The 72,089-nt window shown below is 41.1% G+C and overlaps 1 protein-coding gene and 1 long non-coding RNA gene across 2 annotated transcripts in view; both read right to left on the bottom strand.

Annotated features, from left to right (window-relative positions):
* LOC122898931 overlaps positions 1-5,159 on the bottom strand; it is an 8,010-nt gene extending 2,851 nt beyond the window's left edge. Inside the window, exons 1-2 of the long non-coding RNA XR_006383075.1 lie at positions 5,006-5,159; positions 3,024-3,113 (exon numbers count right to left, since the gene is read on the bottom strand). This is a non-coding gene — a long non-coding RNA (uncharacterized LOC122898931). The remainder of the gene's footprint in view (positions 1-3,023; positions 3,114-5,005) is intronic.
* A 9,260-nt stretch (positions 5,160-14,419) lies between these two features.
* On the bottom strand, positions 14,420-33,346 carry GHITM (growth hormone inducible transmembrane protein). The gene is made up of 9 exons (XM_044239958.1): positions 33,218-33,346; positions 31,676-31,840; positions 30,351-30,450; positions 28,955-29,066; positions 28,433-28,574; positions 25,110-25,218; positions 17,886-18,074; positions 17,274-17,445; positions 14,420-15,842 (listed from the first exon to the last, which is right to left on the bottom strand). Exons 2-9 carry the CDS (start codon positions 31,802-31,804, stop codon positions 15,758-15,760), a joined length of 1,038 nt encoding a protein of 345 aa, XP_044095893.1. The 5' UTR covers positions 31,805-31,840; positions 33,218-33,346; the 3' UTR covers positions 14,420-15,757.
* Positions 33,347-72,089: the final 38,743 nt, after the last annotated feature.

The raw sequence follows: 72,089 nt of genomic DNA, 5'->3' as shown, positions 1-72,089 counted from the left end.
ACTCTTGGGTCCCGGGCCGTCTGTGGGAGGGGCAGGTACATGTTCATGCTCCAGGGATCTTCCAGAAAGACTTCCTAGCCTTCCCCCCAGAGCTTTCTCATCAACAGCTTCAGGACACCTGGATGGAAAGTGACCTGACAGAGGCCCCGGGTGGGGCCTAAACAGCTGTCATTCTGCCGCTGCCTTACCCTGATGTCCCTCAGACTCTAACAGAGCTCACAAATTGAACACTCCACCAAAAAAAAAAAAAAAATGACGCTGCCATGATATGCTGCCATACAGATTTATACACTATACACAACTTTTCAAATACTTTGGAAGAGTATTTTTTTCCTTTCCGTTTTTTTTTCTTTTTTAGCGAACTGGTAAATGCAGTAAATTCAGCAAATTGGCCATTCATTCAGCCCATCAATTTTGGGTGTTGGTTTTGTGGAACTGACCCAGAGTCCTGTGCCTGCCACTTTCGGTAATGCCCACAGGCCTAGCACTGCACTTGCCTATGAAGCAAGCCCTGGAAAGACGTTTGAAGAGTCGTGTGTGCTGGTGGTGTCAGCTCAGGGACATCCTCTCGGCACACTCGGTTATTTTCTCCTCGGACAGACAGGTGTACAGACACTCATATGTCAGGGAACAGTAGAGAGGCCAAATTCCCCGAGCATGGCTCCCCCAGTCCCTCTGCTGTTGACTGGGTGTCATTGTGTAAGCCCCAGGGTCGGGCCAGGAAAATGGCGGGTGGAACCACCTTAGGCTTTGGTTTTCAGTGTGGAAATCGCTGGCCTCCTTCTTCAGGTGCCCTGGCAGGGCTCCGACTTCCTCCACAGCAACAGTTGGATGTGTTGATGGGGTACTCGGTCACAGGCTAACACCTGTCTTTATAGTCATGACCTCACTGACTCCTTACTGAGCCTGGCATGGTAGATTCTAGTATCATACCCTTTCACAGGTGAGGAGACTGAAGCTTAGCAGAGCTGGGTGACATGCTCAAGAGCACGCAGCTAGCAGGTGGTGGAGCTGGGATTCCAGCCCAGGAGGTGCTCTGCTTTGGGGCAATGTGAGGTCTTGGGCATGGGCATGTCTTCTGGAGCTCACTGCAGGAAAGCTGCTCTCTATGGAGGAGGCAATTTGTTGCAGTGGAAAGAGTGGATAGATATGGGTTCCTGGCTCTGCCTCGGATTCTTTCTGAGTCTAAGTTTCCCAATCTGTAAAAGGGGGGCAATGCTTCCCTGGGGGTGGTTCTGAGGACTTAATTGAGATTATATAATAGGGACCTTTATGCTCTTTATGTTCAAAGTTGTTTGCAAGTTTCTGCAATTGAATTAAAAAATATATTTTTAATTAAAAATTAAATTAAAAAAAAATATATATATATGCATACACAGAAAGAGAGAGAGAGAGAAATCCAGAGTCAACATGAAAGTTATGTACCTAGATTATTTTAAAGTGCTGAGTCACTAACAAAACAGCTGCCCTTATACTGTGCACAAGGAGTTAAACAAACAGCACTGGCTGTTTCTCCTAGGAACTGTGTGTGTGTGTGTGTGTGCACATTTGCGTGTCCGTGTGTGTACACATGTTCGTGTCCATGTGCATGTGTGCACATCCTTAATTTCTTTTTACAGCCTGTGAGTCCATCCTGGGGAGGGGTTTGGGGATGAGCTCACTCAGCAGTGAAGGACTCTACTTCTCTCTTCCCTAGGGTTTTGACTTATTTATTTCATGGAAACACTCCTCCTCCTCCTCCTCCTCCACCACCACCACCACCACCACTGGCTGGGGCCTCAGCGGGGAGCAGAGCCGCAGTCTGTCAGTCAGTGACTTACTCTCACCTCTCCTGGGAGGGTGCTTCACACTTGGGTCCAGTGTGTGAGTACTGGTTATTTTTATCCCACCCCAAATTCATGTGATGCCAGTTTGGAAGGAGGGGCTGTCAGCTTCTCCAGAGAAGTGGCCTGATACTAAACTATCCTGTCTCCCTCCCTCCTTCCCCTTCACACCCAAGCTCCCCTGGCACAGGACTCTCAGTGGTTGGCTGGGAGTGGGTTGGAGGCTCTGACTCTGGTCATGGGCTCCCTGGGCCATGGCCCCGGGGGAGCCAGCAGGAATGGGGCCTTCTCAGACCCCTGGAGGGACTTTAGGCTGCAGAAAGTAGGGGGCAGGAGCCCTGGATTTAGTGTCAGGTCTGTGGCTCAAGGCTCTGCTGCTTTCCCCTGTGCGCTCTGCCTGCCCCGGGCCGTGGGGCCCTTCTACTAAAGGCCAGCAGAAGTCTAGTGGGGCTAACTGCACGCGGGGCCAGGCAATGACCGTGCACCAGTGGGCACCCAGCCTAGGCCAGTGCTGGAAACTCGGGTCTGCAGCCCCCCTTGGGCTTGTCTCCTTTAGCATCCAGTGCCCCCCTGCCAGGCCTTGTGGGACAGGGCAGTCTTGTTCCTCCAGGCCTTACCCTGTCATGGAGCCCAGCTCTGCACTTCCAGTCTGTACCCTGGGACTGTCTGAACCTGTGAATCCCACTCCCCTACTGGATCACCTTTCCTCATGTGCAACTCACGAGGTCAGCTTTGCCTTGGGTAGTAGCTTCTGTGGACACCCCCCCGACTCACCAGCCTCTCTTCTGTCTTCCATGCCCCCCTCTTGCCCATCTCAAGCCCCCATGCCTGCTGCTTCCTCTGCCTGAACACTCCCCTCCACATTCCTCCTTCTGACTCCTTGCCTTTCTTCAGGTCTCAAATGTGGCCTCTTCTGATGTCACCCACCCAGGGTAGGGGTTGTTCCTGGTATCATTTCAAATTGCATTCTGTTCTTTCTCTTGACAGAAGATATTTTGTTCAAAATGATTACTTCTTTGATTTTTATTGGTGGGGAGGGTATGGTTCTCTACATTAGATGGGAAGTTCCACGAGGCCAAGGTCACATCTGCTGTGGCCCCTCCATGTCAGGCACAGCTGGGGGCTGACCCACATGTACCACCTGTCCCATGGCCTCCCCAGAAGCTCTTCTTAACCATCTGGACAGGGTGCTGTGCTTACCTTTCCGGGTCGTCAGGGCAGGGTTAGGAACTCGGGAACAGCACGGTCTGCGTTTCCAGGGCCTGCTGAGATGACTAGAATTTTTTCTCCCTGAGGGTGGACACAGAGGGGCACCTTAGGGGACACCATGGGATTGGGATCTGTGAAGGAATGACTTGAATATGCCTCCGCTCCCAAGGTGCAGGGGTCAGGAGTATTTATTCAAGGAAAATCAGGATGCGCCAGGCTATAGGAGGGCCGAGGGGGGAAGGGTAGGCCTGGGGGTGATTTTTTTTTTTCTTCAAAAAGAACAAAATCAGTGTGTGCAGCTACGTCTTCCTCACGTCCCTGTCCAAAAAACACCATTGCTCAAAGTGTCTATGCCCGTTAACTCAGTATTCTCCCCTTGGCCATCTAGCCTAAGAAAATAATCTTAGAGGGACACCTGGGTGGCTCAGTGGGTTAAGCCGATGCCTTCGGCTCAGGTCATGATCCCAGCCTCCTGGGATCGAGTCCCACATTGGGCTCCTTGCTCAGCGGGGAGCCTGCTTCTCCCTCTGCCTCTGCCTGCCACTCTATCTGCCTGTGCTCGCTCTCTCTGTAAAATAAATAAATAAAATCTTAAAAAAAGAAAGAAAGAAAGAAAATAATCTTAGATACAAGACATGTTTGATATTACAGATGTGCTTTTTACCACATGCGTAAAAAGTGCAACGTTGTGAACCATCTAAATGTCGAAGCATGAAATTCATCATAACACATTCAATGGATGGCACGTTATACCTTCAAATATTACTTAAATAACACACACTGGAGTCTATGCCAGCGATGCTCCTAAATGGACTAGAGACTTTATGGGGAAAGGTACTTATCTTCAACAGGCTGTCATTAAGGTAACAGTGGCAGCCTCTCACATGGCCCCAAATCCGAGGTCTGGTAGACTGCATTGCTTTGGACGGTGCTGACGAGCAATTCTAATCACTGTTTTCCGTATTACATATGCAGCAACGTTCATGGCAAAAACTTTAGAAAACAAATACTTCTTATGATCCTAAAGCTCAGAGACGATGGCTGTTGATATTCTGGTGTAAATGCTTCCAGAATAATTTTGATCATAAGTATCTTTGGTGATTATAATAATACAGTGATAACAAAAGAGATACAGCATTGAACATATAGAGATACATCAATTTCAAGGAAAAAAATGCTTGCCTGCAATATTAGAAAGAAATAAAAATGTTGAACATGGTATTCTTGAGTCATGAAGGTATGGGTGTGTTTTGCCCCATCTCTACACATGTCTGTATCCCCAACTCCAATAAATGTTAAAATAACCATAATTGTTAATAATAATAATAATGATAATCATAGTAATAGGCACAGTCTAGTGGAGTAGGCAAGAGAAAAAGCTCAAAATAGTTACTTAAAACAAGAAAGGCAGGAGAGCTAAAATATGCATATCTGCAGAGGTGCAAGGAATATCTCCCCTACTTGCAAACACACAAAACATGTCCCCCCACTCCACCCCATGCATCCGGTCTGCTGCGTCTGCTGCACGTGGTTGCTGTGCATGAGATCTGGAGATGTTCGGACTCAGTCCACTCTTCCAACTTCCTGTCCTGAAAGCATGATATGCCTACAGCAGAGTGGGTCCAGCATTTCTAGCTAGGTAGGATTCAGATGCAAGAATCAGTCTTGCCGGGAAGTTGTGTGCTTGCAGTAATCACATCGCTTTCTACATAGCTTGTGTGTGTGTATGTGTGTGTGTGTGTGTGTGTGTGTGTGTGTGTGTGTGTGAGCTCCTAAGGGGAGCTGGGGTTATGGATGTAGATCAGGGGGTACTGCCACTGTGGATAGAGGTGCCACAGATTTCGGAGGGTTGAGCCTGTCTTTCCGGGCCCAGACCTGCCTCCTGGGGGGCCTGCCCTCAGATGTTACCTGATTCCAACCTCCCCAGGCCCTGCCTTTTGCTCAGGAGCCGGCACCCCAGGAGAGGGCCCTACCTTCTGTGGAGAAGATGGAGAAGCAGAGGAGCAAAATGCAGAGCAGCCTGGAGACGACCAGAAGCCTCATGGCGGGGTGGCCTGAACCTCACGTCTCGGGGAGAGAGCTGTGCAGCAGAGGTCCTCCTGGGGCTGCCTCAGACTTTTATAGGGTGACACAGTAAGGTGTTTCCCAATGGGCAGGGCACCACCGCAGCCCTGGAATTCTCATAAAGGGTAGAGTCAGCCGCTCCCAAGAGGAAAAAACCAGCTTTTCAAGAATGTGAGAGTATTTAGTGAACTGTAACACGCAGAGCTATAAATGCCCAGCCCTGGGAGCTCCCAGCACCGGCCTCAGTGGTCAGAGTGGGAAACTCCCACCAGGGAAGGGCCACTTTCCAGTGTTGAACGTTAACTTTTACTGTCAGTAATTATCCCATCAAACACAGATCTTCCTGATCATTCCTAAGATGGGGCTGGGAGGGCCATAAAACTCTTTGCGAAGCCTCAGGGAAGAGTGTCAAGATATCCGAGAAAAGGAGGCAGCAGAGAGCCTGGAATCAGATGACCTGGGTTTGAGTTCTTTGCCATCTAACAGCACTGTGACCTTACACTTGCCATGAAATGCCTCTGAGTCTGCTTCCTATTGGTGAGATGGACACAAGCCTGAATGAGCTCACGTGTGTGAGGGGCCATGTGTGACACGGTGAAGAGCCATGAAGGAGGTGGGGCTGCAGCCGGACCTTGACAGATGTTTAGGATGAAATGAAAAGGCTTCGGGCACAGGGTCAGCCTGAGCAAGTGTACGGAGGAAGGAAACATCTTACAAGGGCAGTTATAAGGAAGAGTCCGCCAATAACACCTAGTAACTGGACATATTCTCTGGGCTAGGATGTGCACAGGCGATGCTGAAGTTCCTGCGCCTGGCCTCAGGGAGCCTCTGTTGGTGGAGCCAGCCGTGCAGATACACAGAATTGTGTTTGCCCTTGTGGTAATGTCCTAATGTCCTTCTAACCATCTCTCTGGTTTCCAGCTTCCAAGGGCACATGAGAAGAAGCCAGTATCCGGTTCCATTACCAGGAATCTTGCTGGTTCCTGGCAGCCAATGCAGACATTCCCTGCTGTCCGAGACTGGCCAGTGGGGAGCTTCACTGGCCCTCCTCTCTGGCTAGAGATTAGAGATACAATTTAAACCACATGCTCAGATAGCTTGGTGAGCATATTGGTAGCTGGGGATGTTTTTTGAAAGTCAACTCTTAGCATTTGCAGAAACTGTAAAAGCAATCCACACAAAGAAACTGGCTGGGCCACTGGGCTTAAGAACCATATATCTTATCATGTGAGTCACCTGTCCAGCTCCAGCCTGATTCCCTGTCCAGGCTGTGTTCTGAGCAGGCAGCGGCCGTGGCAGAGGGTGTGGTCGGGAAGACGCCCCAGAGCCGACCACGGACAACTCCGGAGCTGGAGCCTAGGAGAGACTTCCAAGCAGCCAGTGTTGGAGAGAGGGCTGGGAGCAGTGTGGGATGGATCCTGAGGTTGCACTTGCCAGCCAGCACCCTGTTCTTACTTAGATTGAACATTACAGGCCCATAAGCTCCACAATTTCCTAAAGACGTTGTTTCCTGACATTAGAATTGCATCCGTGGTCCACATCAAGGACTAGCACCACTATTTTATTTATTTTGATGTGAGGTCATTTGGGGGATCCCACTGAGTTCTCTGCACAACAACACACCTTTGGGCTGCCATTCCTCCATTATCTGTGGTTGTAACAAGTACTTTTTGCTTTTGGCAGACTATCATAAGAGGAGAAAAGAGCAACTTCCTACCGAAGGGGTCAGGGATTAGGCCAGACCTTAAAACTAACTCCAGTTGCTGAGCAGTGGTGCAGAAACTAGACTCTCGGGGTGCCCGAGTGGCTCAGTGGGTTAAAGCCTCTGCCTTTGGCTTGGGTCATGATCCCAGAGTCCTGGGATCAAGACCCGCATCGGGCTCTCTGCTTGGCCGGAAGCCTGCTTCCTCCTCCTCTCTCTCTGCCTGCCTCTCTGCCTACTTGTGATCTCTGTCAAATAAATAAATAAATAAATAAATAATCTTAAAAAAAAAAAAAAAGAAACTACACTCAGACTCTCAGGCTAGTAAAGGGGGAGATGCATCTGAACCCAGTGGACTTGGGTAATTTTCCCAGGCTCCTCAGCCCCGCAGCTGTGGAGCCAGAAACAGATGTTAGGTTCTCAACACGGTTTTTTTCTCACCACATATCACAGATCAGGGCCAGAACTGGCTATCTCCAGGGTTTTTCTGTTCCTTATCCACTCACATGTACAATTCACAGATTTGCAGGTATTCCTGGGACCGATATGTTTAAACAGAAAAATAGATTCAGATGTCAGAATTCCAGGGTGCTTTGTAAATGCTTATGAAAACTTACTGAAGCAAGCTAGGCCCGCACGAATTTAAATAACACAGGGTATAAAGTTTCGGTTCCACCCAGGTCCCCCCAGGCTCCCCCACCCCCTTACCCAGAGACACTGTTCACAAATTCTCACTTGATTTTTTAACATTTCAAAGATAGCTATCAACTTATTACTTTAAAAAAGGAAGAAACACCTTAGGCTCTTCAGAATATTTGAGATCTCGTGTTGAGTTGAGGGAGGTGAAAATGAGACGCGTTTTAACAGGAACACCTACCTGTTAGTTTTTAAGCTTATACCATTTGGGTACAAAAATAATATTTGAGGCTTTGAATTATTTCTTAAGATGATTTTGAACACTTGGAAGCCTTCCTAAAAAAACTCAGAAACACACCTAAGGCGAAGGGAAATTTACAAGGAAGGAAATGTATTCAAGTCAAACTTGTGATTTCTATAGTCAATTAGGAAAATGCCTGAAGCGTCCCCACCCTTTACAGGTAGAGCATTTTTGGCAGGAGTCCCCACACCTTATTCTTCACCTGTGTGAGGCTTTCTTCCAAAGATGTTTTATGAACCTGCAGTTGATCAGAAATGACTCTCCTGCCTTTATTTGCTTAGCAAACCGTAGACCAGTTTTTATAGTAGGAGGGGCCAGACACTGGAGCGATCCTTCAACTGGCTTATTTAACAACCCTCCGCACCCCCCCCCAAGCTCAAGGATACAGATCTTGTATTTCCAGCTTGCAATAGGGGAAAATGTGGTTTTCTTTCATCTCACAAAAAGACTTGTGGTAACTTCTTATCTGGAACCGGGTCTGCCTGACTCCAAAGCTGAGTTTCTTTTCTAACCTTGATTCTATGAGAGCTCACAAGTAGCTGAAAATGTTCATCTTACATGCCACCCTCAAACTGTACAATAAACCAATAGCTTCCTCCATGTTTTACAGTTGATCCGAACTTCCTCATAAGCCTCCAGCTCCCTGGGCCTTGCCTGCCTCCTGCTCCTGGAATAAGATGGTAAATCCAGGATCTGTCCCTTCTACCCCTGCCGTCACTGGTTTCCTGGGTTCTCACAGATGCCGTGCACCATCCCTCTGTCCCCTCCCCTGTGGTGTGGACTGTCTACCCCTAGCCATGGCTGTGGGCGGCCCCACCTCACCGCGGTGCGTGCCCGTAGGCCCGGGGTTCCTCCATGGAAATCATGCTGGAAGGTCACCTTTTCCACACCACCAAGGCACCTGGGGACACTAGCAGGCACTGTCTTTTTTTTTTATCCTGCGGCCACTTATGTTGGTAGTGGAATACTTCTGAAGCCACTGTCTGACAGGAATATTCCCTTGGCTGCTTTCCTGTCTCTGCAGCTCCTGACCCTTTGCCCTCATCAACTCACCCTCACCCCGTGGTTTCAGCCTGCAGTGGGGGGGACCAAGGACCCCTGTCTGCAGTTTCTGTCTTCCTCCCTCCCCTACCCCCTAGAGTCACAGGGTCCAGGCTCTAACCAGAGCTCTGCCACGTTTTACCTTGTGTGACCAAATGGCTCAGCCTGTTTTTCAGTAAGAGAGTAGCTGAAGCTCGAGAGAAACATCTTTCTGAGAGGGTAATGCTAAAGTGTCGTGCTATATGAAAACAACTGTCAGACTAGGTGGTCCACTGCCAGGAGAGGGGGGCAGTTTCCTTCCCTTTGTCAACAGCATCCTATCTCCAAAACATACCTTCCACTTGTGTTCAAGGATGTATGATGCTTCTTTAATGCAGAACAATGGTTGTCTTTTGTTGCATTTCACAGCAGATTTTTTTTTTAAATAAATAGACCATTGGTGTTGCAGTATGAGGTATGAAGAGAGGGGAAGCATTTTTTTTTTAAAGATTTAAAAAAAAAATTATTTATTGGACAGAGAGAGAGATCCCAAGTAGGCAGAGAGGCAGGCAGAGAGGAGGAAGCAGGCTCCCCGCTGAGCCGAGAGCCTGAAGTGGGGCTCGATCCCAGCACCCTGGGATCATGACCTGAGCCGAAGGCAGAGGCTTAACCCACTGAGCCACCCAGGCACCCCTCACGGCAGATTTTTAAAAAGCACACTGAAATTCAGGTCTAAATGACTCAAGAGCAGGCCCATTTATAAACGTGAGGCTGGACTAAGAGGGTAAGGGCCAGGAGAGCAATTGCCAGAGAATTGGGCAGCGGGGGAGCGAGGAATGCCAAAGTCGGTCATTTTTGCCAGCACTTGTGGCTGGGAAGCTGCAGGTAGAGTTGGACGAGTCCTGTTTGCCAGCATCTGCTCTGTGCTTTGCAGGTTTGGCAGCAGGCTTCCCAGAAGAGAGGTATCTCCTTCCCAGAGTCTCACCCCCCACACCCAGCACCACCAGGTCAGGGTGGATGAGCAAGGTGCCACTGGAGCGCTGAGTCCTGGGGGAAACTTAAGTCCTGTTGTTGCAGACACAGCATGGGCAGAGCTAAGGGGACCTTGAAGGCTCTGGGTCTGGTTCGTCTGAGCAGAGATGTGCCAAAGGCCACAGAGTAGAGAGATGTTCTGCGTTCTGGGTCTTTCCACTAAGTTCCTAAAACCTGAAAAACTTCTTTAAAGTGTTCCGATGTTTTTTCCATTAAAAAAAAAAAATTGCTTGGGGCAGCTGTAATACATTGACAAAGATACAGAACACCCCAGTTTCCTACCAAATACCCGTTTTTTGTTTTTTTTTTTTTTCTGCTGCTCAGAACTAACAGTGAAAATCTTGGCATAGTTTCCAACTTCTTTGTAGATGACTCCTCTACTGAAATGCGGTAGTGAGCGATCTCCCTCATTTCTGAGGCACCCAGTACGGTCAGGGAGACCTTTTGTGAGCACACTAGGTCACAAACACATTTGGTTTGCAAGCAGAGAAGGCTGAGGTCTCAGCAAAGCCACGCAGGATTCCTCCCGATGCTGCACATGGGGGCTGCCCAAGCACTCCCCCTTTTCACAGAGGTGAGGAGCCCCCTCCAGCCCTCAGCCCTGTGCTGGGGTGTGTGGACACCTACATTCCTGTGGGCACTCACACAACTGCCCCCTTTCTCCGAACTCCTGGAACAATTAGCCTGGATATGTTTTTGTAGTTTCTAGAAAATGACTTCACAATTACCTTGGGTCATTATTTGCTATTTCTCATATTTTAACTACATGGTACCTAATAGAGGGCTCAATAAGCATTTGTTGACTTGATTGCTTAATAACAGTGACTTGTGTGCTGCCTGGGTGGCTCAGTGGGTTAAGCCTCTGCCTTTGGCTCAGGTCATGATTTCGGGGTCCTGAGATGGAGCCCCGTGTTGGGCTCTCTGCTCAGTGGGGAGCCTGCTTCCCTCTCTCTCTGCCTGCTTGTGATCTCTGTCAAATGAAGAAATAAAATCTTAAAAAGAAAAAAAAAAAGTGACTTGTATTTGGGCCCTAAGTTACCCCACCTGCAGTTAAGGCCTTCTGCCTGTAGCATTCACTGCCCCAAAGCCAGCAGGGCTCGCAACCTTCGCTCCCCATCAATCCCTCCCGGCTGCCACACACTGCCTCTGCCCATCAGATGCTGTTTTATAGACTTTCAAGCCCGGCTGTGATGTCGGGGAAGAAAGTTCCTCATTCATCCTTGTTTCTCTCCCCACAGTTGGTGCTGAGTTAATTCCTCCTGAGTAGCAAACTGAACAAACCTGTCAAATCCCTTACTCTGTTAACAGTCAGATCACATCAAACCACCAATGCTTTCCCTCTCAACCTCTACTGATTCTCCCATTTGGAATCATTTTGCATTGCTGGGAAATCAGTCCCTTTAACCTCCATGGTGCACATAACTGGGTGGGGCTAGGTTTGTACTGTCTTGTAGAGGATTCCCCTATGAATCATCAGTAAAAGTTCCTACAATTAGGGTGCCTGGGTGGCTCAGTCCGTTGGGCGTCTGCCTTTGGATCAGGACATGATCCCAGGGACCTGGATTGAGTCCCACATACAGTTCCCTGCTCTGTGGGAAATCTGCTTCTCCCTCTGCCCTGCTTTCCACTCGGTTCTCTCCATCTCTCTCTCTCAAATAAATACAAATTTTTTACAATAAAAAGCTACAATTACGAAAAGATAATCCTTTAGGTATCTGTTCTTACAGGACAATTATTAGAAAGGAATAAGCCAACCACTGAAAAATAACATTTTAAATCCTAAAACTTCACTGATTTTAAGGTAATTTAGTTTTGCAAAAAAACACCTAGTTTTAGTATTTGAAGAATGGTAATCATGAAGTTAAACACACATTAAAATTAAACACCCATGAAATTAAATACACATTTCAGAAATGAAGTGTGAAAAATACAGCATCTTGGATTTGAGTTAACATGACTAATGAGCAAATAAATTAAGAAATATAACACCCTTCCTGTGAAATCATCATATGAACCTTGTTTCACCAAGTTCTGTGATGCTATGTAAAACCACCCTGGGGCATATATGTGAATAGTCCAGGTGGACAGACAGGTAATCAGGCAACTTTTACAAAGTGCTCATGGAAAGCAGGTCTTATTTTCAAAAGTTGTTCCTCAAATTGTGTGCTCATCTTTGAGTGTGAATGTCAATGTGGTCTTGCTAGAAAGTATCAATTCTCTATTTCTAGATCCAGGGAGGTTGCCATACCCTCCCCCGACCCAACCTATGAGACTCTGGCCCCGTAGGAGGATAGCAAGCTGAGCGAGGCAGAATGAAATGCTAAGGCAGACAGGAAGAGATTGTGCAGCGCCTGTCCTCATGCTAACTGGCCAGAAGAGCCCATATAATCCCTCCTCCCCCATCAGATCTCTAATTAATTTCACCTTTGCTTCTGGCACAATATGCTCCTTTTGTAGTTCTGAAGTGTCAGTAACTGGGGGAATTTTCTCCAGCTTCCTGAACAGCTTCTTTACAAAAGGCCAAGTCTTCAAGGTCATAGCTTCATCTTTTCCTGAAAAATGGCTTCCATTCTGACTGCTAGCTAAATTGAGTACATTTAGGGAGCACTCCATCTTACTCATTACACTGACCTTAAAAAAACCCTTTGATTTGTAGCAAGAGGTGACCTCAGCAATTGAGAAAAGGAGTTTCTGGTACTATATGTAAGTAGGATCTGGGGAAGTGAAACATGATTACCACTTATTCTTAAGATACTAAGGTTAATCTCTCCCCGCCCCCCAAAGATTTTATTTTGAGAGAGAGAGAGAGAGAGGACAGAAGTGGGGTGAGGGGCAGAGGGAGCAGACTTTTCACTGAGCAGGAAGCCAGATTCGGGGCTCTATCCTGGGACTCCAGGATCATGACTTAAGCCAAAGGCAGACACTTCACCAACTGAGCCACCCAGGTGCCCCTTTTGATAAACATTAAAATTCTAATGCTCTAAGTATTTTTAGCAAAGTCTCAATCTATTTAATTTGTACAGTGCTTTTGATCCTCAAATAGGATTTCAGCTCTGTGGTACCGGTCAACTTTCCAAGCATAACTGGCTAAGACATTCAACTCTACCACTTCTTCCCAGCCCTAAGACCTTGTGCAAATACTGAGCTTGTGGGCTTCAGCTTAGTCCTTGGCGAGATGGGATTAAGAACCTAGTTCAAAGTAATGTTATGATTTATACAAGACTTAGCACACATTATGCAAATAACTGAATCATGAGCAATTAACAGGGTATCTGGACCCTCCCAGCATACTGGAAGGACAAAAATCTGTTGTCATTCAGTTTCAAGAACTTGAACATGGATATACACACCCTCTATGTAGATGAACAATTTTAAGGGAAATGTGCCTGCCTTTCCCTCCCCCATATGCTAACACTTTAAAGTGCACAGAACACATATGTGTTGTGAGCAGAAATCAGGCTTCAAGGGACTGGTATTTCTTGCCATCCTTCCCTGCTTTCTGACCCTTCCTCCATCACATTCTGGCTGTGAGAAAACACCCTCACTGCCTTTATTATGTGCTGTAACTCTTGCTTAGTCTTGGAAGACTTCCTCCTGGCACACTTTGGAAACTCACTGCTGTGCTCTTAGGACACCTGCCCTAATGGACCCTGGCTGTCTCCCCTGGGTTTCGGTGGCACGATGCCTGCCACACTCATTTTCTGACTGCATGTTCACAAGAGCATTCTAGGCAAATCAAAAGGGCCTTTATTTTTTGTGTGATTATTTTAAAACACACATCTCAGTTATTCTGTAAAGCTTCAGGTGATGCTTCAGAAAATGAGAAGAAGGTTTTTGTTTTTTGCCTAAAGCCTATTAATGTGTAGGTCTTCACTCTTCCCGGTGAGTGATGTGAAGAAAACCCCTCAGCGGCATGTTAACAGAGCCTAGGAACCAGGGATTTTTTCATTACCACTTTATATAATATTTTATTTTGTAGTATTCACATTTTATATAATTCACTCTATATATTGAAGTCTTGTCTTAGCAAAGTCAGAAAAAGTGATGTAAAAATATACTGTTACTAAATTAACCACCTTGTTTTCCTAAATAAGCTTCTGCCTAATACCTAATGTTGAAATTCTATCATTCTGTTTTGTGTGATACCATCCAAACATAGGGATATAAATTTTGGGTTCTAAAATGACTGAAGACAAAAGGACCTTCAAGATCACACTGACATTGTAGTGACTAAAGTAGAGAAGGGAAAAAATAGAAGTTTGGCCCTTGGATTTTTCTTAGGACAACTCTCCCCACTGCCCAGCCCCCCACAAACCAGCAATAGCAGTTAAAACTTACATAGTGCTAAATGTCCACACATTTTACCCCAATCCTATGATGCTGGTTCTGTTACCATCTCCATTTTACAGATAAGAAAATGGGCACAGAGAGAGGTGAAGTAATTTGCCCAAGGTCACCTAAGAAATAGGTGGAAAAGGCGGGCTCAAATAAAGGTAGTCTGGCGGTAAGCACCATGGTTATAATCACACTATATTCTACGTACTAGGTCAGGAAGAGAAAACAAATGAAACAAATCCTCTATTCAAACAGTATGCATATGGTTCAGCTGGAAAAATTATAGACCAATCACCATCTGGCTGAAACCTTTATTATTTCAGAAAGAAGCATCCTATGTAATTTGAGGTGGTAAGAATAATTTCTTCTGGATTACTGTAATAAATATTTGTCAAAAATACCAGTCATTTCGATAATCATACATACTTGGTTCATTAAGAACTTCCAAAAATAACTCTTTCGTATCAAAACACAAATGTCACAAGAGAGTCAAGTAATAGTTTATGCAGGTGAAGGAAAAGTCTGCTGCGGGAAACTCTAACAAAGCATTTTGCCCATTACAGTTTTGACTGACATAGTTCATGAAGAAAGACTAGCTATGTCCTCCCTTTTTTTTTTTTTTAAGTGCTTAGTCTGAGAGGAACAGAAGAAACCAAGTCCTGGGAGCTTTCATAATCTTATGTGTGAGCCACATAAGGCTTTTCTGATGCCTGAAGTGAGATGGGAAACTCAAGCATGTATTCTATTAATAATATGTCAATAATATCTCAATAAATATGCACAAAAATTCAGCAATTAGGAACACAGTGTTTGTATATTTGAAAATGCAAGAGTTCTCATGCTTTGAATGCTTTATCCTGAGAAGAATTTTAAGGATATTTTGTTCTATAAGGTTCAAAAATAAAACTTACACATACATAACACATATCAGGAACTCTCCATACAATTAACATTCTGGACTGTCCTAGCAATGTCAAACAATGAGAAGCCAAACAAAATTATACGGATGTTGTAAAGATAGCACTGAGAAAGAAAGGAACATCAGGAGAATGAATCACCTGTATTTTTGTTTTATGCTCAATGCTTTTGAAAAGTTCAACAGATCAATGTAAAAACAGCTATGATTTGTTTTTAAATAGCCAAACCCCTCTCAGTAGCTCGGCACCAATTACACAAGTGCTACATATTCAAAGAATGACTGCAGGTGACTCTTTGCTTCTCTCTGGTCCCTTTACCAAACCTCTACTTCACCTATGAGATTATTTGTAATATTTCTGCATTTCAAAAGATACGCAGCAAAACAGAGTTGTCTAGTTTTCAGTCAAATTAATTTTAAAATAGAACAGTTAAATTCTCACAACACAAACTTTAGTTTTCACATTCATTGAAACACTTAAGAATTACTCAAACATGAGCACTAGAAATGTGTGTGCTTATTTGGAAGAGAAATGAATTTATTCTGCAGAAGAAAAAGGAGACTGGAAGCATCACATCACCGGAACAACTGAAACATGGTGACAAGTCTTATCTCCTAAACTTCAGTGAAAGCTGCTTGTACGAACTATTTAATGAATACCTGTTCCTATTAAACAAGCAAGATATCTGATGAATAAAGAAGTCAGAAGCTGAGGCATGTCATTTCTTTCTGTTGCTTCCAGTTGCTAGAATACTGGCAACTCGCATAAATATATTTAATGTATCCATGTAGATTCCCAGCATCCTGGAAAAGCAAATTATGGTCAGTTATAGAGGATGTAATTCTAATAACAATGATAAAAACTATTTCTTTATCTAGACAAGCTATTTCTTAATACTGATTACTTGTCATAGGTATATGAAATGGAAATTAAAAAAAGAAAAGATGTCAACTAAGGAACCCGTGGACTAAAGTCAAGGTTTTCTGGCAGATTAATCTTTGAAATGTTAAAAGGCAATTTAAAAAATCATTATTCTATCCTCTGACATGTTCTTATGAGTGTAGTATCTTGCCAAAAAAAATCCCTGGGGTGATAGACAATGAAATAATCGAGCCAAAACCAAAGAAACACCTTCACAAAAATGTGTTAGACAGAAGTCTAGCATTTTTAAATATAATATATCTCCTCAAGGCAACCCCTCTTCCTACCACCAACCAAAGAAAAGTGTTACAATCTGTGTTAAAGCAGCATTTAAAAAAAAATAAATTACACTGAATTTCAGTTTCAAGGAAAAAAAAATTACTTCAAAAAATGTGACAGACAACATGAAACTCAAGCAAGCTAAAACAACCTATTTTGGTGAAGAGTCCAAGAAAAGGGAAAAGCATTATTATGTAACAGTTGCACCATAAAGCTAATCAACAAAAACAGGTAAATACTGCCTTAACCGAATACCTAAATATTCCCTATAGTCACGATCTAATCAAATGTTCTGTGGATACTTAGCTTACTAACAAGATAAAAAACAGACCAAACAGCAACAGAAATAAATATGATACAATTTGACAAACCTACTGCTGTGGGTTGAATTCAAAAGATACACTGACATCCTAATCCCTCTACCTGTAAAGGTGACCTTATTTGGAAATAGGATGTCTGCAAATGTAAACAAGATGTAAGTTAAGATGAGGTTAATACGGGGCGCCTGGGTGGCTCAGTGGGTTAAGCTGCTGCCTTCGGCTCAGGTCATGATCTCAGGGTCCTGGGATCGAGGCCCGCATCAGGCTCTCTGCTCAGCAGGGAGCTTGCTTCCCCCTCTCTTTCTGCCTGCCTCTCTGCCTACGTGTGATCTCTCTCTCTCTCTCTGTCAAATAAATTAATAAAATCTTAAAAAAAAAATGAGGTTAATACTGCAGTAGGGCGGGCCTCAATCCCAAATGACTGGAGACAGACACATAGGAAGAGTTCTGTGAAGACAGAGGTAGAGACTGGGGAAATGTGTCTACAGGCCAAGGAATATCCAGGGCTGCTGGCCAAAACAAGCAGCTAGGAGAGAGGCATGGCAGTCTCTCAAAAACCTCAGAAGGTATCAATCCTGGTCACACCTTGATTTCACCACTCAGTCTGTAGTCTGTTACAGTAACCACAGGAAACTAAAATAGCCAGAAAATAAAATAGACCATAATACCACAAACGTACTATGTAACAAAGGGAAGACATTAAAGACTACTTACGAATTGATGGGATCGTATTTTTGAATTCCATACGCTGGTATTATTTCTGCACGCTTGATTACTTTCTGTGTATCATGCAGAAGAAACATACTGAAAAGAACTAATCCACCATAAATTGCCACGGAGTACAAAGTGGCACCAGCCACAGTGGTAGGTGGAAGAAACATAGATCCTGGAAGGGGGGAAAAAAAAACCTAGCCTCATTTCTATAATTGATCTAGGATGAATGTTACTTAAGACAAAAACAAGCCAACTTCTTTTGATGTACGGCACAGATAAGAAAAGGATTGACTATTCGCACTATATAATTTCATGCATATTCAATTCCAAATCCATTATACTCATTCCTGCAGCAGGTCACTTGCTCACATTACAGAAAGGCTCTTGATCAAGAGTAATTTTCATGTTCTTCAGACCAACTTTTCCATTTTAGATGTATTCAGTAAAACAAAAAATAATAGTTTACCATGATGCCAAACAGGAAAATACATTCTAATCAGTGTCTCCCTTTTAAACTTTTAAAAGTGACTCTTAATAAATTCCCTCCATTAGGATAACTGAGTACCAACAATGATTTTAGGATACCAAGAGTCTCAAAACACAGCCGCTTACCCAGTGAGGATACGAAGACGAGACCGAGGCCCACTCCCAGAGGTGCTCCCATGTTCAGAAACTTCTCACTGGGTGCACACATGGCCACAGTGGAGAGGCCTCCCACAATGCCTGCTGTATACCACGCAGCTCTGATGAGAAGAGGCCCCCCTAATATCGTCAGTGGAGCCACCACTGCACCCATTATACCTGGAGAAACAGCAAGCAGCTTTTACTAAATGACAACCAAAAAAAAAAAAAAAAAAAAAGCCACTTTTAAGTGAGTATCATACACCTCATTGTTAAACAACAGGACTACGAAGTCTCTCCCTTATCTAGGTCATACTACCCCTGAATCCCACAACCCAAACTTGCGGCTATCCAAATTCGAAATCACAATAACACTGTTCTTTTTTTTTTTTCCCCCCTCCCTTAAGGATTTTATTTATTTGAGAGAGAGAGAAGGAAAGAGAATGAGACAGAGAACACAAGAGGAAAGAGGTCAGTGGGAGAAACAGACTTCCTGTTGAGCAGGGAGACAGATGTGGGACTCAATCCCAGAACTCCAGGATCATGACCTGAGCTGAAGGCAGTCGCCCAACTAACCAAGGCACCTAGATGCCCCAATAACACTATTCTTAAACTGTCTCAACTCAAGAGTACAAACACTAATTTAGATTTTTAAGTAACTTTATCAAATTCTTTATATGTCATTACCTGGATGTGAGCCTACTGGTATTCTATGCAACAACGATCATTATGTATGAGAATTGAGATTAAACGCCTTGATATGAGTAACTGAAGGTCTTGGCTCCTGCCAAGAGGGAACAAGGTAAAGCGAGAGAATGTTACAGGATGCTAATCCTAAAATGCAGGAACTTCAAGGACAGGCACTGCTGTTTCCTTGTGGAATAGGGAATATCATCTCAGCTTCTGAATAGTAATTTTAGTTGTCAGATATTTAGAAACAAGTTCAGAAAAATTACAGCAAAAGGTATCAAAAATTAGCAAACAGAACTCCCTAATTAAAAAAAAATTAATCTTAGACAAGGCATTATTTCAGTGGTAAGTAGAGCAAGTTACCCATCCTCTTAAACATTAAATGTCCATAGTTTAACTCATGGACTAGGCACGGCTATTGCCATGTATAATGTCAACACCAGTATCTCTTTTGTGAGAGTAACATTTCTAGATTGAGTAGGAAGATATAACTCATGATAATAAATAATTAAAAATATATTTTGCTGTAAGAAAGACACTGGATAAATATTCCTCTAGGAATCTTTACATTTCTATTAGGAATCCCAACAGAGGTGTAGAGGGGTGGGTGGGTGGGGTGTGTGTGTGTGTGTGTGTGTGTGTATATGTTTTTAATTTTCTTGGTTACTCTACTGTGTTTCTTTTTTCTAATTTTTAAAATTTTTAATAAACAGATTAATGTATTTTTATCTCCAGGGGTACAGGTCTGTGAATCGCCAGGTTTATACACTTCACAGCACTCACCATAGCACATACCCTCCCCAATGTCCATAACCCCACCCCGCTCTCCCTACCCCCCTCCCCCCAGCAACCCTCAGTTTGTTTTGTGACATTAAGAGTCACTTATGGTTAGTCTCCCTCCCAATCCCTTCTTGTTTCATTTATTCTTCTCCTACCCACTTAACCTGCCATGTTGCACCTCCACTTCCTCATATCAGGGAGATCATATGATAGTTGTCTTTCTCCGACTGACTTATTTCGCTAAGCATGATACCCTCTAGTTCCATCCACATTGTTGCAAATGGCAAGATCTCATTTCTTTTGATGGCTGCATAGTATTCCATTGTGTATAAGGAATCCCAACAGTTTTACAACAGGCAGCAAAATTTTTAGCAAAAAAATGTATTTTTTTTTAAAAAGTTTTATTTGACAGAGGGAGAAAGATCACAAGTAGGCAAACAGGCAGGCAGAGAGAGAGGGGGGAAGCAGGCTCCCTGCTGAGCAGAGAGCCTGATGTGGAGCTTGATCCCAGGACTCTTGAGATCATGACCTGAGCTGAAGGCAGAGGCTTAACCCACTGAGCCAACCAGGTGCCCCCAAAATGTATTTTTTTGCAGAAGCCAAGAAAAACCTTTATTCTCCATCAGGCTCCCAACTTTACTTACCCCAGGTAACTCCCTGTCCTGAAATTTGGATTAAGCCACAGGAAGAGGATGAAAGAGTGTCCTTCTTCCTCCTTTCTCTATACTGATGTGCCAGCTAATTTCTCCAGCTTCCCTTGACCCCATTAGCCACCAATGGCGGGGGTAGGACACAGAGCTGGTACCAGGGAGCAAGGATGAGTGAGGCCCTGTCTTCCTCATGGCCCTTTCATAGCATCCCCTCCCACCCCATGGTCCTCCCCTGGCTCTCCAGGGTCTAGCTTGGTGGTCCTGTTTTCCATGGTCTGTCCCTCCCGTGGTCCTCTCCTGTGTAGGCTGACCCTGTCGAACAATTTCCCAGTTGGCCTTGACAACTATGGTACAATCCTCTTTCCGTTCTTCATGGCTAGGTTCACTGGAGATTCTATCTCTGGAGCTTTTATCACTGGGGGTCTGGCCCTTGGGTGGCTTAATCTTCCAAAGATCCTGGCCACCATGCTCTGCCAAGGTCTCATCCTAGACGCCACAGTCCTCTGAGAGGTCCAACTCTCGTGGCCTAACCCTTTGGCAATCAGGCTTGTGTGTTCTGGCCCTCTGGGAGACCTGTCCTCACAGAATGTGGGCACCTGAGTCCTGGCCTTTTCACAACAGTAGCCCCTGAGTTAGAGGCCTTTGTGGGGGGTAGTCTGGTCCTCCAGGACTTTGTCAGCTGCAGGAAGGTCCCTCCAAAGGTCTGTTCCGCACCATCTGGCTCTTTGGTGAGCCTATTCTCTAAGGCTAGTTTTCTGATGGTGTAGGCAGCTGTAGTCCAGCTGTCCTGCACCTTTAGCAAAACTTTTAGGGAGGCTGTCAGAGATCTTTCAATGATATTTTCTCATAAAAATCTTAAATGGTAATAGATGTTTGCCACTTAAGGACATATCAGTTACAGAACAAGGATAGCTCAATATTATTGTGAATCAAACTGGCATTCATCCAACTGGTACAGCCAGTATGGAAAAGTATGGGGATTCCTTAAAAAATTAAAACTATAACTACCATATCATTCAATAATCCCACTTCTGGGCTTTTAACCAAAAGAACTGAAATCAGGATGTCACAGAGGTGACTGTGCCCCCATGTTCACTGCAGCACTGTTCACAATCTCCAAGATACAAAGATCAAATTGTCCTTTAATGGGTGAATTGATAAAGATGATGTGGTATATATATAAAACAGAGTAATATTCAGATATAAAAAAATAAACTCTCGCCATTTTTGACAACATGAATGGACCCTGAAGGCATTACACTAAGTGAAATATGAGAAAAAGGGGCATCTGGGTGGCTCAGAGGGTTAAAGACTGCCTTCGGCTTAGGTCATGATCCCAGGGTCCTGAGATCAAGCCCTGCATTGGGCTCTCTGTTCGACAGGGAGCCTGCTCCCCTCCCTCTCTCTTTGCCTGCCTCTCTGTCAAATAAATAAATAAATAATCTTAAAAAAAGAAAAAAAAAAAAAGAGAGATATGAGAAAGACAAACAGCACATGATCTCAATTGTATTAGGAAACCTAAAAAAAGTCAAATTCAGAGGAACAGAGAAGAGTGGTGGTTACCAGGGGTAGAAATGTGGGGGAAATGAGGAGATAACTGGTCAAAGGGTATAAATTTCCAATTATAAGATGAACAAATTTGAAGCCCTAACATACATCATGGTGATTACAGCTAATCCTATATCATATACTTGAATGTTGTCAACAGAATACATTTTACATGTTCTCACCACAAAAAATAGTAAATGTGGAATGGAGTGTTAGCTAATGCTATGGTGGTAATCATTTTGCAATATATAAATGTATTTTTTTTTAAAAAGATTTTATTTATTTATTTGACAGACAGAGATCACAAGTAGGCAGAGAGGCAGGCAGAGAGAGAGAGGAGGAAGCAGGCTCCCTGCCAAGCAGAGAGCCCAATGTGGGGCTCGATCCCAGGGCCCTGGGATCACGACCTGAGCCGAAGGCAGAGGCTTTAACCCACTGAGCCACCCAGGTGCCCCACAATATATAAATGTATTAAATCAACCAGTTACACATCTTAAAATTTATAGGGTGTTATGTGTCAATTATATCCTAATAAAGCTGGGAGGAAAAACATAATTAGAATAGTTTTTCCAATGATCATTTCAGTAATCCCTACATAGTATCACTTAATCCTGAGTAAGACCACAGCTGTGTTAACACAATGCTAAACATCTGGGTAAAAAATGAAAATGGAATGCACTGGGAAGTTAATACTCGTCAAAAGCCAACTCTGATGTCCCTTTAATATTGTGAGGGACTGCCTTTGGGTCATCCAAACTCCCTGCAAGTCTCATCTCAATCATACCAGTGAAAGAAAGAGTAGAGGAGAGAGGGCTGGACTTGAAGAAGTAAGTGTGTCAGTTTTGACTGTGGCACCTGCCACTGTGACCTCACATAGCCTCTATTTCCTCATCCGTGAAATGGAAATGCGAATGCCTGCCTGCATGGCTTAAGATACAGATGAAATGTAAAGCAAAAACTGGCATTCATGCTGTACAGGGAAAGGTCACCATAGCAAGCCCAAGGTCATCTTTAAAAAGACTTGCTTGGGCGCCTGGGTGGCTCAGTGGGTTAAGCCGCTGCCTTTGGCTCAGGTCATGATCTCAGGGTCCTGGGATTGAGTCCCGCATGGGGGGGGGGTCTCTGCTCAGCAGGGAGCCTGCCTCCTCCTCCTCCTCTCTGTCTGCCTCTCTGCCTACTTGTGATCTCTCTCTGTCAAATAAATAAATAAATAAATCTTAAAAAAAAAAAAAAAAAAAGACTTTCTTGCAGGGCTGGTCCTTGGCTACTTAAGAACTTGGCACATGAAGCACTCTGTAACTGACAGGGTTAGACTACTTGTGAAAACAATGTGAGTTATGCTGAAAGCCTGCTTTCCTTCTGGAAATCTGTATCTTGGTAGTTACTAGGAAGGTACTTCTATGATTAGCCCTTAATAAAAACCCTCAGCCCTCAGGCTTCAAGTCTCTAATGGGCTTCCATCTCACTGTACTTTTCACTTCCTTGCTAAGTCCCCTCAAAGAAAGCAGGGAGCACTGAAAGCCTGTGGAGAATTTCTCCAGACTCTACCTGTACTTTTTCCCCTTGCAGATGCTATCATGTGTTCTTTTACTGTAATAAACTTTAGCTCTGAGTACAAGTATATGCTTCTTCTAAAAAAAAAAAAAACCCTAAATGAATGAATGGGTGGTCTTGGGGGCCCCCTCCAACACATAAAATACTTTGAGCCCAGTAGTTTATAGCACATTAAAGGAGTTTTCTAAGCAACCCAGAGAGCCCTTATTCTAAACTCAAACTACACAGCTATTTTAATTTAATTCAATAAGCCGCGAAGTATTTAATACTTATCAGAGATAAAAACACTGAACTTGTCCTCTCAAGGAGAACAGTGTCTAAAATGGGAAATAGGTGCAGAACTCCATTCTCTGGGTAATATACTAATGCTAAACTCACATGGTGAGGATTTTGGTGTTTTAATGCAAGAATACACATACCTGAGAGAAAAAAGTTTTGTACACTACTATGGTATGTAGTTGTTCTAAAGCAAAATAATCCTTAAGTATTTACAGATAGCACTCAGATACTACATTTCATAGAAGTACATGTATCTTGAGTAATTTTTTTTCCTTAAAAGCAGGTTATTGGTACTAGAAGACAATGGACCACCTCCCTCAATCACAAGGATTTTATCTGGTAAAGCTCCCTGGAGAGTACCTACAGTTGAATAACCTCAGACCTTAACAGAAGAGACTTTCAAAACTGAGGCTGTCAAGTCATGCTGTCTCATATTTACCAAAACAAAGACAGCACGGGAAGAATATAAATGACACAGTTCACGCCAGAAATTTTTCATACTGGATGCCAAATACCTAATTTCCATTTTCTGACCCAGGTTAGAAACATTTCAGTCTGTCTCCCTGTAAGTTTCAGGAAAATGCTTATAAAATTTGTCTTGTTTTATTTAAGTGAATAAACGAATAAAAAGCAGAAACAGATCCATAAAGACAGAGAGCAAACTGATGGTTGCCCGAGGGGAAGTGGCAGGGTATGCAAAATGGGTGAAGGGGAGTGGGAGATACAAGCTTCCAGTTACGCAATCAAGTCACAGGAGCAAAAGACACAGCGCAGGAACACAATCAGTGATACTGCAATAGTGCTGTGTGGTGACAGATGGTAGCTACTTGTGGGGAGTATAGCAAAACATACAGAGAAACTCAATCACTATGCTGTATACCTGCAGCTACTGTAACATTGTGTCAGCTATACTCAAATAAAAAAAAAAAAAACTGGAAAAAAACAAAATATGTCTCGTTTTGTGGTAAAGAACATGTACCTAAGTACTTTTGTTTCTGGGTCTAGCTGCCTCTGTTCAACCCACAGGCAGACTCTCCTGGGATAACTAAGAAGGAAAACACTTTATCTAAAGTATTTGTGTCTCCACAATTAAGGGAGGTATCACAACATACACCTACAAAAGGATATTAAAACTGTCCTACAATACCAAAGGTGGGTAGCCTTCGCCCTGTCTACAGTAACTTTCTGCTAAACCTATCTAAGTAATGACTGAGCTAACCATATCAGACACAAACGTGCATTTCCAATGATCTTTTTTACTGGGTTCTTTCTTCCAATGCTCCACTGCAAAACCCTCTACTCCTATTCTTTCATGTGTCTTACCTCCTCCTTTTCTTCTCCACCCTCATTTAAAAAATTTTCTAAAAATACTTAAGAACAATTCTCAGGTAATGTGTACCAGGTCTGAAACCCTCCCAGAAGCACACAAAATACATAAAGGAAATCTCTGCATATATACTAGACTGCCACAGGAGGCCAAATGTAATACTGGGGATGCCAATGGTCTAAGCAGCAGAATCATTAACTTTTCAGAGAAGATGTCTGGCAATAAATAACCACTAGTAAGTACAAAAGAACTATTAAGTGTTTTCTAAACACAAGGTTTTATTAAATTATACACAAGTCATTTACAGTTGTGAAGAGCCACCAAAAAAAGAAGAAAAAAAAAAAAGTAATGAAGGTTGCTAAGTAGAAAATTAAAATTAGAACATACCAGAATGCAGTAGCCAAGCAAGATGCTTTGGGCCTGGGCTCTGGTCATATGGTATTGATTGTACCATCATTCCAGCTCCAATCATGGCTGCAAAGGTTGCACCAATCGTCTAAAAGACACATTACTACTGAGAAAAATCAATCTTTATACAACAACCAAGTAGAAGCCTACAAGTTCCAAGTTCTGCTAGTCCCTCCAAAACACCCCACTTAAAGGATAGTGAATGGATCCAAGCAGGAGGCAAGAGTGCCCCCTACTGTCACACAAAGTTTTGCAGACACCTTCAAGTGAGTTGAGCTTTGACAGATACCATCTTTTTAAAATTTTATTTTTGCTAGACAGAGAGGTCTAACAAAACCTCTTTAAGGATCCCAAAATAGAGGTGCCTGGGTGGCTCAGTTGGTTAAGCATCGGACTCTTGGTTTTGGCTCAGGTCATGATCTCAGGGTCATGAGATGGAGCCCATGTCTGGCTCTGAGCTCAGCATGGAGTCAGCTTTGGATTCTCTCTCTCTGCCCCAACTACCCCACTACTCCCAGCCCCCCCCCCCCCCGCTTCCTCAGGCACACATGCTCCATCACACTTATTCTCTCAATAAATAAATCTTGAGAGTGCCTGAGTGGCTCAGCTGGTTAAGCATCTGGTTTCAGCTCAGGTCATGATTTCACGTCCTGGGATTGAGTCCCACATCCTGCTCTCTGCTCAGCAGTGAGTCTGCTTGTCCCTTTGCCCCCCACCCCCAACATTCATTCTCTCTCAAATAAAATCTTTAAATAAATAAATCTTAAAAAATAAGAATTCCAAAATAATTTTTTTGTATAGCACAGACAGCATTTTAAAAAATTAATCATGATATACCAATTAGAACATATACATAATAGTGCATTGTCTTGAATTCCATCATATGCTAAATAAAAACCTAAAAAACTGAAGCACATGGAAAATAGAGGAGAGAGGTAAGATTCTACTTATTTATTCTCTTAGTTTTCTGGCTGACTTGGGTCTTCCATCCCTTTTCTTTGCCTTAGATTGCCATATTGGTTTTCACACTTAAATATTGCTTGTGCATATAATAGAAAAAGATGATACTGAACCTTTAAAAAACATGAAGCAGGAACTGCACACCTGCAGCTCTTGGATAAAATGGCAGATATTTTGTAGCCCAACTATTCAAAGATCAATTTATTTCCTCTGCATTACCTGTCTGACCCACGGCATGAGAATGTTCAACCACTGATGTAAAGTACAGCTGTTTTTTCTCCCATTAATATAAATAAGCACACTGGGTTCTACTTAATCATTTTTTAATGGAGAGATAATTGCTAAAAACAACTTCATACATTTCTTCATACTTCATTCAAATGTAAGGCATTTTCAGGATATTTACAATTATATATTTTTTTTCTTTAAGGTCCTTCATGTTCATGACCCAACTGCATTTTTTGCTTTTTATCTTCCTATATTCTATACACTCCAGCTACATGAAATGGTGGAGATGCAAATAGATCTTTAATTCTATTCATTTTGCCTAAGAAATCCTCTTTTCTATCTGGCTGACTTATCCAAGGGTTACCTTCTCGGATGGGAAGTTTTTCTGGGAGGGACACTGACTGCCACAAGCCTCTTCTCTGTTCCAAAATCACTTGGTACTAACTTTGACCTTATTTGTATGTCTGTCACCCCTCAAAAGCTTCATCTTCATCTCTGTAGCAGCTGCCTGGCTTTCCAAACTATTTTATTTAAGTAGCCCTAACAGCAGGTGAGAGTCATCTTCTGCCCACAGGAAGCTGAGAATATGGCCCAAGCACAAAACTTCTTTGAAGTCTTACTTCAGGGGCTGAACTCTTCTGTATATTTTAATTTTTCTCTTGCAGCCATGGTGTTTTGTTAAAAAGCCCTGTTTTATATTATATAACTATAATATATAATATTATATATTATATAATATTTTATATTATCTACCTGATAATACCTATCTCCTGGTGAGAATGCACCATGCTTATTCTGTGCCCTCATGAACTTCTGGGTTAGGAAATTCATAACACCCATCTGAATTATACTTAGTGTCCAAATGGCCACGCTATCCTAAATGGTTCTCCTTTGGAAAGTGCAGTGGAAATATGGTTTTGGAAGATGGATGGAAGTTAGTTAGATCTGGCTAGTGAGGGGAAATCTGTATGATACAAACTCTCCCCTCCCCCAGTCCCTTCTAGTCTCAAATTCATAGTTCACATTCTTACAATTCTTGATTTCAGATTTTACAAAGCCGTAGTTGGTATACTCACTTCTCGTGTCTTCCATTTGAGTTCTTAAATAAAAAATTTTTTTGCTGTTTCAGTATTTGCCCTGGCCTCTGACTACTTGGGTACTCTCCTCAGTGTGGCAATTGAACATTGTCTTCCTAATTGTCTTCTTCACACTCTAGACCTCAAATACTCCAACTTCACTCTTGACACTACTATGAAGCCAGTTTTACCTCATTTTTTTTTTTTTTTAAGGTTTTATTTATTTGAGAGAGAGTGAGCAAGTGAGACAGAGAGCGAGCAAGAAGCCGACTTCCCACTGAGCAGGGAGGTCAATGCGGGGCTGAATCCCAGGACCCTCAGATCATGTGTGAACCCAGTTTTAATGACTACCTCTTCTCCTCTGCTCAAGTTGTTCTGCAAATCTTGACTACCTTTGTCCTCTCCTGCAATAAAAAATGCCAACCTCCAACAGTTCTGATGCAATAATGTCTCTTGCATAGAACGTCACTACTAGATTAAGACAAAAACAGTCTTTCAACTTGTTTTACCTTTTCTAATTCCTATTGCGCATCCTTTACCACTTACTCAAGCTCATTTCTTCAACCAGACAATAGAAAAGTAGCTATCACTTTTGAATTTTTTTTTTTATCTTGCGAAATAACAAAAGCTCAAGACACACAGAATCTAAAACCTTACACAGGGTCAAGAGAGTTCAGAGTGTTAGCAACAAACATTTTCCACTGATGATTTTGCATTTATTGCCGGCCTCCCCCACCTCCCATTAACCAAACTCTATAAAACACAGGCTGTCTGATCTCTGCTCCCAGGTGAGTTGGATATTCCTTGTAAAGTTTGATTTTCAACCCCTTTGCCACTATTTGAATACAATACTCAACAAAGAATCATCTGTGATTTACCTCAGAATATAATTTCTACTTTGTCTCAGTTGCCTTATTAATTCATAGATCTGAACAACTGTTCAATATAGTAAGGGATTCCCTTCCATTTAATACCCCCCCAATATTTTTGGTTTAATCATTTGATAATTAGTGAAAAAGGAAAACAAATCTGACTTACCACCCAAGAGCCTCTCATCATGAAGTTCATGAGAACAGGAGTTCTGCTCACTGCCAGGGCGGACAAAGCTGTTAAACCAATACTTCCTGCTAAATACATATAGGTAGAATGAATTCTATCCTTCACATACTGAGGCCAAATTCTGTAAGAAACACAACATGATTAATTTACAGAAATATGGATATAAGTTTTGGTTAAATCATTCACATCTGGGAAACTTTGGGAAATACCAATTTATTCCTCTAGTCTTATTTATTATGGAAATGACGGATATATTGGAGTTATAAAATTAAATGATACAAAACATAAGTGCTTGGCACATATACAAAGCAACACTGCTTAAACACATATAACCTTAGCAAAAGACTTAAGTTTGAACAGATGCTAAGAGATTTTTTTTATGCAAGTGTATTTCTATAGTTAGAAATTTAGGTATAAAACATTCCAAAAGTGGCAAAAGAGACAGATGAAAACAAAACTGGAGCCTTGAAGATAGGAAATGTTTGGGAATGATTTACTTACACAGCTTTTTCAATAGCCCCGATCTCATTAGACATTCCCAAGCCATAGTAACACAATGCTCCAAGACCAACAGCAGCCCCTCCGGCAATAAACCATCTTCCCATCTGATCAACTGCAGAACACAGGGGGAAATGCATATTAATACAGTCATGTCTTGACTAAATTAAACATGCTAACGGTAAGCCCTTTCTAATATTTGTATGGGGAAAATCTATATACCACAGTCCTTTGTAACAGCCATAATTAGAACATATGCAGATATAAGTGGCTTCAAAATTAGGGGACCAGTAAAAAAGGGCACTGCTAAAACATAGGTGTAATAATACAAAAAGGACCAGAATTGATTAGCCTCTAATTTCACTCTGAAGAAATTTAAGGAGGCAGTGTATCTGCAGACATGGGGATACTTCTCTAATACATACTATTTCATTCATAAGAATCTGGATTATGTCCTCATGCTCTTAGAAAGAAAAAGATGAGAAAGAAATGTTAACAGTTATACCAGTGTATAAAATGCCATTAACTGTCAAATAAATAAAATCTTAAAAAAAAAAAATAAAGTGCCATTAACAAAGATGATGCTTGATGTAGACAAAGAACAAAAGGAACCAAGGATGTAATCAGTGTTTATGTAGCACAATCAAGGGAGAGGGTGCCCTGAAGAAGCGCAGGTGAAACAAACAACTGGCCAACCCTTACCTGGCTGCACCTCACTCCTTTTAGTTTGAATCTGTTCACTCAGAGTACTACTAAGCTATAGTTTATGATTCATGTAATTTGTTTTTTAGGGCAAACTTATTAATCAGGAAGAACTGTCCAGATGGATACAGATTACAGCTCTTTCCCATTATATTGACACTTTGTAAGGTCGTTAGCCAGCAAGTGTTCTATGAATAGATTTGGGTAGATTAACAATCTAAACTTGCAAAGATGAAATTCAAACAAACTTCATTAAGGTATTGTTTCCAGGGAGGCCATATATGAACAACCAATTATGAGGACTCTTATTGAAGAGCTAGGCTTTTATTAATATCCGTTTTAGTGATTTTTCTCCTAAAACATTCATAATTACATGCTTGAATTAAGAGTTCATGTAACTTCAACTGAACTTCCTTAACAGATTGTATTTTTTATATCATGGCATATTAACTATTAATCCTTTTTTTTCCTTTAATGGTAAAAGTAAAATTTTCTTTAGAAGAAATATGATTGGGAATCAATGAAACCAGTGTGAAGTATCAACCTTTTCTGGATCATGAGTTCCTGAAGAATGACTGTCTTTCTTCCCAGAAAACAGTCACATACATAAGTTTACACACATTTTTAGAAGGCTGTTCATGGACTTCTTAATACATTTTCACATACTCTAGTTCAAAAACTGAAGACTACTGCCTACTTTTAAATATTTTTTCCACTGATGGTTCCATTGCTGCCTCCTTAATTTCTTGACCAGTTTTCCCGCGCCGGATCCCAACTCTTGTCTTGGTGGCATATTGCTGATATACATGAAAACAAAGACAATTGACACATAAAGCAAAACAGAATGTTATTAATAGAAGATAATTATATCTCATTATACTAGAAAACTCTATATAACTTGGTACTTTCTATGTATGTAGTTTCATTATAAAGGTCTGTTAGCCAATCTAAAAAATTAAATGCAGACCCTACCTACCTATGGTCTATCTTTGAAATGATTCACTTAAAGTCTTAGTTTACAACTTAACTTCTTAAAGTTTCAATAATAATTACTTCATAAACTACAGGCTTATATCTCCAGAATCATATTTTAAACACTAGCTTTTAAAAAACATTCATGCAGGGGCACCTGGGTGGCTCAGTGGGTTAAGCCTCTGCCTTCAGCTCAGGTCATGATCCCAGATTCCTGGGATCGAGCCCCGCATCGGGCTCTCTGCTCACCAGGGAGCCTGTTTCCCCCTCTCTTCTCTCTGCCTGCCTCTCTGCCTACTTGTGATCTCTCTCTGTGTTGAATAAACAAATAAAATATTAAAAAAATTTTAAAAAACATTCATACATTAAGTATTGGCTACCTTTTTTTTTCCACCTGGGAAATGGGCTCAAGAAAATTACCTTTCCTTAACATAAAGTCAAAGGGACGGATGATTATTACTTTTTTTTAGCTCTTTTTCAACAGCAGAACAGTTAATTCAAGAGGAAAACAGTTTTCTCTTTTAGCTTATATATATTTCCTTATCTACCTCATATTTCAAAATTTATACTTCTAATCTGAATTCTGGAGAAATCTATTAGAAAAGAAAAAGAAAATCTCTAACCTGATGGATTTTACCACTCTTTAATCAAGAGCTGAAATGACATTATTAATAAGCTACTGATGAAATGTTAATATTCCTGTGTTCTTAAGCTTTTGACTATAGACTCCAAGATCTCCTTGTTGTACATACAGCTCTCAATCTCACACAATCACTGTAAATTCTCAGAATGAAACTCTAAGAGCTGTAGGTAAAGAGAAAGCTATAGCAGCTCTTTCTGTCTTATGTGATAAGGAGGAACACAATGACACAAAACTAATGGGGAGTAAGAGCTGATGTGGGACTATTATCATGGCTAAGTGTTTCAGTAAATCACTAATGGTAGAACAGGGAGCTTCATACAGTTTAAAAAAAAAAAAAAGAAAAAAAAGGAAAGAGTCCCCGTGCACTAAGAGATGGACATAATATTAAGATATCAGATTATCTTTACCCGGCTGGGTGTTAAAAGCCATTGATTCTTCGTGATGGAATTCTTCACAATAGGCGAGGCCTTGGTGAAAGCTGGTTGGAAGACCCTGGAAGGGAGTGTCCGGAGACACACAAATCTTGCGGCCAGCATGGTGGTGCACCAGGTTTACCAAGCAGATCTGAAATGCTAGTTTGAGACACAAACAAAAAATAACATATTAACCAACTAAGGGAATGGCACAGAAAAGATGCAGAGACACAGAAGGGCTGGTCAATCATGTTTTAGTAGAAAAATGGAGTAGGGACCTTTTAAAATTTAATGATGAATTGTCGGCTTATTCCTTGTTATTTCACAATTGGGTTCCCACAGAACCCAATTTGGGATGATCACCAAAACAGAATTAAATCCCAGCTTGAACAGTATGGTGTATGACTTGTCTGTGCAGATGTTAGTATCTTACTACGACTGCAGTGTGTGTGATGGCTTTTATAACTGTGGTTTTAAGCATTCAATGGGCAAATTTAAAACAAGACTGTATAACTTTTGAGCAGAAGAAAAATGTCATCCAAGGAAGAGATTAGTAACTCTTCAAGGTCATGCTGCACTGTAAGGTTTCACAACATCAACAGCAATCAGACATTTAAATTTCTGCTAAACATGCCAAATATTACTTCCCTTCAAAATGTGATAAAAATAGTCAAAGCACTGAAACCACCTGGGATGCATCTTAAAATTTAGACGCTGGGTCTTAACTCTGGTCCTAATGATTTAACCTCTAGGAACGGGACCCACGAATGTTTTACCTAGCATTCCCCCAAAGCTAAGAATCTTTGCTAAAAAATACCTAACCCAGCGAACTTCCAGCTCTGCCACTGAATCTATACCGGGTGTGCAACACTGAGAAAGTACCGAGACCTTCTACAACTTTCACGCCATTACATCATCTCAGCCTGTGGCGGTTTACCTCCTTCGGTAGTTAACACACTGACCCGGAACGAGGCGTCGTTGGGTGGCCTGCATGTCGCGCAACCGAACGAAATGGAAATCTGCCCAAAGTGGCCTCGTGAGTGTCTGCCCTCCGAGATACAGGGGCGTTAGCTATAAAACGGATGAAGTATGACCGAGCCCAGACGCCTGGTCCCCCGAGAAAGTTCACCCAGCTCTCCAGATTCGGTTGAGAACTCGGCAGCAAGCCTCCGGTCTCCCAAAGTCAACGCATAACCCTACAACACCCTCGCCTCTAACACCCCCACTCCCGCACTCCCTTATCTGAAAGGGCGGCCCAGGCGCTGGGTGATTCAGCACCTCTGCCCGAGGGAGAAGAGGGCAGCGGGGACGAGCCCCTGCCCGCCAGCCCAGGCCCCGCCGCCGCCGCCGCCCCCTTTCACCCGGTCACCCGCAGAACGATGACCCTAACGAGCCGCCAAGCCGTGGCACCGCCAAGCTGTGACGCATCCAGCAGCGACGCCGCCTTCAGCCCATCTCAGATGCACCCAACGGCCCCACGGAGCCGATCGTCAGGGCAGCGGATCTCCGGTGCTAGCAGGCCCGGAGTAGCCATACCTCAGTCCCCGGTCACCTCAACCGCACAATTACCCTTCCGGGCCGGCGAAACGCAAACGCGCACACCTCTCTGGACCTCCGCCCGCTCCTTACTGCCTCTGCGCGCGCAGTTTCCCCTACTCACTGAGTGACGCAACATCCGGAAAATCGCCAAACACTAGGGTCACCCAATCATGAGCAGATCTCTGACGGAAGGGCTGGTACAGTAGGCAGGTGGGGTTCCGGGCCAGAGGGAAGCGTCATAGTCGGAGTCCATTTTGGGTGTGGGCAGCGAAGGCATTTCAGCCATGTTAGCTATGGGTAGCGGGGCTAGTCGTCTTTTTTGTCTGAACAGTTTCACTAGCGGCACTTAACAAAAACGTAAAAATTGAAAAAGAATATTAAATGTGTGAGAACTAAAATTTTTTCCGTTGCCCCTTTACTTTCCTCATGTTGCTTTTTTTTCTCCTTTTGCGAGATGGAGAGTGTGCCAAACGTGGTAGTTTCAGAGTAGAGCCAGTCCGTTTCTTGGGTCTGACGCGTAACGTGAAATCTAGGAAGGGGTCTAAATCACACAAGGTCACCGGCCGGATTTTAGTAGGTTTCCTCCCCGTTGCTCTGATCTTCCACGAAACATTTTCAGGCTTCGGTGTGTACTTGTATTACAAGCATGATACAACAGTTTCTGCTTCTTACTTTGTCCTGAGGACTGTGAAGATGTTTTCATTACAAATAATTTATAAAGTGAAAAGCCATGTCTCGGCTACACGACAGAGATTTTGTTTTGTTTTTTTCTTTCACTATCTTTTATCCATTATACAAATATTTGCTGAGTCGCACTTTGTACCAAACACTGAACTAGGGATGTATACAAATGAATAAAACACAACCAATACTGTTGTTTGGACAAAACAAAGTCCTTGCCCTTACTGTGTTGACTTTCTGGTGGAGACAAAAAATAGACAAAACGTTTGGTGGTGATAAGTACCATGGAGAAAAATAAAGCCGCATAAAGCCTTAGAGGGATGCTATTTTAGATAAAATGATTAACAACATGTAAAATTCATGAGCCTTATCTCCTCAGTTATTGCTAATTGTGATTTATGATAATCCTCTAACCATGTAAATCTTGACAAACATAAAGGTTTACATTTTATGTGGATAATAAAACAGTTTGGCAGCTCACAATTTTTATTTCTTTACTTGAAAATGGCAGGAAAACACTGTAGAGAAGCTGTCACTTAAGATAGTGAACAGGTCAAGCAAGATCAATTTAATCTTTAGATCTTCACCCAATTTGATTAGCTAGCCAATGGATTCTTTGTTTAGCTACTTTAGTGTTTTTTTTTCTTCTTCTTCTCCCTACAGCTTCTGTTACCAGCAAAGAGAAGGGATTCACAACACAGTACCTGAATAAACAATATGCCTTTTTAAGTGATTTGTAGGATTCTTTATTTCATTTCATTTCATTTCATTTCATTTCATTTCATTTCATTTATTTGAGAGAGAGAGAGAGAAAGAAAAGAGAGCCAGCACAAGCAGGGGTAGGGGCAGAGGGAGAGGGAGAAGCAGGCTCCCTGCTGAACAGGGACCCTGACCTGCTCCGTTCCAGCATGCGGGATCATGACCTGAGCAGAAGGCAGATGCTTAACCTACTGAGCCACCCGGGCGATTTACAAGATTCTTTCTTTTTTTTTTTTAAAGATTTTATTTTATTTATTTGACAGAGAGAGATCACAAGTAGGCAGAGAGGCAGGCAAAGAGAGAGGAAGGGAAGCAGGCTCCCTGCTGAGCAGGAAGCCCGTTGCGGGACTCGATCCCAGGACCCTGAGATCACGACCCGAGCTGAAGGCAGCGGCTTAACCCACTGAGCCACCCAGGCACCCCGAAAAATACATTTCTGATTGCATTATTTTCTTTTCTTGAGTATGGGGTTTGTATTGTTTCCACAGATGTCAGATATTTTGAAAAAGGAGTGTTACCTGGTCACATCATTGGGAAGATATACTGAGTGTGGGGTGGGGAGAAATTTCCTTGACTGGAAACTAATTAGGAATTTATTGCAATTGTTCAAGCAAAAGGTTTTGAGGGCTGGAATTGAAGAGAGTAGAGGGACAGAGAGGGGTTTATGACAGAGATATATGACTAAGGAGGAATATCCAGGATTTAATGACTGATTGAATATAGCTGATAAGGATGAGGGGGGCACCCAGGGTAATCCATGTATTCTGAATTGAGTGAAATTGGGTGGATAATTACACCATTAATTTAGAGATAGGATGGAGAAAGAGATACAGATGTGGGGGAAGTAGGTAAGTAAAAGTTGGTATTGAGACAGGGAATTTGAAGGACTCCACGAAAATCTATGTTTTTGCTTCTTTTCCTGCTTCTATTCTTGCGAGGACCTGCACTTCCACCCCACTTTACATATGCCTTGTAATATCCTCCTTGTAAGGGACAAGGAGTTAATGATTTCTTTAGAATAGATAACATCTAAGAAAGGACAAGGTGACAATAGTGGGACAGAGCAATTATATGGATATTCCAGACCACAGTGCTAGACATCTAGAAGCCAAGGCCCCCTGGCTCCAAGGAATAACACCTGGGCCCCCATTTTGTTCTAACCAGTTCCTGGATGCCTGAGGGGACACGTATACCAGACCACCCTCCTCAGTTAAAACCCCCAGACCCTGAACAAAGCAAGACAAGACTCATGGTCCTTTCCTTCCCGAGTCTCCCAGACACTCCCTCTCTATCTGCTTGCTCTGTATCTTCCATAAGCTCTACGTTCACTTCCTGCTGGCTCACAATTAATTTCCATCTTACAGGAAGCCAAGGACCCTCTTGGCTGGTCCTGCAGGACCCCCTCTAGATCCCTGGACCCTGCCTGCGAGCATCAGTATGAAGTGTTAAACTCTAAGTTCTCAGCTTCTAAGGCCTTGGAGCATAGGACAGAAACCAGAAAACGACTTGAGTCATGAATCCTAATGCTGTATATCCACCACTATTTTTTTTTTTAAAGATTTTATGTATTTATTTGTCAGAGAGAGCGAGCACAGGGAGAGTGGCAGGCAGAGTCAGAGGGAGAGGCAGGCTCCCTGTGGGGCAAGGAGCCCGATGTGGGACTCAATCCCAGGACGCTGGGATCATGACCTGAGTCAAAGGCAGCTGCTTAACCAACTGAGCCACCCAGGCGTCCCAATCCACCACTATTTTTACTGAAGCCTGCTGACTGGTTCCTTATCCTCCACCTGCTGACTAAATGAAAACTGCTGGGTTGTAGAGAAGAAAAATCAGATTCAAGGACTGAAGAAAAAAGAATTTCTTTCTTTTTGGTTAAAAAGATTCAAGAGGATTGTGGAGATGTTTTCCCCCTTCCCCCACTAAACTTTTCGATCAGGAGACGTGGGGTAGGTGTAAGAGAGTTGGAAGGGGAGTTTGTGAAGGTTTTACCACTGCTCTCCCCAATGTGCTCACTGTGTCTCCGTACAAAGGAAAGGTGCTTCTCCCTGAAAGGTTGGTAATGCTTGTTAACATGGGAGGCCAACTGGTAGCTGCTTTTCATATGGTGTTTGTTAAGTGGCAGAAAACAAAGCAGGTGGGAAGGAGTCAAGATCTTCCCTCCTTGTTTTTTCTTGGATTTAAAATTTGCCAGGTCAGATTCCTAGAATTCTTGAGACCTGGATAAACCCAAGAATGTAACTGTGTGTTACATTGGCTAGCTTGTTTGCACCCTTTAAGACACTGTTCATTAGTGAGGCAGTCCCTTTCCAGAAATACACTTAGATGGGCACCAGCAGATCATGGTGGGTGCTACACAACAGAGCCAGCATCTCTCTGCCTGAGTCAGAGATCCAGCTGTGCCAACCTCAACCGAAGAGAAATGAAGCCATAGCTAAGAAGGAACTGCTCCCTCTGGGCTCTGCTGGAAGGATTACTTGGAAGTAGGTACATTGACCAGAAAATAGAGTGGAGGAATAGAAAGCAGTCCACACCTGTTTCTTCTTGTTTAATGTAAAGTTTCTCAGCCATAAGGGGCCTAGGAGAGGATAAAATTCTTTGAACTGGAAGGTGACTGGTAGTGAGATGTCCTAAATCTGACTAATAAATTGTTAGATTGTCCTGAGCCTACCAGAATGGAATAGACTAAGCTATGTGCTTTAGGCTGACTGGTGGCTCAAAAGCAACACTGATTCCAGATTAAGGAAGAATGTAGTTCATTTTCAAACTCATTTTACTGGCAGTTTTTCAGTGTATACCCCTCACTGAGATGCAACCAAATACTGCATATGGAAAAAAAAAAGAATTAAAAAAAAAGGAGCAACTTCATTAATGGGATAGTATCTGTGAAGGGGCAGAACATTGGGGGAATCTTGAGAATAATCTCACACTTTCTGGTCAGGTTGCAAAGAGGACACTAAAACTCATAAATGATGTTAGCTTAAGTAAACACAGCAAGGTAATGGTAGATCTGGGTCTAGAAGAAGCATTCTCAACTGGGGGTTAAATACTGGTTCTTGGGAAAATACATTATATGTTTATTAAAAAAACAAAAAAAAATTAAAAAAAAAAAGAAAAAAGAAAAACTAATAAAACTGTTTTCTAGTAAAAAACAAAAACAAAAACCCAGCTGGTTCTTGGGGCATCTGGGTGGCTCAGTGGGTTGAGCCTCTGCCTCTAGCTCAGGTCATGGTCTTTGGGTCCTGGGATAGAGCCCCACATCGGGCTCCCTGCTCGGCAGGGGGCTGGCTTACCCCCCACCCCGCCTGCCTCTCTGCCTATCTGTGATCTCTCCCTTCTTATCTCCCTTCTTATCACTTAGGAAATTCTAAGGTTTTTAGGAACTGTGTGCTAGTAATCATGGCCACTTAAATATATATTTATTGTAAATCACAATTTACAACAATCCTAACAAAAAGGGAGGATATCAAGAAATCTATATGGTGGTAAGTCTTAATTTTGCTTGAAGTGGTAAATATTAAATTCGAGTTAATTGTGAAAGTTTGGTATGTATATATGGTAAGTCCCAGAGCAACCACAACAAAACAAAAAAGAAAACAAAACCAAAGCAACAACAGCAAATCATACAAGGTTATATAGCCAAAGAGTCAAGGAATAAATTAAAATGGAATGCTAAAATATAGTCAAAAATTCCAAAAGAATGCAGGGAAGGGAGGAAAAAGGAACAAAAATAAAGAGGGGACAAACATATCAATATTAACTTATCAATACAACAAATACAACCATATCAATATTAACTGGGATATAAATGGTCTAGATACCCTAATTAAATATACAGATTTTCAAATTGTATTTTACTCTTTTTTTTCCAATTTATTTATTTTCAGAAAAACAGTATTCATTATTTTTTCACCACACCCAGTGCTCCATGCAAGCCGTGCCCTCTATGATACCCACCACCTGGTACCCCAACCTCCCACCCCTCCACCACTTCAAACCCCTCAGATTGTTTTTCAGAGTCCATAGTCTCTCATGGTTCACCACCCCTTCCAATTTATCCAAAAGCACATACCCTCCCCAATGTCCATAACTCTACCCCCCTTCTCCCAACCCCCCTCCCCCCAGCAACCCACAGTTTGTTTCGTGAGATTAAGAGTCACTTTTGGTTTGTCTCCCTCCCTATCCCATCTTGTTTCATGGATTCTTCTCCTACCCACTTAAGCCCCCATGTTGCATCACTACTTCCTCATATCAGGGAGATCATATGATAGTTGTCTTTCTCCGCTTGACTTATTTCGCTAAGCATGATACGCTCTAGTTCCATCCATGTTGTCGCAAATGGCAAGATTTCGTTTCTTTTGATGGCTGCATAGTATTCCATTGTGTATATATACCACATCTTCTTGATCCATTCATCTGTTGATGGACATCTAGGTTCTTTCCATAGTTTGGCTATTGTGGACATTGCTGCTATAAACAATCGGGTGCACGTGCCCCTTTGGATCACTACGTTTGTATCTTTAGGGTAAATACCCAGTAGTGCAATTGCTGGGTCATAGGGCAGTTCTATTTTCAACATTTTGAGGAACCTCCATGCTGTTTTCCAGAGTGGTTGCACCAGTTTGCATTCCCACCAAGAGTGTAGGAGGGTTCCCCTTTCTCCGCATCCTCGCCAGCATCTGTCATTTCCTGACTTGTTGATTTTAGCCATTCTGACTGGTGTGAGGTGATATCTCATTGTGGTTTTGATTTGTATTTCCCTGATGCCGAGTGATATGGAGCACTTTTTCATGTGTCTGTTGGCCATCTGGATGTCTTCTTTGCAGAAATGTCTGTTCATGTCCTCTGCCCATTTCTTGATTGGATTATTTGTTCTTTGGGTGTTGAGTTTGTTAAGTTCTTTATAGATTTTGGACACTAGTCCTTTATCTGATATGTCGTTTGCAAATATCTTCTCCCATTCTGTCAGTTGTCTTTTGATTTTGTTAACTGTTTCCTTTGCTGTGCAAAAGCTTTTGATCTTGATGAAATCCCAACAGTTCATTTTTGCCTTTGCTTCCCTTGCTTTTGGCGATGTTCCTAGGAAGATGTTGCTGCGGCTGAGGTCGAAGAGGTTGCTGCCTGTGTTCTCCTCAAGGATTTTGATGGATTCCTTTCTCACATTGAGGTCCTTAATCCATTTTGAGTTTATTTTTGTGTGTGGTGTAAGGAAATGGTCCAATTTCATTTTTCTGCACGTGGCTGTCCAATTTTCCCAACACCATTTATTAAAGAGGCTGTCTTTTTTCCATTGGACATTCTTTCCTGCTTTGTCAAAGATTAGTTGACCATAGAGTTGAGGGTCTATTTCTCGCTCTCTATTCTGTTCCATTGATCTATGTGTCTGTTTTTGTGCCAGTAACATGCTGTCTTGATGATGACAGCTTTGTAATAGAGCTTGAAGTCCGGAATTGTGATGCCACCAACTTTGGCTTTCTTTGTCAATATCCCTTTGGCTATTCGAGGTCTTTTCTGGTTCCATATAAATTTTAAAATTATTTGTTCCATTTCTTTGAAAAAGATGGATGGTACTTTGATAGGAATTGCATTAAATGTGTAGATTGCTTCAGGTAGCATAGACATTTTCACAATATTTCTTCTTCCAATCCAGGAGCATGGAACATTTTTCCATTTCTTTGTGTCTTCCTCAATTTCTTTCATGAGTACTTTATAGTTTTCTGAGTATAGATTCTTAGCCTCTTTGGTTAGGTTTATTCCTAGGTATCTTATGGTTTGGGGTGCAATTGTAAATGGGATTGACTGCTTAATTTCTCTTTCTTCTGTCTTGTTGTTGGTGTAGAGAAATGCAACTGATTTCTGTGCATTGATCTTATATCCTGACACTTTACTGAATTCTTGTACAAGTTCTAGCAGTTTTGGAGTGGAGTCTTTTGGGTTTTCCACATAGAGTATCATATCATCTGCGAAGAGTGATAATTTGACTTCTTCTTTGCGATTTGGATGCCTTTAATTTCCTTTTGTTGTCTGATTGCTGAGGCTAGGACTTCTAGTACTATGTTGAATAGCAGTGGTGATAATGGACATCCCTGCCGCGTTCCTGACCTTAGTGGAAAAGCTTTCAGTTTTTCTCCATTGAGAATGATATTTGCGGTGGGTTTTTCATAGATGGCTTTGATGATATTGAGGTATGTGCCCTCTATCCCTACACTTTGAAGAGTTTTGATCAGGAAGGGATGCTGTACTTTGTCAAATGCTTTTTCAGCATCTATTGAGAGTATCATATGGTTCTTGTTCTTTCTTTTATTGATGTGTTGTATCACATTGATTGATTTGCGGATGTTGAACCAACCTTGCAGCCCTGGGATAAATCCCACTTGGTCGTGGTGAATGATCCTTTTAATGTACTGTTGAATCCTATTGGCTAGTATTTTGGTGAGAATTTTCGCATCTGTGTTCATCAAGGATATTGGTCTATAGCTCTCTTTTTTGATGGGATCCTTGTCTGGTTTTGGAATCAAGGTGATGTTGGCCTCATAAAATGAGTTTGGAAGTTTTCCTTCCATTTCTATTTTTTGGAACAGTTTCAGGAGAATAGGAATTAGTTCTTCTTTAAATGTTTGGTAGAATTCACCGGGGAAGCCGTCTGGCCCTGGGCTTTTGTTTGTTTGGAGATTTTTAATGACTGTTTCAATCTTCTTACTGGTTATGGGTCTGTTCAGGCTTTCTATTTCTTCCTGGTTCAATTTTGGTAGTTTATATGTTTCTAGGAATGCATCCATTTCTTCCAGATTGTCAAATTTGTTGGTGTAGAGTTGCTCATAGTATGTTCTTATAATAGTTTGTATTTCTTTGGTGTTAGTTGTGATCTCTCCTCTTTCATTCATGATTTTATTTATTTGGGTCCTTTCTCTTTTCTTTTAGATAAGTCTGGCCAGGGGTTTATCAGTTTTATTAATTCTTTCAAAGAACCAGCTCCTAGTTTCGTTGATTTGTTCTATTGTTTTTTTGGTTTCTATTTCATTGATTTCTGCTCTGATCTTTATGATTTCTCTTCTCCTGCTGGGCTTAGGGTTTCTTTCTTGTTCTTTCTCCAGCTCCTTTAGGTGTAGGGTTAGGTTGTGTACCTGAGACCTTTCTTGTTTCTTGAGAAAAGCTTGTACCGCTATATATTTTCCTCTCAGGACTGCCTTTGTTGTGTCCCACAGATTTTGAACCATTGTATTTTCATTATCATTTGTTTCCATGATTTTTTTCAATTCTTCTTTAATTTCCCGGTTGACCCATTCATTCTTTAGAAGGATGCTGTTTAGTCTCCATGTATTTGTGTTCTTTCCAAACTTCCTCTTGTGGTTGAGTTCTAGCTTCAGAGCATTGTGGTCTGAAAATATGCAGGGAATGATCCCAATCTTTTGATACCGGTTGAGTCCTGATTTAGGACCGAGGATGTGATCTATTCTGGAGAATGATCCATGTGCACTAGAGAAGAATGTGTATTCTGTTGCTTTGGGATGAAATGTTCTGAATATATCTGTGATGTCCATCTCATCCAGTGTATCATTTAAGGCCTTTATTTCCCTGTTGATCTTTTGCTTGGATGATCTGTCCATTTCAGTGAGGGGAGTGTTAAAGTCCCCTACTATTATTGTATTATTGTTGATGTATTTCTTTGATTTTGTTATTAATTGGTTTATATAGTTGGCTGCTCCCACGTTGGGGGCATAGATATTTAAAATTGTTAGATCTTCTTGTTGGACAGACCCTTTGAGTATGATATAGTGTCCTTCCTCATCTCTTATTATAGTCTTTGGCTTAAAATCTAATTGATCTGATATAAGAATTGCCACTCCTGCTTTTTTCTGATGTCCATTAGCATGGTAAATTCTTTTCCACCCCCTCACTTTAAATCTGGAGGTGTCTTCGGGCTTAAAATGAGTTTCTTGGAGGCAACATATAGATGGGTTTTGTTTTTTTATCCATTCTGATACCCTGTGTCTTTTGATTGGGGCATTTAGCCCATTAACATTCAGGGTAACTATTGAGAGATATGATTTTAGTGCCATTTTATTGCCTGTAAGGTGACTGTTACTGTATATTGTCTCTGTTCCTTTCTGATCTACCACTTGTAGGCTCTCTCTTTGCTTAGAGGACCCCTTTCAGTATTTCCTGTATAGCTGGTTTGGTGTTTGCAAATTCTTTCAGTTTTTGTTTGTCCTGGAAGCTTTTAATCTCTCCTTCTATTTTCAATGATAGCCTAGCTGGATATAGTATTCTTGGCTGCATGTTTTTCTCGTTTAGTGCTCTGAAAATATCATGCCAGCTCTTTCTGGCCTGCCAGGTCCCTGTGGATAAGTCAGCTGCCAATCTAATACTTTTACCATTGTATGTTACAGACTTCTTTTCCCGGGCTGCTTTCAGGATTTGCTCTTTGTCACTAAGGCTTGTAAATTTTATTATTAAGTGACGGGGTGTGGGCCTATTCTTATTGATTTTGAGGGGCGTTCTCTGAACCTCCTGAATTTTGATGCTCGTTCCCTTTGCCATATTGGGGAAATTCTCCCCAATAATTCTCTCCAGTATACCTTCTGCTCCCCTCTCTCTTTCTTCTTCTTCTGGAATTCCAATTATTCTAATATTGTTTCGTCTTATGGTGTCACTTATCTCTCGAATTCTCCCCTCATGGTCCAGTAGCTGTTTGTCCCTCTTTTGCTCAGCTTCTTTATTCTCTGTCATTTGGTCCTCTATATCGCTAATTCTTTCTTCTGCCTCATTTATCCTAGCAGTGAGAGCCTCCATTTTTGATTGAACCTCACTAATAGCTTTTTTGATTTCAACTTGGTTAGATTTTAGTTCTTTTATTTCTCCAGAAAGGGCTTTTATATCTCTGGGGAGGGTTTCTCTAATATCGTCCATGTTTTTTTCAAGCCTGGCTAGAACCTTGAGAATTGTCATTTTGAACTCTAGATCTGACATATTACCAATGTCTGCATTGATTATGTCCCTAGCCTTCGGTACTGCCTCTTGTTCTTTTTTTTGTTGTGAATTTTTCCGCCTTGTCATTTTGTCCAGCTAAGAGTATATGAAGGAGCAAGTAAAATACTAAAAGGGTGGCAACAATCCCAGGAAAATATGCTTTAACCCAATCGGAAGAGATCCCAAATCGTGAGGGGGAATTTCTCCCCCCTCACGATTGGGTGAGGGATCTCCTCCGATTGGGATCTCTTCTGATTGGGATCTCCCAATCTCTTCTGATTGGGGTCTCTTCTGATATGGGGATAAAAAGAGGTTCAAAAAGAAAGAAAGAAAAAAAAAGAATTAAAAAAAGAGATTGAATTAAAAATTCAATCAAGAATTAAAAAAAGAATTAAAAAAAGAGATTGAAGAGATTGGGATCTCTTCCGATTTGGGGATAAGAAGAGTTTCAAAAATAAAGAAAGAAAAAAAAGAATTAAAAAAACCGAATAAATAAAAAAATAATAAAAAAAGAAAAAATATATGTATATATAATATATAAACTAGTTTAAAAACGTTAAAAAAGAAAAGGGTAAAAGTTTAAAAAAATTTTAGCAGAAGAAGAGAAAAAAATGAAAAAGAAAAAAAATTAAATTAACTGCAAGACTAAAAAATCACAGGGAGAAAGCCATGAGTTCCGTGGTTTGTTTTCTCCTCCTCTGGAATTCTGCTGCTCTCCTTGGTATTGAAACTGCACTCCTTGGTAGGTGAACTTGGTCTTGCCTGGATTTCTTGTTGATCTTCTGGGGGAGGGGCCTGTTGTAGTGATTCTCAAGTGTCTTTGCCCCAGGCGGAATTGCACCGTCCATAGCAGGGGCCGGGCTAAGTGATCCCCTCGGCTTTGCTTTCAGGAGCTTTTGTTCCCTGAGCGCTTTCCGTAGAGTTCCGGAGGACTGGAACACAAATGGCGGCCTCCTGGTCTCCGGCCCGGAGGAGCCGAAAGCCCGGGGCCCCGCTCCCCAGTGCGCCCTCAGCAAACAGCTCCTAGTAACTCCCGTCTGCCCAACCTCCGGCCGCGCTCCGAGCTCACCGAGCCCGAGACTGGCTCAAGGCAACACCGAGCTGTGAGCTTACTGTCAGCTCTGTCTCTGTAGCCGGCTTTCCCGTTCCAACATCCGCAAGCTCTGCAACACTCAGACACTCCCGATCCTTCTGTGACCCTGCAAGACCCGAGGCCACGCCGACCCCGCGTGGGCTTCGCCCCGGTTTAGCCTCTGGAGCGATGTCCCTCAGTGGCACAGACTTTTAAAAGTCCCGATTTTGTGCTCCGTGCTCCGCCACTTGCCAGGAGCCGGCCCCTCCCCCCGGGGTCTATCTTCCCGTCGCTTTGGATTCACTTCTCCGCCAGTCCTACCTTTCAGAAAGTGGTTGTTTTTTGGTTTCTAGAATTGCTGTTCTTCTTCTCTTCGATCTGCCGATGGATTTGCAGGTGATTGCAATCTTTAGATAAGCTCTCTAGCTGATCTCCTGCTAGCTGAAGTAGTGTCAGCCTGCTACTTCTCCACCATCTTGACTCCTCCTCAAATTGTATTTTAAAGACAAGACCCAGGCACATGCCATCTGGAAGGAATCTACTTTAAATAAAATAACGTAGATTAAACGTAAAATGATGGGAAAACAAATACCTTGCAAACACTAAGAAAAAGAAAGGTCAATGTGTAGATTGCTTTATGTAGCATAGACATTTTCACAGTATTTGTTCTTCCAATCCATGAGCATGAAACATTGTTTTTACTTCTTTGTGTCTTCCTCAATTTCTTTCATGAGTACTTTATAGCTTTCTGAGTACAGATTCTTTGTCTCTTTGGTTAGGTTTATTCCTAGGCATCTTATGTTTTGGGTGTAATTCTAAGTGGGATCAACTCCTTAATTTCTCTTTCTTCTGTCTTGCTGTTGGTGTATATAAATGCAACTGATTTCTGTACATTGATTTTGTATACTGACACTTTACTGAATTCCTCTATGAGTTATAGCAGTTTTGTACTGGAGTCCTATGGGTTTTGCACATAAAGTATCATATCATCTGCAAAGAGTGAGAGTTTGACTTCTTCTTTGCCTATTCCGATGCCTTTTATTTTTTTCTGTTGTCTGATTGCTGAGGCTAGGACTTCTAGTACTAGGTTGAATAGCAGTGGTGATAGTGGACATCCCTGCTGTGTTCCTGACATTAGGGGAAAAGCTCTCCATTTTTCCTCAATGAGAATGATATTCGCCCTGGGTTTTTCATAGATGGCTTTGATGATATTGAGGTATGTACCCTCTATCCCTACACTGTGAAGAATTTTGATCAAGAAAGGATGCTGTACTTTGTCAAATGCTTTTTCAGCATCTATTGAGAGTATCATATGGTTTTTGTTCTTTCTTTTATTAATGTATTGTATCACATTGATTGATCTGCAGATGTTGAATCAACCTTGCAGTGCAGGAATAAGTCCCACTTGGTCATGGTAAATAATCCTTTTAATGTACTGTTGGATCCTATTGGCTAGTATTTTCATAAGTTTTTTTTAAAAAAGATTTTATTTATTTATTTGACAGAGAGAGAGAGATCACAAGTAGGCAGAGAGGCAGGCAGAGAGAGGGGGAGGCAGTCTCCCTGCTGAGCAGAGAGCCCAATGTGGGGCTCAGTCCCAGGACCCTGAGATCATGAACTGAGCTGAAGGCAGAGAATTAACCCACTGAGCCACCCAGGTGCCCCTTTGGTGAGAATTTTTGCATCTGTGTTCATCAAGGATATTGGTCTGAAATTTTCTTTTTTGATGGGGTCTTTGTCTGGTTTGGGGATCAAGGTAATATTGGCCTCATAAAATGAGTTTGGGAATTTTCTTTCCATTTCTATTTTCTGGAACAGTTTCAGGAGAGTAGGTATTAATTCTTTAAAGGTTTGATAGAATTCCCCTGGGAAGCTGTCTGGCCCTTGGCTCTTGTTTTTGGGAGATTTTTGATTACTGCTTCAATCTCCTTACTGGTTATGGGTCTATTCAGGTTTTTTATTTCATCCTAGTTCAGTTTTGGTAGTTTTACATCTCTAGAAATGTATTCATTTCTTCCAGATTGTCAAATTTGCTGGCATATGGTTGCCCATAATATGTTCTTATAATTGTTTGTATTTCTTTGGTGTTGGTTGTGATCTCTGCTCTTTAATTCATGATTTTACTAATTTGGGTCCTTTCTCTTTTCTTTTTGATAAGTCTGACCAGGGGTTTATCAATTTATTAATTCTCTCAAAGAACCAGCTCCAAGTTTAGTTGATTTTTTTTCTACTGGTTTTTGTTTTGTTTTGTTTTTGTTTTTGTTTTTGTTTTTTGGTTTCTATTTCATTGATTTATGTTCTGATCTTTATTATTTTCTTTCCCCGCTGGGTTTAGGCTTTCTTTCCGGTTCTTTCTCCAGCTCCTTTAGGTGTAGGGTTAGGCTGTGTACCTGAGAACTTTCTTTTTTCTTTTCTTTTTTTTTTTTTTTAGGATTTTATTTATTTGACAGACAGAGATTACAAGTAGGCAGAGAGGAAAGCAGAGGTGGAGGGGGGTGGGAAAGAAGACTCCCCGCTGAGCAGAGAGCCCAATGTGAGGCTCGATTCCAGGACCCTGGGATCATGACCTCAGCCGAAGGCAGAGGCTTTAACCCACTGAGCCACCCAGGCACCCCAGCTTTCTTGTTTCTTGAGAAAGTCTTGTATCGCTATATACTTTCCTCTCAAGACTGCCTTTTCTGTGTCCCAAAGATTTTGAACAGTTGTGTTTTCATTTTCATTTGTTTCCATGATTTTTTTCAATTCTTCTTTAATTTTCTGGTTGACCCATTCATTCTTTAGTAGGATGTTCTTTAGTTCTTTCCAAATTTCCTCTTGTGACTGAGTTCTAGCTTCAGAGCATTGTGGTCTGAAAATATGGAGGGAATGATCCCAATCTTTTGGTACTAGTTGAGTCCTGATTTGTGACTCAGGTTGTGATCTATTCTGGAGAATGTTCCATGTGCACTAGAGAAGAATGTGTATTCTGTTGTTTTAGGAAAGAATGTTCTGAATATATCTGTGGTGTCCATCTGATCCAGTATGTCATTTGAAGCCTTTATTTCATTGTTGATCTTTTGCTTAGATGATCTGTCCATTTCAGATAGGGGGTTGTTAAAGTCCCCAAGTATTGTTGTATTATTGTCAATATATTTCTTTGATTTTGTTATTAATGGCTTATATAATTGGCTGCTCCCATGTTAGGTGCATAGATATCTAAAGTTGTTAGATCTTCTTGTTGGACAGGCCCTTTAAATATGATATACTGTCCTCCCTCATCTTTAATTATAGTCTTTAGCTTAAAATCTAATTTATCTGATATAAGGATTGCCACTCCAGCTTTCTTTTGATGTCTGTTAGCATGGCAAATTATTTTCCACCCTCTCAATTTAATTCTGGAGGTGTCTTTGGATCTAAAATGAGTTTCTTGTAGAGAGCATATTGATGGGTCTTGTTTTTTAAATCTATTATGATACCCTGTGTCTGTTGACTGGGGCATTTAGTTCATTTACAGTCAGGATAATTATTGAAAGATATGAATTTAGTGCCATTGTATTGACTGTAAGGTGACTGCTACTGTATATTGCCTCTGTTCCTTTCTGGTCTATTACCCTTAGGTTCTCTCTTTGCTTAGAGGACCTCTTTCAATATTTCCTGTAGGGCTGGTTTGGTGTTTGCAAATTCTTTTAATTTTTGTTTGTCCTGGAAGCTTTTTATCTCTCCTATTTTTAGTGACAGCCTAGCTGGATATAGTATTCTTGGCTACATATTTTCCTCGTTTAGTGCTCTAATATATCATGCAAGTCTTTTCTGGCCCGCCAGGTCTCTGTGGATAAGTCTGTTGCCAATCTAATATTTCTACCATTGTATGTTACAGACCTCTTGTCCCGAGTTGCTTTCAGGATTTTCTCTTTGTCACTAAGACTTGTAAGTTTTACTATTAGATGACAGGGTGTGGACCTATTTTTATTGATTTTGAGGGGTGTTCTCTGTGTCTCCTGGATTTTGATGCTTGTTCCCTTTGCCATATTAGGGAACTTTTCTACTATAATTTACCCCAATATACCTTCTTCCTGCCCTCCTGTCTCTTCTTCTTCTGGGATCCCAATTATTCTAATATTGTTTCATTTTATGGTATCACTTGTCTCTTGAATTCTCCCCTCATGGTCCAGTAGTTTTTTTGTCTTTCTTGCTCAGCTTGTTTATTCTCCATCATTTAGTCTTCTATATCACTAATTCTCTTTTCTGCCTCATTTATCCTAGCAGTAAGAGCCTCCATTTTTTATCACACCTCACTAATAGCTTTTTTGATTTCAACTTGGTTAGATTTTAGTTCTTTCATTTCTCCAGAAAGGGATTTTATTTCTCCAGGAAGGGATTCTCTAATATCTTTCATGCCTTTTTCAAGCCCAGCTAGCACCTTGATAATCATCATTCTGAACTCTAGTTGTGACATATTACCAATTCCATGTTGATTAGGCCCCTAGCCATCAGTGCTGCCCCTTGTTCTTTTTTTTTTTTTTTTTTGTGGTGAGTTTTTCAGCCTTTTCATTTTATCCAGATAAGAATATATGAATAAGAGAATAAAATACTAAAAGGGCAACAAAGACCCCAGAAAAATGTACATGAAAATGGAGGCAAAGACTCCAGAGAAATATACACTAACCATATCAGAAGAGACCCAAAACCGGGGGGAGAAGAAAGATTGGGAGTGGGGAAATATATATATGACTGGTGAATAGAGCAGAGCCACCCACTTGATTTTAAGTGTATTCTGGTCTCTTGGAAGTAACTATCTGCCAAAATTTTAAAGAAAGAGAAATATATATATATATATATATATACACACACACACACACACAAATAAGGGTAAAGAAGATGAAGGGATGGAATATGACTGTAAAGGTGAAAATTTAAAAAGATTCTAAAAAAGGAATAAGTTGTTTGGAGAAAGAAAGAAAAAAGAATGTAATCAGGCTGGAGACTAGAACAAAGCCATGTGCTAGATTTAGGGTATATTTTGATCTTTTAGAAGAAATTGTATCCCAAAGTAAAAAAAAAAAAAAAAAAAACTATATGTATACAAAGAATAAGGTTAAATATAATGAAGGGATAAAATATGACTATGACAATGAAAATTTAAAAAGATTAAAAAAAGTATTTATAAGATAAGGTAGTTTAAAGACATTAAAATAAAAAGAGGAAAAGTTAAAGAAAATAGAATAAGAAAAAAATAAACTTAAAAAAATTTACCTTTGAAAGACTAAAGGATCATAGGGGTAAAAGCCATGAATTCTATGTGTTGCTTTCCCCTAGCTCTGTTGATCTTTCCCGCAATTCTCATTGATCAGTGAACTTAGTCTTGGCTGGATGTTCTTGCTGATTTTCTGTGGGAGGGGCCAGTTGCAGAGATTCTCCAATGTCTTTGCCCCAGGTGGAATTACATGGCCTTTGCCAGGGGCCAGGCTAAGTAATCTGCTCAGTTTTGCTCTCTGGAGCTTTCTGTAGAGCTCTGGAGGATGGGAATGAAAATGATGGCCTCCAAATCCCTGGCCCAGAGGAGCTAAGAGCCTGCGGCCCCACTCCTCCACGTGCCCTCAGAGAAAAGAAAAGCAATCAACCTCTCCCATCTCCCTGATCTCTGGCCGCACTCCATGCTCACCTGGCCTGTGACTGAGCATTTCTACCTCTGGCACACGGCCTCATTTAGAGTCTCCAATCCCAGCCCATTACTGCTGCATGGCCCCATACCACTCTTCCTGGAGGAGTTAAGAGGGGGGTCTCTCTGGATCTGCCACTTGTGGGGTCCCTATCTATACAGCAGTGGCCCAATTGTGCCTTGGATCATGGTTTAAGGTAACCCCAAGCTGAGAGCTCACTACTTGGCTCTGTCTCTGCAGCCGGCTTCCCTGCTCCAATACCCGAGAGCTCTGCCACACTCAGGCATGCCTAGTCTTTCTGTGGCCCCACAGGTCCTGAGACCACACTGTCCCCGTGAGGGCTCCACTCCCTGCTTAGCCTCTGGAGCAATGTCCCTCAGTGCAACAGACTTCTAAAAGTTCTGATTTTCTGTTCCATTGCTCCACTGCTTGCCAGGAGCTGGGCCTCCCCACGTCTATCTTCCTGTCACTTCAGATTCACTTCTTCCATGTCCTACCTTCCAGAAAGTAGTCGATTTTCTGTTTCTAGAATTTCTGCTTTTCTTCTCTTCTGTCTCCTGTTGGGTTTGTAGGTGTTTGGTATGGTTTGATAACTATCTAGCTAAACTCCTGGGACCCAATAATATTCCAGTCTCCTACTCCTCCACCATCTTGCTTCCCCCCCTCCTTTTTTTTTTTTCAAATGGTGCAAAGTCTGCTTTCCTTAGATGAGGGCCAGGTGTGTGTGTGTGTGTGTGTGTGTGTGTGTATACTGCTGCCAATAAAATAGATTAAGAGGTATTCCAGTAAAAAAATTAAAGGGTAATTAGGGGTTCAAAATTCTTAGGCTTGTTAGTATCTGCCCCAATGTTGCCACACTATTCTCTCTACACCAATGTCTTTACCTTAGTGTGAGGGACTTGGAAGATATTCCCAGGTAACTCACCCTGCAGTTTCATAATCCTTCCAATCAGGCCCTGCGTTTGATCCTCAACAAAATTTGTTCTGTGGTCATAGGAGAGAAGAGATTCCTTTCATAGTTGTATTTTGGCTTTACAACCATACTTGAGTTTGGATTTCAAAGTTTCAGTGTCCTCTTCTCTGCGTAAGATAGTCAGAAATAGCCAGCTGGCCCCACGGTCTTTATCATGACCTCACTTACCTTAACAAACAAGTGCCACATTTTTTTCTTAGCAACTAAATGCCATACCTACCTCTCAACTCCTGTCCCTGGACTCATACCTGATCCCTTGCTACTATGAGTAATGATTTCAGTGACTGTGAGGCCACCTTATGTCTGGAAAAGAGGTTATGTGTGCTTTCATCAGATATGTGAGCCATTTCAGAATTATGTTTTGAGAGTCTGTCTCCTGGGTACTACTTACTGTATTAGCATCCAGTAGGAAACAGATGGCCCCTTAAGAGACAATTGAAGAGAGTCTAATGAAGTCACTTTCTGCAAATGCATATACTGGGATAACACACACATGGGGATAGTAAAGCACCCTGGAATTAGCAGTAGTGGGAAGCTGTTATCACCCTGGGCCTGAAAGGATAAGAGAGAGGAGATGGTCATAGTGGACCATGGCAAGAATTGCAGGTATAGTAATACATTATAGGTTAATAAAAAAATAAAAGAAAATGGACCATTTGGGGGGGAAAAAAAGAATTTCAGGTATAGGAGAAGGATCATCAAACAGGAGTTGTGACTACCATTAAACCCATGGCATGGCAGGGTGGGAGCCAGGGGGATAAACACTCCAATTTCCCACTCTCTGATCAGTGGCTGGTGCCTCCCAATGATGGAAACCGACTCTAAACCAGAAGGACCTGGGACTATACAGTTCTTGGAGGTTAGTTTTTCAGGGCTCACGATGGTGTTGAGAAATGTGAAGAATGGGTCTTGACTTTCTCATTCATTATAGGTTGACTTTTGTCTCCCCAGAATCATAGGTTGAAGCTCTAACCCCTGAATGGGACTGTATTTGGAGATCGAGCCTTTTAGGAGGTATGTTAAATGAGTTTATAAGTGTGTGGCATTAATCTGACAGGACTGATGTCCTCATAAGAAGAGGAGTATAGGGGCACCTGGGTGGTTCAGTGCGTTAAGCCTCTGCCTTCTGCTCAGGTCATGATCTTAGGGTCCTGGGATCGAGCCCCACATTGGGCTCTCTTCTCGGCAGAGAGGCTTCTTCCTCCTCTCTCTGCCTGCCTCTCTGCCTGATTGTGATTTCTCTCTCTCTCTCTCTCTGTCAAATAAATAAATAAAATCTTAAAAAAAAAAAGGAGAGGCATATACACTCTAACTCTCATCTGAGAGTGCAGTGGGAAGGCAGCTCTGAGCCAGGAAGAGAGGTCTCACCTGACACCAACCTTGCTGGTCCCATGTCCTGGACTTCTAGCCTCCAGAACTCTGGGAAAGTAAAATGCTTTTGTTCACACTACCCAGTCTGTGGTAGTTTATAATGACAGCCCAGACAGACTAACACATCACCCACATGACAAAAATTGTAACATTTGTCTCATGGGGTTCCCATTAGGATTAAGTGAGGTAACATGTGTAAAGTTTCTGAGCTGAGTGGATGCACAATAATTATTATTTTCATTATTGGTATTAAGAGTTAAATACCGAGAGTCTCACTTTATGATTTTTAGATACCACTCTGTATTTATTTATTTATTTAGCTTCAATTATCTTTCTTGAGGGGAACCAAATAGGTCTTCATACATTATATATAAAATGTGGTTTATGATACCTTTTTACATTCTATTTGTAATCTGCTTTTTAAAATGTCTTAGTCCCCTCCCCCTACCACTGTAGCACATTGGATTAGTGTCTCATTTTAGCAGTTTCTAATATCTTCTTTACTAGTTGATAACAGATGGTTCTGAGCTCATTACTCTATAAATATAGATTATATGTATATATTTTTTCTGAGTGAATTACTTTGTATTAGTCTCTGATGAAGCTCACCTGCCACGTTTCAAAATGTTCTTGCCAAACAGCAGAGCCAACGCTATTTTCATTTTTATCCTCTGTGTTTTACATTTTGCCTTGCTTGTCTTTTTAGCACATAAATGCTTATGGGCAGAAAGCACTCATTTTATGTCATTTTATATGTCAGTTTCAAGCATCAAACACACTGATAGTTTTGAAAAAAGTAATGAAAATCCTCTCAGGTTAAAAAAAATCACATTTTAGGATTTATTTAGATTTACTGAAACAGTGGTGTGCTTGTAATAAAACACTGCCATCCAAATATTTCAGTGCTGGGTTCCATGATCAGAAACCCACAAGTGTGGTGCCCACACAGGTCTTTTAAAAAAGGATAATGGTGGAAAATGGTTTGTTAGTTATTACAATTATACTGTTTTATCAATAATACAGAAGTAGGTCACAAGAGTAGTTTAATAATAGCCACAGCTTATTGAATTCACCATGAGCAGACATTACGAGTTGCCAGCTCTTTTGTACTTATCATGTCGTGTTCTCTTATAAGATGGTCTCAGAGGTTTGACCTGCCCTTTACCTTGTTCTCCCACCACTAGCAGCATTAAATCACTTGACTGGATTTAACCAGGGGTCGGGGCTTTTCCAGGTGAGCGTGTTGGAGGTAAAAATAGCCAATGAAATGTTTTCAAGGGAGGGATTATAATGATGAGCCATAGGATGTAGTCTGGGTCAGGGTAGATGTGAGAAAGATGAGAGAAACTAAGAAACTGGTATGGTTAATGGCTTGGATGATTTTGAATTTGAATACTTGTTAGAGCTAGTGATTTCAATGAAATGGGGTTGTGGTAAAAATGTCTGGATATTCTGAAATTCAGATTTTGGAGGAAGTGTGGTTGTTGGTAACATCAAGGTCATAAATATGAGCATGGAATAGGTGACAGAGGTAAGGCAAAAGATGATTAAAGTGACAGAGAGCTGAGAGGTCGAAGTGTTGGATGAATCTTCCAATGGACGCAGATGCCCCAAGTATGGTGCTAGGACAAGGGGTGGAAGGGGAGGTGGTGTGGTAGGAACAGTAATGGCTCCCTAAAATGCTCCTGTTCTAATCTCTGGAACTGTGAACACATTACCTTACATGGCAAGAGGGACTTTGCATATATGAGTAAGTTAAAGATTTTCAGATGTGGAGTTTATCCCGGATTAGAGGGGGAGGGCCAATTTAATCACAAATGTTCTTACAAGTGTGAGGCAATAGGGTCAGAGTCCGAGAAGGAGATGTGATGACGTAGGCAGGGGTTGCAGTAATGTGGGGTGATGGGCAAGGATTGGGGGAAGCTTCTAGAAGATAGAAAAAGGCATGGAAATAGATTTTCCTCACCAGAAAGTAGTGCCTCTAGAAGGAACCTAGCCCTGATGAAATTATTTTAGACTTCAGAACTGTAAGATAAGACATTTCTGATGTTTTAAGCCAGTGAGTTTGTGGTAATTTGTTATTTAGCAATAGGAAGCTAAAACAGCAGGTATTAGAGTCCTCAGTGAATTAGGGAGAGTGATGGTAGTGGCTAGGAGGTAGGGCAGTCAATGAGAACTAAGGAGGGTGATGCCTGATGCAGACATTTAAATATTGCGGGGCTTTCAGAAGGAGGAAGGAATTTTATAGGTGATGCAGCATGAATTCCAGGATCATGATGGAAGGTTTGGGTACGGTAGGAAATAGGATCACATTTAGGTGTGCCCTTATCATTGTAGCAATATATTGATGGAGAACCTGGGGAGTTTAGAGTTCTGATGGCACCTGGATAAACAAGGAAGAGAAGTGACAGTCTTTAGGGTCTCTTATCTCCAGATACTTTCATTTACTCATTCAACACCTATGAGGTGGCTCTAACATGGTCATGTGTGGTTGGACGGACTATGGGCAAGTGAGTATACCCCCCCCTGGGGAATCCTGGGGGCTGTCCTCTCAAATGCCAGGGATTTGAATTGCTCCCGCAGCTTTCTTTCTTTGTTCTGAGTGAGGTAAAGTAGTATGATAGGTTTGGAAGGTTGAAGGAAGAATGAAAACGAAAAGATGTGGATGGGAGTGTCTTCGAATAAGAAGCTTGAGAATTCCACTTTCTCTGGTGGCTTGATGGGCAGGAGAAAAGACAAGCCACGTAGAATGGAAGAAGAACCAGACAGGCATCAGACTTCTTATCCACAACACTGGATGTTGGGAGCTCGTGGAGAGTGCCTTCAGAACTCTGAAGGAATAGGACTGAGGACCTAGAATTTTATATCAAGGAAGAAAACAAATCAAGTGTGAGTCAAGGCAGGAGTTTGCCGTGGGAGGGGTTCCTTGCCTTTCTTCTGCTTTGAATTGCAGGGGACTGGCTCTGTAGGCTGGATTTCTCAGGCTCTTTTATTGGCTTCTGATTGGGTTCAAGCAGTGAGAGTGCAAAAAGAATGCAGAAACTAGGGTAGAATTCCTCCTGCCCCTATGCCTCTAGTGGAATCTGACCTTTGCTGTGTCTTCTCTGTGGCTCTGGTTACTCTTGGGATCTGCTAATATCACCTCTTGCTTTGTCCCTCCAGTTTAAGGATGATTGTGAATGTCTACTGTCTGTAATATGTGGGTTGCCTTTTCCCTTGTTTGGTTTCCCTTGTTTTGGTTTTTCCAGTATGCAACCAATTTTCTTCATTGAATTCCTTCTGTTTAAATGCTTTAAGTGGTTTCACTTTTCCTATTGGGAATCTGAGTAATATGTAATAAGACATTTTTGGAGTTCATGGAGTCCGAAAGCTTATGAACAGCATAATTCTGATATAGACAGGTATAGACCCACAAGGGGTTCCTGCAGGACAAGCCAAGAGGGTTCTTGACTTTGTACAGGATAGAAATCAAATATGAATAAGAAGGAAGTGAGAACAGAGTTTACTGATGGTACAGAGAGAGTGCAGGTACAGACAGAACATCCAGGAAAGGAAAGAAGAGAAAGTCTTGTCTTTGCTTGGGGCCTTAGGTTTTTGTTAAGGATTGTGGTCTGATGTATGTGTCTTCCCAGGCATCTGGGAACTGGTCAGAACAAGAACAAGGGTCCGGGTGACCAATCTGTGACCAATCTTTCTTCTTTCCTTCCTTTCTCCCTTCCTTCCTTCCTTCATTCCATTTTTTCAGATTTTATTTGTTTATTTGGGGGAGAGAGAGACAGAGAGACAGAGAGACAGAGATGACAAGAGAGCATGAGCAGGGAGGTGAGGGAGAAGCAGGCTCCCTGCTAAGCAGAGAGCCTGACGCTGCCTCAATCCCAGGACACTGAGATCATGACCTGAGCCGAAGGCAGATGGTTAACCAAATGAACCACCCAGGCATCCCTAACTAATTTATTTCTTAAAGTAAGGGGGTCTTGGCATCAAAATGTCTAGCTCTGGTGGTCTGGAATACACACAAGATGGCTTCCCCTGGTCACCTTTGCCTGGTCATTTCCTAGATATTATCTATTGTGCTGGATAAGAGCTGTGCCACAGGCCTGGAGACAAACATGTCAGCTTGAAACAGAAGTATGGAAGTCTCCAAAAAAGACAGTTTAAAACTCATTCACCCAAACAAAATCACAAGATCACAAGTTGTTGTGATCCAAATTTGAAGAAAAATGTGATATGCAATGATTTTAAACACAATTAACGGAATATAAGAGAACCCGTTTCACCTTGATGCAAGGATCATTCTCCTCTCCATGGCCCAAGTGTTGTGACATTAGGCTTGTAAAAAAAGAAAATGTTCTCCTAGCATTATACTTGGCCTTGCAGTAAAAAATTATTTAGAGTCATGTTAATGTAAATGCTGTTTATTGGTTTTTTAGCTCTTGAAGTCAACCTAAATACAAAGAATAAAAGACTTGATTGTGGTTGCAGCAGAGAATATAAATGTTAACAGCCTTGTACTGTAAAAGGAAACGTGCAGTTGCAGAAGGTCAAGGGAGGCCAGTTGAAGGGATGAATAAGGCATTAATAAAGGCATTACTATTCTCATTTTGCAAAGGAAAGAGTGAACTATCTCAAGCTGATAGAATAAGCAGAGGACTACTTTATTATTTAAAATAATTAAGGTAACTAATAGTAGATATAAAAGCAATACCGTAATTTTCAAACATTAAGTGAAAAGGAATAGCATACAATATTCCATAGATTTTGCCTCCTATGTTAAATCTAGAAAAAGGCTGCCTAAGGGGGTGAGAGCTAGGGAGCAGGGATGGTGAGGTAGGCTATTTCTTTCCAGCCTAAGCTCTTTTATTTTATTATTTTTTTAATGAGAGAAAATTAAAAAAAAAAAGATTTTATTTATTTGTTCATTTATTTATTTATTTATTTATTTGAGAGAGAGCGGGGAGGAGGGGGGAGGGAGAGGATGAAGCAGACTCCCCAGTGAGCAGGGAGACTGACTTGGGGCTGGATCCCAGGACCCTGGGAACATGACCGAGCTGAAGGCAGATGCTTAATCAACTGAGCCCCCCAGGTGCCCCTCTTTCATTTTTTAATTTGTTATCATGAGGTTTTACAGAACATTGGAATGAAGCAGAATAAAATGTGAACAGTGTTTGTCTCTGGGAAGTAAAACTGTATTTCCTGCCCCCTCTTCTTTTTGCTCCATCTTTTGAGTTCTCTGAAATGAGCATTCATTTCCTTTTTCATGAAAGCATTTATTTCCTTAAAACGAAACAAAACAAAACACAGGAACTTCTCCATTTTTCTTCATCTTGGGGAGAATTGAGTCCAAACTCCCAAGCAAGAGTAATAGTAATTAGAACTCCTTAGTGGTAGTGATGGGGGTGGTGATGAACATGGTTCCAACCTTCTCAGCTATGGGGTCTCTATCAAGTTAGGCAGCCTCATTGTATTTCAGTTTCTTACCTGTAAAACCAAGATATTAAATATGGTACTGACCTCTTCATATTATGGTACTGACCTGTTCATGACCGTTCCGAGGATGTCATGAGTTCATCTATACAAAGCTTGTGAACTGGTATGTGGCACAGTGCAGACACTATGAAAGTCTTTGCTATTCAGGCTCCCGGGTAGCCTTCCAAATGTGTCTCTCTCTGCTTTCTTTCTTACACAAATTGTATCTTCTCACTTTTCTGTCTCACTTTTCCCTTCTGTCCCACTTAAACTTTCTTCAAAGTCCAGCTCACATACACTTATCAGGCAGCTTTCTCTGATCTTGCAGCTGGAAGTACTTCCTCTAGGTACTCAGTTTGTATCTGAGCCATAGGAGTCTTACGATACTTAATACTTTCTATGTTGTATTCCATTATTTATATACATATGTGTGTATTATTCCAATTAGGTTGAAAACACCTTGAGGCCAACGTGAGTATTTTATTTTCAAGTACTTGGCAGAAAGCAGAGGTCCCCAAAATATTTTTAAATAAGTCAGAAAAGAAAAGGACAAGCAGTGTGGTATATTAATTATAATAAAAGCCTCAGTACTCTTTCCCTCTCAGGAGAATTGTTACCCTTTTCTCACTTGTGTTTTTCTCTTATAATAGGCTGGGATAAGACTTAGAAGCAGCCTTGATAATACACCACGTTTTACATTTCCAATAAATCTTTAGTAGCTCAGTGCCGAGGCTCATTAGAGAAGTGCTCTTTGTTTACCGAACAAAGACCACCGTTTTTCACTAAAACGCTGATTCATTCCTTTGTGATGTTTGATCCAGTTCAATTGTTGCAGAAAGAGCCTCCGGGGCTGTCGGGACAGTTCTTCATTGTTGTTCCTATAGGTGGCGCTAGCTGCGTGTGTTAAAGCCACGCATTGGGCTACAAATTAACCTTGCTTAGACATCATCGAATGTCCATTTGCTTTTCATCCTTTCTCTCAGGCATTTTGCTACTTTGTATTTATTTGCTCGTGGAGAATTTCACTTAGCAATGTTCTGGAGATACTCCTTTTTAAAACCAGGTCCAGTACTATGGGATCATTGGCAACATCTTTGGATAATTTAGGTTTTAAAGAAAATATCAATAATTAAAAAAAAAAAACTTAACATTATTTATAGATACTGAATCTATAGTGCTGTAGCATTAATTTAAACAATTCAATTACTAATCATACCTGGTTAAATTCAGAATGGTTATTAATATCAATGAAAGTAGTCCTAGCATTTCATATTTTATAATTTTTCATGCCTAACCTCCCTGTATTTTTATTATACCTCTAAGTAGAAATGCTGACATTTCTCCTTTCAATATTCTTTTTGTATTATGAATGTGAGCATTGGATATTATTATGCTTAAGGCAATATTTTATGCTTGAAAGATAATCTACAGCAAGTATTTAAAGGTGAGCATCTCCTGCTTTGGCTCAGGAGTCAAAGGCTACAAGAAATCCAGCAGTGAGCTTAATGAGATTGAGTAAATCCGAGTCAGTGTTCTCTGCTTTTTAAAAAATGCATTTCCTGGGTTCTTGACACAGATATACCCACACATCCACACCCACGCAGGCTCAAACATACACTGTCTCTATGTAAGAAGTTGAGAGCGGGGTAAAACGAGAGAAATCACAATGGATTTTTGGGGAGAAGTATAGCTATGACATGGCACTGAGTGTAAGAGAAGGCAGAGATGTCTTTACGAGTGTGTGACTTGTGTGGTCACTTAAGGACCTCCACTTAAAAGTATCCAGTGCTTCGTTTAATGCTCTGCTTTTGATTTTGTAAAAAATGTTCAAAAGTTATTAAAAATTTCATTTTGCATTGGACCTGGCAAATCATGGATGCTGTCCTCTCTTTAAAAGCCATTGAGGGGCTAGAATACAGAAATCTGTAATAGATGCCATACTCTATGTGACTATCTTGAAGGCTTTGAGATTTCATGAAATGGAGGCTCAGTAAGACATTCCCTGACAATTGTCCCATCACAGGGTCATTGTCAACAGACCACGGAGGACACTTCTTTGTAGAGCCTCAGCAGATGCCACACGAAAACTCTGCTGCCAGCGATCACTCACCCAGATTTCAAAACACACACTCAGCATCCTCATGTTGAGAACTTTTCGGTTAAGGATTTTGGACACGTGTCCAGAAATTGTCATATCACCTCGCATTGCATTCATTTCCCCGATGGATGTATCAAAGATTTTTTTTTTTTTCCTGGTAGGTGGAGCACGTTTCCTTGCCATTTCTGCTAAGACAAAAAAAGATAGAACTAAGTCATTTGTATATTTAGCCGAGTGAAATGGCAACAAATCTACAATTCATTAACAAATAGGGTGGTTTTGAAACTTGGAGCTGGAGCTCATAACTCCATTGCTGGCATCCTTTCACAGGGAGAGAGGACTTGATCACCTGTTCACATGGCTGTGCTCATCAGCAGAAAATAAAGGAGTCTGTGTTTAATACAATTTCTCCTTGGGTAAAAACCAGAGCATGCCATGGTTTTGGCTCCTGCACTGCATTCTAGATACCTCTCTGGACACAGGTTATAGGGCTTGGGGGCTTACCTAGTAGAGCTAAGTATATTTACATAATCATATTTATTTAAAAAGAGAAACTTCTTTTTTCCAGCCTTTATAATAAATATCTAAACAGGGACATATGGAGATAGCAGCCATAGCACCATGGACTTGGGAACACAGTTGCTGAGAACATGATCTAATATTTAGCATGTTGGGGTTGCTGAGCCTTGTTCTTAAGAGAAACCAGAATAATATTTAAATCCAAATCCTTCTTATGTAGAAGCATTGATGTTCATTATTCATTCATACATTTATCTCTATTTACTATTTTATTTTTAGTCCTTGCTTTAGAAATGAATAGACATTTGTAGCTTGCAGGTTTACACTGGGCAAAGACTCTAATGTTGAGGTCCCAACAGTTGGAGCTAAAGAGATCCTAACACTCTGCAGTGTGACCTTTCCAGGAAAAAGAAGGAATTTGTTCAAAGCTATCAGTTTGTTAGTATCCAGTTGAAATATGTAACATCCTTTGAGGCTAATTTCAAGGAAAGAAGTCATTATATATTTCAGAACTGTCAAGTTCCCTATAGCAGATGGGAGCCAAACACTTTGCACATTTGCCACAAAATCTGAATTATTAAGATAGTGGGAATGTAATATTGGCTTCCTATTGCCTGGTTGTGGGCACTCATGAGCCTATGCCTCTGAGTGGTAGGGGTGGGCTTTTAGTTTTGAAGTCCTGATGACACTGTCTGTGAGGAATCAGACTTCTGAATAAATTTCTAAAATTTATCTTACCATTTCTGCAAGAAATCATGGGATTCAATTATATATATATTTTTAGCCGTTGAGGTTAGTAAAGGCAACTTGGAACAACCGTTTGTTTCACCGAATTTCAGATGTAAGTTAACAAATATCTCTAAAATAAAACTAGGGTTAATATTTTCTTCCTTATTTAGAGTTCCCTTAACGTAAGGCATAATGCTGTTCTTACAGTAAAGCAATTCATTTGTAATTTTTACAGTCTCATTTAAAAGATGATTAAAATAATAAAGGAAGGTCATGTATAAATATTTGGAAGGTAATTGTCAAATAAAATCAGTATTTCTATAGAAATACATGCTAAAAGCTCATTTTTCTGTTCAACAAAAGCACTTTGCATGGTACCCAGATCCCTGTTTGATCTCTTTTGTTCCCTCTTTAGTGCTCTGTAACAATATCCTAGATCCAGGAGGAACATTTCATCATTTGGTTTAATCTTTTTCCTAGCAAGGATGCTACCTAGAGCTGGAGCTTCCAATCACTGACCAACTTTACCTGAAAGACCTAAGAAAGTAAATGCTTGAAAGAATAAAAAGTAATTAAAACTAAGTGACCATAATCCCAGTGATCAGAAATAAGCACTGTTAATACAATGGTTATATAAGTCTAGAACCTTTTCTATAAATGTAGATTAGTCACAGTTGGTCTATCCACTACCTCTTTCATCGATTTATCTTTATATTCCCCTAATATGTATGTTACCATAATCTCATTTTTCTACTTTTAGGATAGTTGCTGTTCTCATGTACTCTGCTGACCTCTCCATCAAAGAAGGGATTTGTTGATGGTGGGGGGGAGCCCCCAAATCTTCCCCTCACACCATCTCCATTATCTCTGGTGTTTTTGCCCATGAATGTAAGCCTATTTGGGAACTGTCAGCTCCTTGCATCCAGATATACAAATCTATGTCAGGGCTTTGGGAGACAGAAAAGTAGCTCTTACTTCAAAAGGTTGGAATCCTCATACATGGGACTCTCAAGGAAAAGGTTGTTTACTTGATTGTGAGCAAATTCTGGAAGAGTCCATCATGAGCTTTGTGTATATTTGCTGTGATTCTTTCCGGCCAGGCGGTGTTGCATCTGGTCCTGCCTGTGAATTGCAGAGAGCTCCATGGTGCTCTCCAGCACCCTACGAAGACAAGCTTTTGACAGGATTACGGTCTTTTCTGTCCTGCTATGATTGCTTGCCTGCTTCTGTGGCGTTAGTTGCTCTTTTCCTCACTTGAGTAAGAAATTTCCCCTTCTGCAACATCGACTTGCTAGTCTTAAAAAAATTCAAAAAAAGTAAATAGAGGTTGGTGGTCACTCTTTATCTCCTCAACCAAGAAGAGATTGGAAACACAGAATTAATTAATTTCTTTCTTTCTCTCAAGATCTATTTATTTAGGGGGGCCTGGGTAGCTCAGTCAGTTAAATGACTGACTGACTCTTGGTTTCAGCTCAGGTCATCATCTCAGGGTCATGTGATTGAGCCAGAGGTGGGTTCTGTGCTCCACAGGGAGTCTGCTTATTCACTTTCTGTCCCTCTCCCTCTGTCCCTCCTGGCTTCTCTTGCTCTCTCTCTCTCCCTCAAATAAGTAAAGATTAAATAAGTGGTACACTTTATTATTAATAACAGTTAGTTCATTTATTAGAGAGAGAGAGAACACACGCACATGGGTGGGGGGATGGGCAGAGGGAGAGAATCTCAAGCAGACTCCCTGCTAAGTGTGGAGCCTGCCTGGGATCAATCACAAGACCCTGTGATTATGACCTGAGCCAAAACCAAGAGTCAGTTGCTTAATGGACTGAGACACCCAGGTGCCCCAAAGGTGTTTTTATATATATATACATATATATGTATATATATATTTACTTATTCCTTCCTTCCTTCCTTCATTTATTTATATTATTATTATTTTTAAAATAAGCTCCTTGCTCAGTGTGGGATTTGAATTCATAACCCTGAGATCATGACTTGTGCTGAAATCAAGAATCGCATGCCAAGAATTGAGCCACCCAGGTGCCCTTTGAAACCCAAAATTTCACTTAGTGTCTTCATTTCTTTTATTTCAGAGCACTTCAGTTTCCTCAAGCTCATATGCCTGTATTCTCTGCCCTTTCTACTAAGGTGTCAACTTTGATAGATTTCTAGAAAGGATTTCAGGACCCTAAATTGTATAGGACCCCAAAAGTTAATACACACTTATATACAGAAGCTAACCAATCTTGATCAATCTCAAATGAGCAGGGATAACACTTGTCTATAAAGGAAGAGCTATTTCAACTGTTTGCCAAAGCCTAGATCTACGAGCCATTTTATTTGCCATCTTTACAGACACTGTGCTATTAAAGTCATTCACCTACTGGGAATATTTTCCAAAAAATTTATTCCCCCATGGGAAATTATGAAAAATTTAGAATGGCACATTATAACTACTGAATATTAATGCAACCTTTCCTAACTACTAATAAAAGAATGAAATCCCTGTTTGTGAATATATTAAAAAGTTAGGCCAGGCTGTTTTATATGCACCAGTAATTTTTTCCCAGTGACATTCATTTTCACTTTAGGATTTAATTTAGGATTTTTCACTTTACAGGATTGTAATGGGACTGATAAAAGCAGAACTATGCACTTTGTAAATGTGCATAAGTGTGCCCATTTCTGGCTTCATGAGAATTGATTGCAGTGTTTGCATTTGAAATGAATGAGTTCAAAGTCCTTAGTTCCATACGTGACATACACCATTATAGGGTATTAGTCCCCACCAAAGGATTCAATTAAGCTGATGGAAAAATTAAGTTGACTATCTTGACTTAGCTGTGACATGTCATATGTCATAACTTGGGTGTCCCAGTGAGCAGACCGGAATTATATTGATTCAATAAAGACAGTGGTTTAGGAATCAGGGAACCCAAAATTTAACCCTATGTCCATTAATGACAAAATTAGAAAATTATCTGTGGGCCTTATGTGTGTTGAGTGAGTATATGAGTGTGTGTAGGCTTATAAAAAGTGGTACAAGATAAGAAGTATAGTACAGTTGAAGCCTTCAGTGTGTTATGAGCAGTAATGGGAGACAGACATGACAAGTAGGTCAGACCATGAGGGATGTTAAGTGTCATGCTAAAGAAATGGAGATTTTTTTTATAAGTACTTGCAAAACAGTCTGGGTGTTTTTTTAAAATTTTTTTACTTTATAATTAGGAAGAGTTTTAGACTTACATAAGAGTTGCAAAAATAGTGTAAAGTCCAATTGTTATTCACCAAGCTTTAATGTCAACAGTTTATACATTTATCACAACCAAGAAATTTACATTGGTACAATACAAATGATTATAGACTTTATTCAGGTGTTTATCACTTTTCCCACGACATTAAAAAAAAAATTCTCTTCCAAGATCCCATCCAAGATACTACACTGCATACATTTTGTTGTCATGTCTCTAGTATTTTCTAATCTGTGACAGTTTTTCAGCCTTTCTTTGTCTTCCCTGACCTTACGTGTTTCAAAATCACAGGTCAGTTATTTTGTAGAATGTCTCTCGATTATGGTTTCTCTGAAATTTCCTCACGATTAGATTGAGGTGATGGTTTCTTTGGCAAGAATACTACAGAAGTGATTTGCCCTTCTCAGTGCATGATATCAGGTGGTATTTGATGTTGATGTGCTTATTATTGGTGATGCTAACCTCTTTCACATGGCTAAGGTTATGCACCTGGAAGTTATTATTTTCCCTTTGTGATTATTAAATATTTCAGAGGGATGCTCCTTGTCGCCATACAAATGTCTAACTTCTTAATTGTTTGCCCATTAATTTTAGCATTTACCCATGGACCTTGCCTGGATCTACTATGACTGTGGTGTTCAAATGGTGATTTTCTATTCCCATCATTTCTTCTACATATAGTAATTGTAGTTCTTCTGTAAAGAAGAGTCGCTGAAGTATTTTGAGTAATGACAAGATTACCATGCTTTTAATATATGGACGAGAGAATGAAAGGAGCAAGGCTGGAATCAGAGAGACTAGTTAGGGGACTTGAAATAATTTAGGAGAGATGGCAAGGGACCAAACTTAAGCAAGGACAATGCAGGTAAGCAATTAATATGAGGCATATCTAAGAGGTTGAATCAAGAGAACATGGTGAATTTTTAGATGTGAACCAGCAAGTAAGGCATCAAGCATTGTGTCAGGTTTCTGTCTTGGAGATGAGGAATATTGTAGGAATAAATGGTTTTGGAAGAAGAGAGCCGAGACAAAATCAGCAATGGACATGAAGAGTTGAGGTGCCCCCAGGGAACATCCATGGACAATTGTTTTAGAAGTTAGTCATATGAAAGGCTGGAGCTTAGAAGAGCGGGCTGTAATAGAAGCACAGATCTTGAAGTCCTAAGTAGGTAGGTGCATGTTGCAATCATGAAAATGCATGAAGTTTGTCTAGGAAAAGTATATGAAAACAGAGAAGTCATAACAAGCTAAGGAACACCAACATAAAGGCAGAAAGAAGAAAAGGAACTCACACCAAAAGAATGAAAATATGCACCTGGAACAGTAGGAGGAAAACCAACACGGTGGGGGAATGCAGGTAAGGGAAGGTCTCATGGAGGAGGGAATGTTCACTGGCATGCAAGTTACAGAAGAGTCAAGACAGGCTGAAACAGTATGGTGACTAGGAGTTAATGTGTAACCTCAATCAGAATCACTTCAGCATAGTGGTGAGGGCAGACCCTACAGATTCCTGTGGGAAGTGAAGAAGGAGAGACTCTGTATAGATTACCCTTTCAGTGGGTTTGAAGGAGCCTGGAAGGAGATAGGATGGTAACAGGGGAGAGGGCACCAATTTATATTATTATTAGACACGTTCCCCTTTTTACACTCACAGACTATGGTTTCAAGTATTTTTTTTTTTTTTTTGGTACATTAGCACAAGCAAGCCCCCTTATTTCTCCAAGTGATTTATATTAAAACACACAAACACACACACATACATGCATACACATACCCACATACACACATAATGTTATCTGGTGGTATACAAGATAATTCATCATTCCATTGTCAAAGAATGTGCTTTACCTGGCTGGCACAGAATCACCTAAAAACATTTCATTATTATATCTCAGTTCAGCTCGTTTGAATTGAGTATTTGGCCAAGGTCTCAATGTGCTCAGTGGACAGGTCAATTTGCTTTGCTTGGCCAGGTTCCTAAGTGCCCCCAATCCCCAGCCTTACAAATGCTTCATCATCAGCTGAATGGAGAGCAAGGTGAAAGGAGATAGAATAGTTCAGCTCAAATTTATCCCCACGAGAGGAAAAACAATTCAAAACACATGCCCTGCACACAGAGGAGCAGGAGCATTATCTTTGTATAACGTTAATTCAACATAGAGGTCAAATTTTCCTCAGTAAACTAAATTACTTTCTATATTCTATCTGGAAAGAAAAATATTTGCTTCTAGAACATCCTTTGAACATTTGAAATTAAGCCTGGAATGAGTCATTTGAGCTAAAAGTACAAGATATTCAGGAAGCTGAGTTTGGCCTTGTAATTATTTATTTACATTTTATAAAGAACTCCTTTTTTTTTTTAATAGAAAGCTTCACTTTTTAAAAAAACAATTTTATTTATATATTTGAGAGAGAGAGAGAGAGAGAGAGAAGGGGTGGGAAGGAAAGGGAGAAGCATTGCAGGGAGCTGGATGTGGGACTCCATCCCAGGATCCTGGGGTCATAACTGGAGCTGAAGGCAGAGGCTTAATGGACTGAGTCATTCAGCCACCCCATTTTATAAAGAACTTCTTTTCATTTTAAAAATGATGTAGGGCTATCTGGGTGGCTCAGTGGGTTGGGCCTCTGCCTTCAGCTCAGGTCATGATCTCAGGTCCCTGCTGGGCGGGGAGCCTGCTTCCTCCTCCCTCTCTCTCTCCTTCTCCCTCTCTGCCTACTTGTGATCTCTCTCTGTCAAATAAATAAAATCTTTGGGGAAAAAAGATGTAATAATACTCTAGAATGTTGAAAAACAGAAAAAAGAACCATTACTAACCTCATTGACACAGTTACTATCCTTTTTGAGTATTTCCTTATTTCTTTCTCTATGCTTCCATATTTTTTATATAATTGCAATCACACAGAATATATAGTTTTAACCCTGGATTTTTCACTTAACTCATAAGCATTACTCTGAGTTGCTATGTACTCTTTCTCATTATTCTTTCTAATGACTGCATAATATTCTGTGGAGTGTTTGTGCTGTAAGTTGATTAAGTATTCCTCTACTGTTGGACTTTTAGTTTCTAATTTATCACTTTAAAAAATAAGGCTGTATTAAGAAATATTGTGTGCCATGGCGTTATCCTTATATTTTATGTTATATTCTTAGGATATATTTTCAAAAGTGAGATTACTAAGCCAGAGGGATGAATATTTAAGCTGTCCATATTTACTTTTATACTGCTTTTTGAAAGAGCTTACAGATTATGATGTCACCAACTGAGGTTTGCCATGTGGGTGGGAGATCCACAGGCCAGACCAGCGTCAGGTGGGATAGGTCTCCCCATGGGAAACGAGGTGGAAAGGCAACACAAATTCTGTCTAGGGATTTGCTGGTAGTAAACGTTAGTGAAGCTGAAATTCTTCTGTGAAGCTCAGACTGGAGGTGGAATTCTAAATAAGAGAAACAAAAGGAAATAGGAAGTAACAAAAAAGGTCAAAAGTCTGATAGATAACTTGAAGGACTGAAAAAACAGTGGGGTGGGAAAAGCCAAAAGGGGCATAAAGTACAAGGCAATTTGAGACCTTAGGTTTGAAGCCCATGTTGATTATAGGCTATATATGTGCAGAAGTAATGCATTTTGAGCGCTTCAGACATGTACAATGACACTGCATTTGGCAATAAGGAAAGCTTACTTAGTTTTCACTGTCTGTCGGAGACTGCCTTAAGTTTTTCATGGGTTCCCTCATTCAGTCTTCATTACAACAGGTGAATCCTCATTACAGGTGCTATCATTCCTCCCATTTTCAGGCAAGGAGGAGGAGCCAAGGAGGGGCTTTTCTAGGATGACACATGACAGCCATGTCAGGGGATCAGATGCCTGTGCTTTGCCCCTCCATGCTCTCTAGTCCACTGGCTTCTAAACTTGTGAACATACTGTGACTTCATTCTTCATTTAATTTATATTTCTAGTTTCTTTCTTTCTTTCTTTTTTTTTTTAAAGAGTTTATTTGACAGAGAGACAGTGAGAGAGGGAACACAAGCCGGGGGAGTAGGAGAAGCAGGCTTCCCACTGAGAAGGGAGCCCAATGCGGGACTCCAACCCAGGACCCCTGGATCATGACCCGAGCTGAAGGCAGGCATTTAATGACTGAGTCACCCAGGTACCCTATATTTCTAGTTTCTAATCATGTTTAATATCTGAATCAGATGCTTAATATAAGAACTGGGAGTTGAACAATAGGATCATTTACACATTTAAAAAATGTGCCCATAGTCAAGGAGGTAAACATATTCCAAATGAGTACTGAGTCAGCACAAAACTAACTGAAGCCATTCCATTTTTAAATTCAAGAATGTTTGCCTAACACTAAATTTCTTTAGATGTGGCTATTATTTTTTGTAAATATTCCCTCTTTAGAAATAAAAGTGATGGCTTATTATTCCAGTGTGCTGGCCACATTGTGCATGGAATCAGATCTCTTCAAACTTAACTGTTATAGGTAAGAACAAAATTATCTGTGGAGTTGAATGAACTAGGGATCAAATCAGGCCCTTCTACAAGAGGGCTATGGATGTCCAAGGAAGGTGCTTCAGTGGCATAGATAGTCTTGGGTTTGGAAATGCCAGAAGAATTTATTTTCTTTCTATCCTGAACTTTCCTTTATGATAGACTTCCTTTCCTATTGTGTTTAGATTAACATTGGAAGGACTTCTGGTTCACCTTCTACATGTAAAGACCTTGGAAGCTGTCACTCTTATCTTTACAAACAAGAGCCCAACAAAGTGACAGCCAATGACTTTTCTTGGACTTATTATGGAAAGGAGGATGCAGGGAAGACTACCGCCCTGAATCCTGGAGAGACAGGCTCATCCAGAAAGACACAGCTAAGACCCATTTACCTGGACTGGGAGCTTCTGGAAACACAAACTGGAAATAACACTTTGGTGGTAATTTTGGTAAATTGCTGGAGGTTGAGTGTGGACTAGCAGTTGGACTAGCAATTGCAGCTCTGGGGTGGGGGGGATCATTCATAATTTCATGAGTTCTTTTTTAAAAATTTGTTTGTTTGTTTATTTATTTATTTTAGTGATCTCTACATCCGATGTGGGGCTTGAACTCATGACCCTGAGATCAAGAATTGCAAGCTTTTCTGACAGAGCCAGCCACACTTCCCCTTTACCAAGTTCTTGTGGTGGATATATGAGGAAGATCCTCTGTAGCTCTGGCAGGGGGAAAGTAGCCATTGTGAAACATGCCCATAGTCTTCTTCAACATGCCTTCTCTCTAGAGGTAAAGATTTTGTCAGGGCCTTCCCACACCTGGAGCAAACATATTCCTTCCACTCCATTCTCCTCTAGCCTTTCTGTCTTACCTAAGAGGGTAAAACACAGTCAGCAGAGGTCAGGCATCAAGGAAATAGACTAGAAATGCTACAGCCAGAGAAGGAAAGGGGAGAAAGTTATGCTTCAGAGAAACACTTGTGAAGTTCATAGCCCTGGGTCCTAGGCCCACTAAAGTACAGAAATTTGATCATAAGGCTATAGGACATTTTCCTCCCCGTACTTTGCCAAGACTCCAATGAAATAACAAAGATTACAGCTGAGAGATCAGGAAGATACAGACTTTCTCTGAGGTGGAAGAGTACTTAGAAAAGTCCAAAGTCAAGAGGTGCTACAACACTAAGGATGTGAGAGGAATTTGAAGCCTCTTAAACATAACCTGACTCCTACCCTGTGACCATAAATCTTCACATTAAGGACCCATTTACCTCAGTTCCTATAACCTGATATGGCACATCTAGCTTTCAACATAAAATTACAAGGCATACTGAAAGGCAAAACAAAACTAAATACACATATTGAAGAGAAAATGCCATCCTTGGATCCAGGCTTAAATATGACACAAACTTCGGAATTATCAGACATGGAACTTAAAATAGCTATTACTATACGCTAAGGGTTCTCATATAAAAAGTGGACAACATGTAAGAACAGAGGACTAATATAAGCAGAGAGAATGAATCAAAAGGAGATGCTAGAAAACAAAAAGCACTGTAACAGAGAGGAGGAATGATTTTGGTAGGCTCATCAGTAGACTCGAAACAGCCAAAGGAAGAATCACTGGGCTTAAACATGGGTCAGTAGAGACTTCCCAAACTGAAATGCACAGAGAAAAAATGATGAAAACAAACAAACAAACAAACAAAAAACCAGGATAGAACTCAACACTGAAGAACTAAGGGACAATTTCAAAACATCTAACACATGCATTGTTGGACTATCAGGAGAAGAAAGGGAGTGGAACAGAAGAAATTCCCAATGTAATAACAGCTGGTAACATTCCATTTACTGTTCCAGAATAAATGACAGACTCCAAACCACAGATCCAGGAACAGAGAACATCATGTGGGTTAAAGGAGCTCTGGACTCCAAAAAAACAGATCTCCCCTAAACAAAAAAGCAACTCTCATCTAGGCATATCATATTTAACCTGTAGGCAAAAAAAAAGACAAAGAGAAAATCTTGAAAGGAGCTACTGGGTGGGCAGTGGTTGTGGGAAATCACATACCTACAGAAAAACAAGGATAAGATTTATGCTATATTCCTAGTCAGAAACCATGCAAGTAAGAAGAGAATGGAGTGAGATATATATATATATATATATATATATATATATATATATATAATTTTTTTTTTAAGATTTTATTTATTTATTTGACAGACAGAGATCACAAGTAGGCAGAGAGGGAGGCAGAGAGAGAGGAAGGGAAGCAGTCTCCCTGCTGAGCAGAGAGCCTGATGTGGGGTTCGATCCCAGAACCCTGAGGCCATGACCTGAGCCAAAGGCAGAGGCTTTAACCCACTGAGCCAACCAGGTGCCCTGGAATGATATATGTTTTTAAAAAGATTTATTTACTTATTTTGGGGAGAGAGGGAGCAAGCATAAGTGGGAGGGGCAGAGGGAGAGACAGAGAGAATCTCAAGCAGACTTTTGCACTGAGTGTGGAGCCCAATGTGGGGCTTGATCTCATGACCATGAGATCATGACCTGAGTTGAAACCATGAGCCAGTTGCTCAACTGACATGCCACCCAGGTTCCCCTGAAATATTTAAGGTGTTAATCAAAACATCCTCCAACCTAGAATTCTAAATCTAGTAAAATGTGAACTTCATAAGTGAAGATGTAAAGACTTTCAGAATAGCAAAAATTGAAGGAATTTATCACCACCAGGATTGTCCTATGAGAAAAGTTAAAAAGAAGTTCTTTAGGCAGAAGAAAAATGGTATGTCAGAGACTTGGATCTACATAAAGAAAGGAAGAGCATTGGCAAAGGAATCAAGATCAAGTCATTTATTTTCTTACT

This window comes from Neovison vison, chromosome 2 (assembly GCF_020171115.1).
Source record: "Neovison vison isolate M4711 chromosome 2, ASM_NN_V1, whole genome shotgun sequence".
Lineage (NCBI taxonomy): Eukaryota > Metazoa > Chordata > Mammalia > Carnivora > Mustelidae > Neogale > Neogale vison.
Note: the sequence above shows the minus strand (reverse complement) of the source record. Positions and strands in the feature narration are given on the sequence as shown.

Bases quoted from the DNA above. Each gene is read 5' to 3' on its own strand.
- GHITM (XM_044239958.1), bottom strand. From the start codon at position 31,804: ATGCTGGCCGCAAGATTTGTGTGTCTCCGGACACTCCCTTCCAGGGTC. The intron at 30,451-31,675 runs GTAAAGATAATC...CATGTATATCAG, and splicing joins GGCTTTTAACACCCAGCCGG to CAATATGCCACCAAGACAAG. The intron at 18,075-25,109 runs GTATGTTCTAAT...CTGTTTCTCCAG, and splicing joins TGCTTGGCTACTGCATTCTG to GTATAATGGGTGCAGTGGTG.